The sequence below is a fragment of the Trachypithecus francoisi genome, unplaced genomic scaffold, assembly GCF_009764315.1.
Source record: "Trachypithecus francoisi isolate TF-2019V2 unplaced genomic scaffold, Tfra_2.0 Lachesis_group3, whole genome shotgun sequence".
In the NCBI taxonomy this organism is placed as follows: domain Eukaryota; kingdom Metazoa; phylum Chordata; class Mammalia; order Primates; family Cercopithecidae; genus Trachypithecus; species Trachypithecus francoisi.
In genome coordinates this window covers 119,632,141-119,703,924 of record NW_022681468.1, presented here as the reverse complement: position 1 = coordinate 119,703,924, position 71,784 = coordinate 119,632,141, and the positions used below count along the sequence as shown (strand labels likewise).

The 71,784-nt window shown below is 46.0% G+C and overlaps 1 long non-coding RNA gene across 1 annotated transcript; it reads left to right on the top strand.

The window, feature by feature from the left end:
* The first annotated feature begins 15,678 nt into the window (after nt 1-15,678).
* On the top strand, nt 15,679-50,302 carry LOC117071604. Its single transcript, XR_004432379.1, has 4 exons — nt 15,679-15,786; nt 16,697-16,702; nt 38,485-38,605; nt 50,167-50,302. It is a non-coding gene; the product is annotated as an uncharacterized LOC117071604 (long non-coding RNA).
* Nucleotides 50,303-71,784: the final 21,482 nt, after the last annotated feature.

Sequence of the window (71,784 nt, the reverse complement as noted above, 5' to 3'; positions counted from 1 at the left end):
ATTAGGCAGCATTTGAACCTCTGTGATGTAGATGGCGTGATTAAAGGGCAGTGCATAGAGATAGGAAGAAGGCCTACGCAAGACCTCGGCACTGGCATAAGAGGGGCTAGGAGGGCAGGGTATGACGGAGGCTGAGAGGAGCACTGGGAAGAAGGAGCAAGTAACATGCTTGAGTGCTGCGCAGACTGAGTCAGACAGGACTTGGTCTGGCCACTGGTAGGAAGGCGGTTGGCGCCCTTGGCCCAAGTTCAATGGCAGAATGGCAGAGGAGGGTGTCGGCTGCGAAACTGATGCAGGAGAGGCAGGCTGCCTCATCCACTCCCGACGGCATGGCTCTGAGCTCGGGTGCTGAGTGTTCAGTGCTAGTGATAACACATGTGTAGTAAACATTTCTAGAATGACCCACTTTAGGGTTGAAGAGACTTTTTGTTTTGAAGATAAGTGGGACTGAGTATCTCACCTCTCCCACCTCCCAGCCCCTAAAGTGAGTCAGAATCAGAAAGGTAATGGATAGGCAGTTTCCAGTTCTCATCCAGATCTGGAAATTCTGATCTAACCCAGGACAAATGTTGAGGTCTGTTTGGAAAGGCATGAGTGCTCCCTGGGGGCAAGAGAGCTCCTTTTCTCTGGGGGCTTTCCAGTAGCCCCAGCCTCACCGGTCACCCTCAGGTGGTGAGCTGGGCATTTAGGGAAGCTGTGCCTTTTGCCGTTAAGCTGCTGGTTTTGCAAAATTGGGAGGCTGGAGATCTTTTCTCAAGTTAGCAGCCATCGCAGGGAAGGAGGACCAGAGTAGGAGTGCTGGGCTAGGATCCTAGTCCAAGCTCTGCCATTATCGTGTGTGAAACAATCATCTCTCTGGGCTGCAGTTTTTCCATCTGTAAAACAAGAATTCCAACACTACATTCACAGAAGTATCTGAAGGATAAGCTGAGATAATAGATGCAGAGGTGATGTGAAAAGTAGGAAGTGCTTTACATGTGCCAGTTTTCTTCATTCATTCATTCTCATTCATGCATGTACTAATTTAGCAAAAAATGATGAAGCATCCATTAGATACTATAATTGCAAAATGCTAAGTGTTCAGCGCAGAGCAAGTGGACAGACTTTGTAAAAAAGTCTGCTTTTGACTATTTTACTCCTGCCCCCACTGTCTGCAGAAGATAGAGAAGGGTAGAGCTGATGGGTCAATGGGCATCTGCGCCCTAGGCTGGGGGTCGTCACTAGCCCTGACTTTGCACTGCAACCAGTAGACTCTGTGTGTGGGATTCTGTGATGAGAGGAATTTCCTACTCTTTTTGTTGTGGTAGGGAAGAGTTTACAGTGAGTAGGGTCAAGGGTTGTTTTTTGCTTTGTAGTGTTGATTTCAGAGGCTGCCTCATCTATTGTCTGGCAGCAACAGCACAGTGGCCATTGACATGGGCAAAGGTCACTGTCCTGAGATGTGCGTGCAACAGAATCATAGGGCAGCTTTAGCAGACCATCATCAGAGACACCTCAGGAGATGCAGCTACCTTCTGAGTATAAAAGATTTGGATTCAACTCTGGTGGGTGAACTTGGACAAGGTGCTTAACCTTACCGAGACTCAACTTCCCCATCTGCAATAGGGGACTCTTAATACCTACCCTTTGTGCTTGGTGAAGACAAAGTGAGAGTCATGAGAGAATGTCCTCCTCCCCTTCTTCCACTGATGTCAATTCATGATCACTGACCTCATCGGGCAGTTATCTGACTCAGGTGTATCAGATCTAGCAGGTACAGTGACCTCTGTGCCACTCATACGTCCCTCAGTTATTAGGTACCAGGCTTCTGGTGATGTGAAGAGTGTCTGTTGTAGCCACTGTTTCTGAATTGTTAATAAAATAAGACAGCTCTGGTCTGGAGGAGAGTTGGGGAGAAGCCCAGGAGTCAGATTAAAGCCCATGTCCAGGCGGGCATCCCTGACTGCTCTTCTTCTCTCCCTAAAGGTTCTGAGGATTCAGCCTGTTGCAACTTCCTCATTAACCCTTTCACCCATCATGGTGCTTGTGGTAGGGATCTGCCTCTGAGCCTGGCTGGGGAATGGAAAGCAGCCCCTCAGCATGCCACCACCCGCCTCACTGTTCCCAAAAACAAGCACTCTGGCCGTTTGCATAATGGGGGCTTTATCACTAATCAGAGAAGGTGAACACACCAGGCAGCAAAACAGTAAGCACAGAGAAAGGCAAAGTCTCCAGCAATCTGCAAATCCCTGATGCCGCAGGCCCTCACACATGGAGGCCCTACTGGACTTCTTCTTTCTGTGCCAGGCTGGGTGAAGAGAGCAGGAGCTAGCAGCTTTCATCTGCTCTATCATCACACTTGCAGTTTCAGGGGACTTCCAGACCAATCAACTACTCACTCCATCCCCTTTGCCCACCCCAACGCTAACCCCTCTATCCCAGCATTGTCTGGATCTATACTTTGTCTTTGCCTGTCTCTGGACTGTGGGCTCCTTGAAGGGAAGAAGAAAGGTGTTTTCTTCCTTCCTGGGTCCTCAGAGCTATCACGTGTTTCCAAGAAGGGGACGGGGAAGTTTGGCCTCAGGTGTGAGGAGTAGTTGCCTGGGTCATTGGCTCATAGTGTGGGTGTTTCTGGGGTCTATGCGGTTACTCAGATGGTGCTCACCTTGCTGGGCTCTGTCCCACTCTCTCCTTCTTCTAAAGCACGCTTCTGGGGTGTGAGAGGTACACTCAGAGGGATAGCCATCGGAGTGCATTCCTAGCTTATCCTTCCTTCCATTGAACTGCCTGCTGAGTGGTTTGCCCCAGTAAGAGTTTGCCAATTTCTTGTCTTAACTGTATTCTATTATACCTCATAAAGGTTGTAGCCCAAACGACTCTGAGTTTCAGGATCACAAAGCATCAGTATAGGAGGAAGCCTTGGAGAGTGTGTGGTCTGTCTGAAAAATAAAAAAAAATAAAAATAAACAAGTGGATATAAAATGGAATAGTGCCTCCTCAAACCTGAGTGGCTTTTCAATGATCCCACCAGCCTTCTGGGCCACAGCCAATATGGAGGGCTAAGATGGACATGGTTCTAGTGCAAGTCCCTGTTCAGGTGCATGCCGTCTGTCAGCAGGTATCCACAGAGGTTCAGATTTGGGCAGCCTGGCAGAAGATTTTGGGGTGCAGGCAATGGTTGGATTTTTCAGCTTAAACTTTGAGGTTTAACTACCCATAAATGACTTCAAGGTCTATTGCATGCCACCATTTGTAAACTGACTGAAATGGAATGTGAATTGTTGGTGTTTGAGGCTTATAAAAGGAAACGAGGATTTGGCCTGGGAAGGGTCTTGTCCATTGACCAGTATCTCATCCCAATTTGCCCTCAAATGTTCAAACTCATGAAATGATAACCAAGAAAGCCAACTGCTGGGGTTGTGGTAGCAGTGTGGAGGAGGAGGCCATGAAGAATAAGAAAGTGATGATTTTAAGCCAGAAAATAGAAACTTGAGGTAACTTAAAATTTTCTTTTTCTTTTCTTCTTTTTTTGAGATGGAGTCTCACTCTGTCATCCACTCTGGAGTGTAGTGGGGCAGTCTCAGCTCACTGCAGCCTCCATCTCCCAGGTTCAAGCAATTTCTTCTGTCTCAGCTGCCTGAGTAGCTGAGATTACAGATGCACAACACAACCCTGACTAATTTTTGTATTTTTAGTAGAGATGGGGTTTCACCACATTGGCCAGGCTGGTCTTGAACTCCTGAACTCAGGTGATCCACCTGCCTTGGCCTCCCAAGGTGCTGGGATTACAGATGTGAGCCACTCTGCCTGGCCATAATTTTCAGGTATATATATATATCTGAAATAAAAAATATATATATTTTACCATATGAGATAAATTATGTGTTATACTATGTCTTAGTCCATTTTCTGCTGCTATGACAGAATACCACAGACTGGGTAATTTATAAAGAAAATAAATTTATTCATTACAGTTCAGGAGACTGGGAAGGCCAAGGTTGAGGGGTTGGCATCTTGCGAGGGCCTTCTTGCTGTGTCATTTCATGGCAGAAGGCAGAAGGGCACAAAAACCCAGGGGAGCAAAAGAGAGCTTAACTCACTTTTATAACAACCCACTCTTGCAACAATGAACCCTTTCTCATGATAATAACATAAATCCACTGATGAGGATGAAGTCCCCCTGAATTAATCACCTCTTAATTATCCCACCTTTTAATACTGTCATGATGGCATTCAAATTTCAATGAGAGTTCTGGAGGGACTTTCAAACCACACCATGCTGGTTTTAGTAAATTTAGAGATTCACAAAATCTTTGGGATATATTCTTTGGAAACGTTATAGAAAACCTAAGGCAATAGCAAAAATCTAGAAACAACTGAAATATTCCTCAGTAAAAGTAGTTATACAATAGGATCAATACATAATGTTTATATTAATAACAATTAAGCATGATATTACTGATATGTACTAAATATGTTATGGTACTTTCATATTATAGAATGTATTACAATTGTTAAAAAAATTTAAGTGATGATTTAATAAATGAAAAAAGCAAGGTGCAGAGAAGAATGTGTTAGTGTGAATCCAAATCCATTAATGTATTTCTTTTAAAATCTTATGCGCATTTATCTCAGGAGAGGCTCCATTTTTTTATTCTGGAAAGATACATAGGAACCTATTGATGAGGGCTACCTGCAGAATCTGCACATCAACTCTCTGAGCCTCCGTTTCTTCACTTGTACAGTGGCTTTATAATCTCATATTCAGGATGTTTGTGAAACTCCAAAGAGACACCTCCTGGGCATAGCCCTTTGCCAAACATACAGCCTAATAGAAATAGCAGCTATTGGTGTGTGCTTGAGGCAACGTGATGGGGGGAAGTTCCATGACCTCTGCAGTCAGGCAGATTATGGCCTGCTACCCTTTACTTGTATGGATCAGAGGGGAGCTGTCTCTTGTTTCTGAGCTTCACTTTTTTGCACAAATTCTTAAATGTAAAGATCCTAACATAGCCCCTGGAATAGAGCATGTGTTAGCTCTGCTTCTGCACAGCTGTGGAAGTCACACTCTGTAGGACTTCCTGACAACTGCCTGTGGGCAAAGGGTGCTTCCTATGAACCCTCCTGGGGCTCCACTGAGCCTGGAGGCCCCTCTCCTGATTGGCGACGGACAGAGACCTGCTCTGGGAAGTGTTCCCACCCACCAGGCTCCTCACACTTCACTGGCTAGTGGATAGCCTTCCGGGAGCAGGCCTAAACACCCAAAATCAATTTGCTAAAAGCCAATTTGCCAAACAATCAATTCACTGAATGACTAATTTGCCATAGGACTAAGGATTTGTTTTCTAAATTTCAGTTTCCCTGTGGCTTTGCATAGAAGTTCTGGTTACAGAATTTTTGCATGAGTCTCAAAGTTCAGATGCTGAGCCCAACTCCAGCACTCAATATTTTATATAGAAAGGATAGGCTTGCTCCATCTCTCAGCCTCTGCCCCTGAATCTGCCTCTTCTCTGCTTTTTAAGTAAGTCTTTCTTTCAGATGCAGTTTCTATCTTGTCATTTTTTTTTTTTTTTTTGCAAACCTGGCTCTCTGTTTTCTTATGAACAGACATCAGCAATGATAGATTTTTGATGGAGTAGAGGCTCAGACCTTAGCCCTAAGGGGGTTCAAGACCATGCACTGGGATAATTAGTGGAATGAAAGAAAGGGATATTTCTTGCAAACCTGAGTTTGTGATCTAGGACTTATATCCACTTATTATTATTATTTATCTTTTTAATTTAAGTTGTAATAGACATTGAAATAGCATTTCTAGGTGAAAAGATCTATTTATTTATTTATTAGATTTTAGACTCTGAAGCTTTGTTTAGAAGCATCTTATAGCCAGCACATAGGTGGATAAAATGTGTAGTCACTCCAAACCAGCAGTTAAGATCTTGAGTTTTTTTAAACCTTGATTTCCCTACATTTCTTATTTATTTCTATCTCTATGTCTATCTACCTAACCTTATGCCTGTACCTACTTATGAACAGGCAATTCAGAAAAGCAGACTGATCCCAAATGTTTTCATATGCTTTGGAATATGTGGTACTTTTTAAATTTCTAGATTTTCTCTCTTAGTAGACTCAACGTCTTCATCTGCCAAGTGGGGCTAAAGACATCTACCCAATGAGTGTTCTGTGAGTATGAAAAGAGACAGTGGGTGGAAAACGCTGTCATTATTCATGGAGTTGAGCAGATGCAGAATGTTAATCTGGCTTGACTTCCAGAGAGGAAGAGCAAATCTCTATGTGTGCTGCCCCTTAGAAGAGAGATGGTCTAGGCCAGAAAGATAAATCGCCATAGCCAGGTTGAAAAGCAGAGAGCTCCTTCTTTGCTGAAACACTTCCTGGATTCCCCACCTGCCCAGATCAGGTTCTTTGCTGGCCTGGAAGTCCCTGCTACTGCTCCAGCCTCATCACAGCCTCCTCTTACCCGTGTGACTCTTGAGTTCCAACTGCACTGACTATCTCCAGATATCTGGAATGTTCCATGCTTCTTCCTGCCTCAGGGTCTTTGTGCAGGCTGTTTCCAGTTTCCCATTTCCCTACTAAAGACCATCTTTAGGTTTGAGCTAAAATATCACTTCTTCTCTGAACTTTTGGTGACTGTACCACAGCTATGCTCCCACTGACAAGTGTTCGGCCTTAGCACCCTGCATTTACTTATTCTTCCCAGCATCAATTCTAACAGCAGTTAATTAATTCATTGGGTAATTATTTGGTTAATGTCTGCCCTTTTTACTGGTCTATAAACACTTTGAAGTCAGAAGCTGTGTCTGCTTGTTCATGGCTGAATCTCAGCCTTTAGCACCGTGCCTGGCATGTAGTAGCACTTGGTAAACATTTTTTAAAATGAATGAACGATCAAAGCTGGTTCAGGGTCTCTTTGGAGGCAGGAGAGCATGGGACGACGAATGTCTGCCGGAGGGCCCTCTTGTTTCTTATTTTGGCACTCCCTAGTTCGGCTTCTTTTGATGTTTCCCTCGTTAGTCTGTCCCCTAGCCAAGTCTTTGCTTCCGCTCTGGGGGCTACAGTCAATCAGTCAGTTGGCAAACATTGTATGATGTGGAACAGCAGACAGCCTGGGTGACACAGAATGTAAGGTCTGTAGGCCCTCGGAGGAGGAAAATAGCTCGGGGGCTGGGATGACTGGGGGACTGCAGGGAGTGGCGGAACTGCAATTCAAGCAGATAAAGGTTGGGGGAGGCCTGACCAGCTCAGGAGGTAACCCTGTGAGGACCTCAGCCAGTCCCATCTTCCATCAGGGCAATGGCTGGCCTGGGCATTGGCAGCCTGCGTGTGCAATGCAAGAAGAAGGCCTGGAGGTAACATGGCCCTCCAGGGAGAAGCGTCGCTCAAACCTGGGCAAGCCCCTGCCAGTACCTGCAGACAGAGCAGGTGTCAGCTCCCAGGTTGCCCCAGGGACTGGCTCGTGTTCTACCTGCTTGCCCAGGCAGAAGGGTGAGGGCAGACTGAGCTGGACTGCATGGGTCTCCAGCTCATTGGCATGGCTGGGAACTGAGAAGCTCCAATTCTCTGACTTTTCCCAGGAACCCCACCTCTTCAACCCTTTTCTGGCCTTCAGTTTCTTCAGAGGTCAGTGCACTTGTTCTGCCCCCACCTCACTGGAGTCAGTGGATATGCCTTTTTGGTCCTTTTCTACCAGTCCTTTGACCTTACACTTATACAAAAGAAATGAATATTGCATATAATTTCTTGTGCTCCACTTCCCCCTTATTAGAAACATTTTATGGGACCACAGAATGTGGGAGCTATGGGGAAGCTAGTTCAACTTGACTTTTGCAAGAGGAGGAGGCTCCGACCCCAGGAAGTAACCCGAAACTCCTCGACCCACTTCATCAGTGCATGCCTTCAGTCTAGAATGTTGGACGCTTGCTGATGCCCAGAGGTGAAGCCAGCTGGACTTCCGGGTCAGGTGCGGACTTAGAGAATTTTTCTGTATTGATTGTAATATGCACCAATCAGCACTCTGTAGCTAGGATTGTAAAACGCACCAATCAGGGCTCTGTGGCTAGAGGTTTGTAAAATGGACCAATCAGCACTGTGTAAAATGGACCAATCAGCACTCTGTAAAATGGACCAATCACACCCTGTAACATAGACCAATCAGTGCTCTGTAAAATGAACCAATCAGCAGGACGTGGGTGGGGACAAATAAGGGAATAAAAGCTGGCCTTCCCAGCCAGCAGGGGCAACCAGGTGGGGTCTCCTTCTATGGTATGGAAGCTGTGTTTTTTGGCTCTTCACAATAAATCTTGGTGCTGCTCACTCTTTGGGTCCGTGCCACCTTTAAGTGCTGTAACACACTCACTGGGAAGGTCCCCGGCTTCATTCTTGAAGTCAGCGAGGCCAAGAACCCACTGGAAGGAACCAACTCTGGACGCAATGCCTTAAGCCATCATTAGGTGCCATACTGAGTGGAGTCACTGGACAAACAGCTAAAACTGGTCCCCATGGGGATGGGAAGAAGGATAGAACCCAGAGGTGGAAAAGCACTGGCGCAAGCATCAGGAGAGTACGGTACTCCTTCTCTGTCACACCCTGGCTTGGTGCCTTTGTGAGTGGCCCATTCCTCGGGGATCTCTTTTCTCATCTGCTGCATGGGATAATAATCTTGTCCCTGGACTGCTACTTTACCAGGAAAGTTGTGAAGGGGTTAATGATAAGATAGAGTTTGGAATGTGTTATGGATTGAATGTTTATGTCCCATCAAACTTCATATGTTGAAGCCCTAACCCCCAGTGTGACTGTAGTTGGAGACGGGGCCTTTAAGGGAATAATTAACATTAAATAAAGCCATAAGAGTCGGGCCCTGAGCTGATGGAACTGGTGCCTTTGTAAGTAGCAATCTCTTCCTCTCTCCGTGTGTGCTCCTGGCAAGGAGAGGCCGTGTGAGAACACAGTGAGGAGGCAGCCGTATACAGGCCAGGAAAAGGCACTTCCCCAGAAACGGAATCCACTGGAACCTTGATTTTGGACTTCCAGCTTTCAGAATTGGGAAACAATAAATTTCTGTTGTTTAAGCTGCCCAGTATTCTGCAGTATTTTGTTATGGCAGCCCCAGCAGACTAAAACAGAATGCCTAATTTCTGAAATCACCCCATAATTCTAGGGGTGTCTGTCCTGGAGCCTGGACTGGGAATCCTGGGCCTGAAAGCCTGAGAGACAGCAATGTGGGAGAGGCCACTCTCTAGGCAATGGGGAGAGAAGGAAACCTTTTGGAAACATCAGCTTCTCTTGGGATGCTCCGCTCTGGGTTGCCTGTCCCTAGCCTCCATGAGCCAGGCTGACTGTGGACCCATCTCTCAGAGTAGCAAGGATCCTAAGCCCTGAATACTCAGCGTCATCACTAGATTCCTGTTTAAAAAGTCTATTGAGCAAAATTATATGGAGTTGTGCTTTCTTAAGAAAAATCCAACATTTCTTCTAATGTTTGGTGAGGGAGCTGCTGAATGTGTCCTAGCACCTTGTGAACCCTGTGTCCTTGCCCCTCCATGTTCTGGAAGTCTTGGCTTTGCAAAGCCAATCAGGAGTCTTTGATAGCCAATCACTGGTAGCTCAGATTCACATGAAAGAACCTGGTTTTGCCCAATGCTACACCTCCAGCCTCTCCTCCACAATCCTCCGGAATGTAGAGCTCCAGCTCTGCCAAGACTCTCCCACACCAGAGCAGACACCATACTCTAACCCGGCTCTATCAACCCTCCCTCCCCTTCCCCTTGGTTCCCTCTTCCCTAGAGCACAGGAACGCAGTGCCAAGGCTGGAATTGTGGCACATCTTTTTCTCTCCTATTCCACAGTCTACCTTCCCTTCCTTCTCTCTTTCCAGCCCCCATGTGAGAGCTAGTGAGCCAATGCATGGAAAAGCAATGCGGGTGGAGAAGTGAGAGAAGCTGGTAGGTCTGGGATAGTCAGGGAGGCCTTCGTGGAGGAGGAGACCCCAGGCTAGGCTTTAAAGGATGGATAGGTTTGGAAGCACAGAGAGGGAAGGACAAACTATAGAACTCAGAGTTTAAGGATGGGTGTGGGGACCCTGGCTTAAGACTGTGGCATAGGGTGGAGGTCAGGGGTGTGCATGTGGAGCTGGGAGGGGACTGGCTAAGAGAAGTTTGGAAAGCCAAAGCCCAGACATTTTCTTTGACACAGAACCCAGTGGTCCCTGGCTGCAACCGCTGTAGCTAAATAAAGCAGTCACTGATTTTGAAACCACAGTGGGCTTGTTGCACTGTGATGGCAACTAATTATGGATTGTAATTTGTCTAAACACGGAGGTGTTTTGACCTGAATAGTAATAATGTGACAGGCTTCCTTTGGTGTCTTCCCGCAGCTGGTCCACTACCCAGGGGCACGTCTACATGCCCGCCCTGCTCTGGATGCCTGGTGAGGACAAGGGGAAGCAGGGGCGATGTCCACCCTGGCACAGGAAATGATCTTCTCTGGATCTTCAAGAGGCGGACCCTGGTGGTGGTCAGAGCCATGGAGGGACTTGGGGTCCAATCCTTGTCTGTAAACTTGGGCCCGACGACTGGGTTGTCGTGGAGATGAAACAATCATTAGCACTGTCATTAGCACAGCAAAGGTGACTTCATTTTACAGTGAGGAAACTGAGCCCCAAGGGGACGCTTGGCTGAAGTTCCGCAGTCACAGGCTTTGGGGCTTTCTGAGGACTCCCCTCAGCGTCCTCTCATCCATGCAGCTTCCAACAGTATGAGTTTCCTCTCTCCATCTTGTCTGTATGCCCTGAGAGAATGGGGCTGTGGCATAAAGTGCTGTGCCCTCTCCCTGCCCCAGCATAGCCTAGCAGAGGTCCTGATAAATATTTCACAGTCACTCAGAATCATCATGTGGACAAGTCACTTTATCTCCCTAAGCCTCAGCCTCCTCATTTGTGAAATGGAAATAACGACTGCCTACCTGATGGAGCAGTTGTGAAAATGAACCTGCAGAACGTGCTTGGTGAGTGGTGCTTCTCCCCATTCCCTCACCACCATCCCAGCCCCACAGCGCGGCTTCATCAAGAATCACGTCCAAGGAGAGGCCTTCGGGGATGTGTGCAACCATTTCCTCTGTGCCTGCAGGGAGAATACTGGCCCGGCAGTGGAACATCCCAGATGGATACAAGGCCATGTCTGACCCTGGTGTCCAGATATGAACTCTGAACTCTCCTTGGGGACTTAGTTTCTGTGCCTGATCCAGTTCTCTCCTTACAGCTTCCAAACAGTATGAATTTCCTCTCTCCATCTTGTCTGTACGCCCTAAGAGAATGCGGCTGGGGCATAAAGTGCCGTGCCCTCTACCTGCCCCAGCATAGCCTAGCAGAGTTCCTAATAAATATTTCACAGGATCTGAGTGCAGAGTTCTCACTTTACAGCTGGAGAGGATCTGAAAGGAACGTGATGTTTCTGCACAGCCCGGACTTATAGCCAGGTCTCCTGACCCACTCCACAGCTCTCTCTGCTGCCCTGTTGAGCTCATATCAGAGTTGTCCTCTGCCTAGAATTCTTCCCAACCCCTCTGCTTGTCTCAATCTCATGTAGCCTTCAGGCCTCAGCTGAACTCTTACAGCCTTGACTTCCAACCTTGACTTGGTTCAATCAATCCCCCTATGCTTTGTTCTTACATCCTCTGGGGCAGAGATTTCTGGTTCCTTCCTGACGTCCATGATTACCTTCTTCTTCTGTAACGACTCCTGATTTAACGAGGAAGAAACATGTACAGTTAAAAGACCACATTTCGCAGCCTTCCGGGCAGCTAGAAAGTTGCCGAGTAAGCCTTCCAGGAAATTGAGAAGGAGTCAACTCATTTTTTCTCTTTGCATTTTGTTCTTTGGACCTTTCTTTCATTTTACCCAGAACACAAATGTGATGACTGGAGCCACAGCACCTATTTTGGGCTTGTGTGCTAAAGATATGAGAACAGAAAGATAGGAAAACCCTGAGGACTTTGTGGGAGCCATCGTTCCCGCCCTGGGCTGCCCATTTCTAGACTTGTTTTATGGAAGAGATAAAGCCTTCATTTGTTTTCGTCACTATAATTGGATTTCTGTTACTGGCAACCAAACCCAATCCCAATTGATAGGGGACTCCTTGTAGTTCATGATAATTATGGTCAGAATCATTTAATGCCTCCCTTACTAAACTGTGTGCTCTGTGAGAGCAGGGATCCCATCTGCCTTGTTTACTTCTGTATCCCCAGCAACCAAAACAGCGTCTGCCGCTCTTAGTGCCAGTAAATGCTTAGCAAATCTTTTTGAGTGATTACATCCTAGTGAATATTTGGTGGTCTAGCAGAGGTCCTAAGGGGTCATTTGAGGAAAGAGTGGCTCTGATAGTGGCCTTTGTACTCATTGTGACAGGCTGCCCCAGCTGCTAGCAACTACCTTTCCTTTCTTGGTAAATTGACTCCTCAGTCTTCATTTAAAAATCAAATTTTTGATGGAGTATAGTGGCTCATGCCTGTAAAACCAACACTTTGGGAAGCCAAGGTGAGAGGATCACTTGAAGCCAGGAGTTTGAGACCAACCTGGGCAACATAGTGAGACCTTGTCTCTTATTTAAAAAAAAATGGCTGGGCATGGTGACATGTACCTATAGTCCTAGCTACTTGGGAGGCTGAGTTGGGAAGATTGCTTGAACCCAGGAGTTGGAAGCTATCATGAGCTGTGATTGTGCTACTGCCCTCCAATCTGGGCAACAGAGAGAGAGACCCTGTCACACACACACACACACACACACAAAATAAATAAAATTTAAAAAACAGAAGGTTAATTTTTTCCAATATGAAAGTCTCTTTGAGGATATTCTTTTATAACCTCATTACCTATGATAGCTGCTTAAAAATACACAAGGAACAAGCAGAACACACAGGAAAACCAACTTTTTTCTGTTCACTCTCAGTTCTATGCAGTTGCTTTTTTCACATAGGCTTACGAAAAAATTTGCATCAACCCCCACTCTAATATCATACTAGAATTTTCCCACTTATTAAAAAGTTGGACTGAGTTATAATTTTTAGTGGAGAGACTGCAACCTGTTTTCCATTGAGGAGAATTACTTGGTCTGTTCCCTCTTCATTTTGTACTTTTTGTTTGAACGATGCTGTGATGAACCTCTCTTTGTGCCCAAAGCTTTTTCTGTGCTTAGGATTATTTCCTTAGATAGATTCTCAAAGTGGAATTATTTGATCAAGGGAGGTACACATGCTCCCATGTCATTTTGCAAAACGAGTCAATGCACGATTAGGGGAATCTTAAGGGAGAGACTCACTCATTTTTCTTTTCTTTGGGCTCAGTTTCCCTAGCTGTAAAACTGAGCAGTTCAAAACAGAGAGAGCTCTAGGTTCCCTTACAGGTTCGAAGCTCTGCGGATGGTTCAGGAATGAAGCTTCTGATGTCTTTCAGGGCATAAAGTCATAAGGCGACCTGGGTGTGTCAGCCATTGCCTCTGGTTCACCCTCTGAAGAGCTGACCTTCACCATGGGGAAGTGGGTCATTGGAGCCTTCAAGCTGTCTTCCTATGTCTTCCTCACAATAATACTCCTTCCCCAGCTGCCAGCAAGCTTATGCTCTAGTGCAACCCTAACCCTTCTGGAGAGGGCAGAGAGCTTCATATCCTAGAGTCTGAGGGATGTGAAGGTGGGGATTCACCTTTGACAGCAGTAGCAAGAAGAGGGCAATGCTTAACCCAAAGGGACACCTTGAAACTAGAACATCAGACCCCACTGCAGGCCACTGAGGGACCTCAGCCTGCAAGGCACGTAAACTACTCATGTGCACAGCTGGAGATGCCTCTGTGACGAGGCTCCTCAGCCTTCTCAGTAAGATCATATTACTGCATTTATTTTCATCTCAGTGACCTGCCAGACTGTGAGCTCCTTGAGGACAGTGATTCCTCTGATATGTCTGCATCTGAGACACAGCAGGTGCTCTCTAACTATTTTAAGTGAGCAAGAGAAGGGAGATGCCCCGATGTGATGGGAAGAATTCATGGCAAGATGGGGAGGAGAGCCAGAGCTCAGACAGGAAAGAGTGGGAGGGAACAGCTGACGGCGGGAAAAGTCCTGGGATGCTCCTTTCTCTGATTCAAGACAACATAAACCGAACCAACTCCCAGTCCCCGCAGCCTGGCCCTTCTTGTGTGTGCAGATTGTAGGCCCTGAGATGGATGTTTAGGGAATGAGTCCTCAAAGCATATACATTGGCAAGTGTGGCAGAGCGCTGTGGGTGAAGGAGAAGCAGGTGCAGAAAGAGGAGGCCAGGGACCTTATGGCTCCTTTGTCCATCCACAAAGCATTAGTTTATTTATTCACTCATTTTTTCATCCAATATTTTTTAGCATCTGCTCTGTGTTGTGTTCCGTGTTAGGTGCTGGGTGTTCAAGGAGGCAAATGAGAACTGTGGCCCCTGCAAAGGTCAAGAGCACGCCGAGGAAACATCAGTACCTGGGGAGGCAGTGTGTGCTGCCCAGCAGAGTGTGTGATGGGTGACGGGCATGGGCGGAACACTCACACAGAAGTGGCAGGGTGCCACAGGGGTGGCCGCAGGTTTGGCCATGCATGGGGAAAAGCGACTGCCTGGTTTGTCAGTGAGCCCTGTGGACAGCAGTGAGGCACCCCCCCATGCAGTTCTGCAAATGGCACTCCAAAGGAGAGCTGGAGAATAGAGGAGGGAAAAATAGGAATTCCTTGTCATAAATTGGATAGAGCTTTGGAAGGGGTTGAAGGTCATGAGTGGGAAACATGAGCCTAGAAAATATTGCTTACACATGAAAAAATGTCAGCCAAGATCAAACAGCAAATTACAACCTGACATGCATGCTCGGGTCATGTCTGTGAAAATTTTACCTTTCGGAGGTAACGTGCAAAAAAAAAAAGACTGTTGATTGCATGATGGGAGTAAGCTTATGGGTGATTTGTTAGATGGTTTTAAATGTTTAATCTTATTATGTAGTAGCTATAATCTTATCATTACAGTAGCGATACTAAAATTGAGGAGTAGAACAATGATAGAGTTTAGGGGGATGAGAGATGTTTTCTTGAGATTGATTTCACATAGTAAAAGGAAACCCAATAAAAGTAAGATGGAATGAATCCCCTCTACGTCTTCTTCTGTGACTGGGTCAGGCAGCTGTGAGCAGCTAAGAGAAGCCCTCATCTTACAGGTGGTTCAGCTCCACTTCCACTTCTTTTTGCAATTCACGGGGGATTATTTGTTTCTCTTAATGGACAACAATTAGCTAATACCCCACCACTGCAAGCAAAGTAAAAGCTGGGCCTGTGTCAACAGTTCTCTTTTTGATGGGGTCATTGGTGTAACTGATAACTTCTAGCTGTATTAGGACTGGTAGCACATCAACATTGCTCCTCTGTTGTGAAAGGAAAATAGAAACGGCTAAGTCAACCGTATATAAAGGCTTATATTTGCTCTTCAAAAGTTTTTTTTGTTTTGTTTTGTTTTGTTTTCAACATATCTTTGCTGGGGTTGGGCCATAGCTTAATGGATATTTGTTGAATGACTAATTATTGACTCATAGGCTAACAGCCTCCTTTGAAGTAGGCTGAGCAAACAAACCATTAAGTGGAACATGGTGTCTAGGTTACACAGCTCACTCATCTGCTGATCGCTGAGGCACACTGCTGGTTATTACTACCTGAGACTCCGAAAGGAAGCACTAAAAAAATGAAGACAGAGGAATACCAGGAGAGAGAGGAGGTCCAGTTAGACCTAAAGGTGGGCAAGAAGAAGAGGTGAGATCCTCAGTATTGAACAAGTGCAGTGCAGCACATAGGTGATGTCTTAACAGGGGTCTCAGTCAATAATTGTTTGGTTGCAAGAAATAGAAGTATTATAAATTTAGCTCTCAGTAATAATGATGATTTTGTTGGAAGGCTATAAGGAATCTCACTGAATTCAAAGGCAGGGATGACAACCAGACCTGTGAGAGGCTCAAGGTGTACTGGAAAGTTATCAGAGACTCTCCTAGCTTTTGGCCTGTGTTTCTCTGTTTTTTTATTTTTTTATTTTTTTATTTTAATCATCTCAGCCTATCTCAGTAGGTTTGCTTCATTCTTTTCTCTGCAGACTGGGTTTCTCTGTTCTGCCTTTTCCCTCCCTCCCTCCCTCCCTCCTTCCTTTCTTTCTTCCTTTTCCCCTTTCCTTTCCTTTTCCTTTCCTTTCCTTTCCTTCTTTCTTGGCAGAGTTTTGCTCTTGTTGCCCAGGCTGGAGTGCAATGGCACGATCTTGGCTCAGTGAAACCTCTGCTTTGTGGGTTCAAAAGATTCTCTTGCCTCAGCCCCCCGAGGAGCTGGGATTGCAGGCATGCGCTACCATGCCAGACTGATTTTGTATTTTTAGTAGAGACGGGATTTCTCCATGTTGGTAAGGCTGGTCTTGAACTCCCAACCTCAGGTGATCCACCCGCCTGTGCCTCCCAAAGTGCTGGGATTAGAGGCGTGAGCCACCACACCCGGCTGTTCTGCCTTTTCTAGGTTTAAACTTATTCACTTAAACCTGGACATGATCTCTCAGGTTATAGGTCCAGTACCAAGAATCTTAAGTCCAGAGACCCGGGAGACAGAATCTGATTGGTCAATGGCTAGCCAATGAGGTGCCTCCCCTCAGTCAGGAGTCCATCGCTGTTCCAACAGCTGCAGCCAGGGAGAGGTACATGAATGTGGATAAACATGGCTGCGGGGACCTTTCCTGTGGGTGGTCAGGAAAGGAGGCACTGACTGAGCAGGCAACACATTGGCTAACATGTCTGCTGTGGGAAAAACTGGAATGACTTGGCTGTTGGATGAAATATTCAACCACATGTAGAAAATGCCCACCATGTATTTTAAAAAATGAATAACTTCTGAAGGTTGGAGTCCAGGTTGCCATAAGGGTCTACATAATACTTGATTTCCAAGGACTTTCCCCCTCGTTTTCCAAGTCTTTGGAGAGCACAGTTAGTAGAAAATGTTAATGGCCAATTTTAGCAAATGACCATTTTGGTACTCCCAGGCCACTAGGGCTGGCTGGAGCTAATTTTTAGAATGCCCCCTTGATGATCCTGGCAACTTGTTTAATATTGACCTGGAGACACGGCATGGGCCCAGGTCCAAATGTACGGCTAAGCGTACATTTGCTGTACTTGTGGCCAAGGAAAAGCCGCCCCAATTACTCCATGTGGATTTCTCGTCTCTGAATACTCCGTGAGTTGTCTGGTCTCACTGCAGAACTGCGGGGTGTGGTTGGGCAGGTTGTGCACAACTGTGCTCATGACTCCCCTTAGACTCACACGGGAGCCTTGATTCTACGCTGGTTGCACGGTTTCATTTCTGTGCCTCCAGGTTCTCCCCCTGGACTGTGAGCTCTGGGATGCAAGAGATGCGACTTCCTCTTCTATTGCTTGCCCAAGGGGCTTGTGCAGTTCTGGCCACTCATTTCTCTCCCCTGTTCCCTCTGTCCCTCCAAGGAGACTCTCAGAAAGACCCTGCCACCCATCCTCACACCGGATGTGAATGGAGGTCACTGCAGTCCCTCTCTAGGGCTAAATTTTAGGGCCTGTCTTTCACGGTGGCAGAGTCAATGTTGGCATCTCCCAGTGGGCAGGGAGAGTGCTTTCCTGTGGAGTGGGTTGTGCTCAGTTGTGAACTCACACTTAGCGCTGGTAAGACAAGCTCCAAGGCAGAGGCTAGTTTTCTAGGTCTTCCTCATGAACACGTGGTGGCTGCATTAGCTTATCCACAGGGCCCTCCTACTCTAAGCTTCTGGTCCCAATCAGTAAGCGACTGGCCCTTACTAGACCCCCACCTACTGGGTACTTGGCTGATGGACGGAGTCACCATCTCTTTGCTTGGGCACCTGGAGCCCCTGAGCTCCAGGCCCTGCAGGCCTTTCCCTGCAGAGCCCAACCGCAGGGTTTGGCTGATAGCCTGCAACTGCCTCACCATCATTTTTCACTGGCCCCACCCCAAAGGATAGCCTCCCCAAGTAACCTTTTTCAGTTGCTCCAACTTCTCTGGAGTATTGACTTAGCCAGAGAGCACGCTCCCTCTCTAACCTCGGTGTGTTTGCTCAGCGGAGGAGTGGGCATTAGGTCCGCTTGACTCCATGAGCACACAGGTTCCTCTGTCTTTACAGGAGCGTCCCACGGAGGGGGTGCCGCGGCGGGCAGGGGGGACTGAGAAGGGAGGCGCAGCTTCCTGTTCTGCTGCCGGTTATCACAGGCTGTTCTAATGCTGCTCAAACAATATTGAGAATAACCCTGGCTCAATAGCACCAGTGTTAGGCTGCAAAGTCAATATTGGCTGAGCAAACACAGCAAATAAGGAGTTGCTATTTGCGTAGCTATGAGTACTTGTGTGCTCCGGCTGCCTCGACAGGGCCCTTGGAAATGAACGGGAAGGAGGAGGGTGTCTGGAGGTGGAGTGGGTTCCTGAGAGGGGCTACGCCAGGATTTCTCACCTTGGCTTTGTTAACAATTGGGGCCAGATAGTTCTTTGTTGTGGGGGACTATCCTGTGCATTGTAGGATGTTTACCAGCAACCCTGGCCTCTGCCCTCTAGATGCCAGTAGCACCCCCTCCTGATTATCCAGAGAAACCAAAATGTCTCTTGACATTGCCAGATGTCCCCTGGGAAAGGACAGAGGGCAAAACCTCCCCATACTGAGACACACTAGGCTGGGTGCAGGACAAGGCTGAGGAGCAGACGGGCTAGAAAAGAGAGAAGGGCTAGGAGGGGCCTACTATGCCTCTTTGACCCTCCAGCTCTCCAGCTGGGTCTCTCCCCAGTCTCTCGTGAGTGCCAAGAAAAGCCAGCCTCTTTAAGAACTAGATGCAATGTACAAGTGCCTCTTCGATAGAAGAGCCTTTTCAGCTGCTGGCTGGATGTCTGTGGCCACCTCCTTGCCCTTGCCCTGTCTTGGAACTCACTCCTGTTCTCCATCCTGAGAAAGAGATAGGTTGTAAGATGCTCAGATAATTCATGTCTGTCTCTCTCTTGTAGAATTTCTGGCACGTTTTGCCCTGGCCGGTGACCTTCTCAGTCAGACATGCCTATTTATAACAATCTGTCCCTGGCTCTACTTCCTCCCCTTTGCCACAAGGGATTGGCTCGTGCATTCTTGAATGCTGTGAGTGGCTGAGGCTGGGCCTGTGGGAGGGCACAGGGCAGGGAGGGGAGCCAGGCATGCTGGCCAGAGGGCCTCCCTGGGGACAGCCTGCACCAGCTTGGTTCTTCCTCAAGCTCTGCGGGGTCACCTCTAGGTTCACCTTTGGTCTGCTGCTGGGAGGGCGATAGAGAAAGTATTTACAGCCTGGTGAAGGCCAGGGTGCCTCAGGGGCTTTCTGTGTCATAGCCACCAGTCCTCACTGCTGGGCGGTAGCTGGAGCAGAACGATGTTCAGAGAGGCTGTGCTGAGGGGCTCTGGCCACGTCTTCATGCCTGGAGACTTCTCCTCCAGGCCAGGCTGCCACGGCTCCCAGGTTGGGGTGAATTAGGAATGAAAAGAATGACACTGGCAATAAATGAGCATTAGGCACTGTTCCTTTTGGAATGTTGATCCTTTTGGTTGTGGTGGGAGCAGAAGGGGAGCCCATTCTTGGGCAGCTGTGATGATGTGGGGGTTGTGATTGTCATACCATTGGCTTTGGCTTCAGAAAGTGGCATCTTGGGAGGAGGGAAAACTCCTGGATCTCCAGATGTTGAGAAGGTAAGAACAGGCAGGCAGAAGAGAACCAGGCGGCCTCGGCATGGTGAAGCGGCTGCAGGAAGGTGGAAAGTTGTGATTTTTTTCCTTTTTTTCAGAGTTAGCACACACTTTATGCACCAATCTATTTGTCCTCTCCGCTGTTCCCCTTCCCTCCTTCCTTAGAGAGAGGAGGAGAAGATATTTGAAAAACCTACCGCATGCGACTCCCTCCTAAAGGTACTTGTGCAAGAATGTTTCACAGAGCAATGGAAGCCTTTCAAAACTTGTCAGACCCATTGCCTGATTTCTTTAGAGACTTGGCAGGGGGCAGGTTGGCATGATTAGACTCAAGGCCCAAAGACGGAAACATTCCTGAAGCAGCCATCCTGATTGTGGGGTCACCTGAGGAAACAGGGATCCCTCCCTCCAAAGCTGATTCTGCATTTGGAGTGTCAAGGAGGGCCTCGGCGCCTGGCCCACCCCAGCCAGAGCTCCCCTGCTGTTGCCTTATCCTGGTGCCCCACTTCCCAGCTCCCTGCAGGTGTATTTTCCTTTCTGCTTGGAAGATGGGTGACGTGGGCTGTGGTTGTGGAGAAACAAGCCTCGGTGTTAGCAGTGGGGATGGGGAGGTCCATCAGCTGGCTTCGGTCTCACCTCTCTGGCATCCTGGGATCCTGTGTCGGACTTCATTTGAAGAGAGGCTTCTGCTCTTTGAAAAAGAAAAGTTGCAGCTATAGTAGAAAACAATATGACTTTCAAGCCAGGGGTAACTGAGTTCCCACCCCTGTTCTTTCACTTGCTGGACACATTCACAGAAGGAGATGTCACCCTTCTGAGTGTCGGTTGTCCCACCTGCAACATGGGAAGAGCAACATTCAGCCTCTAGGGCTGAAGCAAGGATAAAAACAAGACTGCATGTGTGTGTGGTGACAGTGCCGTGCTCAATGCCGTAGACACTCAGGAAATGGAAGCCGTTGATGCCTTTGCCTTCCCCTCTAGATCCTGCTCAGCTTCCCAGGCCAGTCCAGGTTGAGGCCCCACCACGTGGTCCCTTGGGACCTTGCTTCTCAGGCCCCTCAGTGATCAGTTCCCTCTTTGAGAGAAGGAGAGTGACAGAAAGAACACCTGCAGTGGACTCGAAAGACCTGGCTTGAAGTGCCGACTCAGCAACTTAGTAGCTTAAGGCATCAGGCCAGGGACTTAACCTCTCTGAACTTTAGTTTCCTCATCTGGATAATGGCCTGATGATACTTTCCTCCGAGGTGCCAGTAAGTCAGGAGAAGGCAGTGCTTCAGAAATGTGGGTCTAGTTATGAAGCCCCCTTTGGGATTTGTTTAAAGTGCGGGTTGCTTATTTTCACTACTCAAAGCTTCTGATGCAGTTGGTCTGGGGTGGAGCCCAGGAATCTGCTTTTTAAATAAGCCAGCAGGTGACTGGGATGCAGGCGGCCCACCAAGAAAAAAATATAGAGTGTGTAATCCCAGTGTCCCGGGTGCTCACCAGACAGTGTCTGCAGGGGAGGCCCCCACATAGCACAAACACACCCTATCTGACTCTCCAGCAGCTCAAGCAGGACCACCAGGAAAGTCTTCTCAAATGCCTCTGAGATTCCCCCCAAATGCCGCCTCATGCAGCAGTCACCACATGGGCCTGTCCAGTTCTCTTTCTCCTGCCCTATCTCCCACCTGTCCATGTGCTGTGCACCTAAGGCTGCTTCAGGGGACCTCCCTTGGAAGCTGTCGGCCATACCCAACCTAGAGCACCCTTGTCCGTATTGAGGGCACTTCCTCTGGATGCTTCTGAAGGTTACCACGATGTGAGTATCACATGGGGATAGGTCTGATGTAGAATATGGGCTGCAGCTCTCTGCAGCTCTGTGTCACTTTTGTCACTGGACACCAAAACTGCACAAAGCATTGCAAGGTGTCTCGTGCTAAGAACTCCTCTTTGCTGGGGCTAAAACTCAGTCTGAGAGCTGGGCAGGACACACACGCCATCTCCTCCTCACAAGATACTGAGTTCTTGATGTGGCAGACATGTTCTGTCATCCTAGAGTCCCGTGGCGTCTTGCAAAGGGGTGGGCACAGAGCAGAAACCTGGTGAGTGCTTTTGGATTGGTTGGTAGCTCTGTGGGAATGGAGGTAGCTCCGGAGAATGTGCTTTGCCTCTTTTCTCAGCTTCATCCTTTCACATGGATGTAGTTGCTCTGTCATGACCTGAGATCCAGGCTGCCAGTATACCCTCTCATCATCATCCCTGCGATAGTGAATACACCCCTCCATTCATGTAGGGCTTTGGCACCACCTGAATCATGATCTTCCCCACCTTGCAAAGACCTGCCGCCATCACAGGGGACTTCAGTGTCCCTGTGAATAACCCATCCGCCATCCATGCCCCACATGCTTCCTAAACCTTTTCAGGCACATTGGCATCACCACCACTCCATGCTTTCACTCACACCCTCAGTTCTACCCTAAATGCTGGGGATTTAGCATTTCCCAAAGGATGGCCTCTCATCAGCACCATTTGGGGAGCTTTAAAATATAGATTTCCAGGTCCCAGATCTGTTCAATCAGAAACTCCAGAAATGGGTCCAGAAACTGGATCTGACCTTCTGATGATCAGCCACATCGGCGACCACTGGATTTTGTCATCCTCTGTTGTGGTTCTCTGGAATCCAACCTGACAGTAGCCCACCGCCACAATCAATTACCCCCGTGCCTTGTTTTCCCCTTGTCAAGTCATTCAGGCTTTTGACTCTCTCTCTCTCTCTCTTTTTTTCCTGTCCATCAGCTTCCTCCTCTGTTTGTGTGTGCCCCTCATGTAGCCTGGACTAGGTGAGCAACACATACCCTCTTCCCTGGTCCCTGCCTTACCTGTCTGATAAAACCAGAGGTCAGCCTTCTGCACTCCTGCCCCCAGTTTGCCTTTGATACCCCTGGGATCACTGCTGCATGCATATGCGAGGAGCCTACACTCACTCAGGTTCTTTGGGATACCTGACAATCCTCTCCTGAGTTGTCAGCTCCATCTCCCAATCCCCTCCACAACCATTCCAAGTTTCTACTGCTTTCCTCAGTCTTCCATCCCAGCACCCACCGCCTTGTGCGCCTACTGTGTGCCCAGCAAGAGATACAGAGCTGAGCAAGTTAGACATGGGCCCTGTCCCCATGAAGCTTACAGTCCAACGTGGAAGAAAAGACAAGCAATAATGATCAGTGCTCTTGATCATGCGGAAAGACAAGGGCAAGGTCACAGGGAAAGTGAAGCCTGCAGGTGGGAAATGCCTTCAGTAGCCAGCCCCTGCTCCATCTGCACATCTGGGGTCCTGCAGCCACCTGCTCTCCTTCCCTCATTCTTGCTGGAAGAGAGATTTTTCTACTTTACGTGGTCACCCCCTCCTCTGTACTTGTGATCCCCCTTTCCCCTGCCAGGAACTTCACAGATTAGACCCCTCCTCAAAGGTTCAATCTCTTCATATCTATTGTTTCATCCCTTTCAGCTCAGTCTCTCTTGCCTTATTGTTATTAGTAATAAGATTAACTGTTTGCTGAAATTAATGCAGGTAAGTCTCAGTGACAACATTATTCACAAAGAACCAGCCATCAGATGGCCGTAGAGGGAGGGATTTAAAAAGGCAGAGAAATGTGAGGCATGGCAGTGGAGGGGGGAAGGGGAATGGGCTGGGTACCTTCCACATGTTTTCTTGTTTAATCCTCACAACTTCATGGGGCTGGTGTGATCATCGTGTTTTGGCTTTGGGAGGTGCAGCCATTTAAGGCTGCAAAACTGCTGTGTCAGTCAGTCAGTTAAAAAAACAACCCATTCCCAGTGCTCCATATGCACAGGGTGTTCATTCAGGAAATTAGAGGCTGGCCCAGCCACTGGAAGGAAGGGCTGGGGGAGCAAGGGTCAGGAAGGGATCACAGAAGGTCAGCATGCAGGCTTCAAAGTGGATATCTCTCCAGGGCTGGCCTGGAAGCAGTATGGAACCTCCAGGAAGCTCGTGCTGACGATGAGCCACAGCTATGGGTGGGAAATGGCAGGCACATGCCCAGAAGAGGCTGCAAACCTCATATCTGCACCAACTGCCTTAGGAGAGGAATGGCCTCTCCTTTCTTTCACCTTCCAAATATCATGTGAGTGTCTCCCTGGCAGGATCCAGCCTGGGGTCCTGTAGAGAACGGGAATCTGGGAACTCCAGGTCCTGGAGGAGACAGTGGACGAGGGCGGTAAGGATTCAAGGTGATGACAGACAGTTCAGCACGAATGCCACTGGGCAAAGCTGGGTCAGAACCCAGATCTGCAGGCTTTAGCCCTCCACTCCCTTTCCCAAGCCACGCTGACCCCCTTTGAACTTTCTCTTAAAGAACTTTGTTTTTGCTTCACCACTCTGTAGAATTGTCTGAAATTCCTTCAACCATCAATGAATTTGGAAGACAATAGGCTGCTAACTGTGGACTAAACCTTCATGAACTTTCCTTCTTCTCAAATAATATTTCTTGCTTTAGGATCAAACACTCAAGGTATTGGTCTCCAACCTGTGATTTTGAAGCTTTATATAAAGAATTCTTTGTTCAAATGTTAAACAGAACCCCACCGTACGCAATGGGTACTGAAGGTAACTAGCCTCCATGCTGAGCGCTGCTATTCTATCTGCCCTGGGCAGGACTGGGGGACATCAGGTTCTGGAGGACATTAGACAGAGGAGGAAAAGGAGCTTCCTCTCAGCCCAGAAAACATTGGCAAGTTAGAGAATTGTGGGAGTGAAGCATCAAAGAGGAGGCCTTTCTCTATTTCCTCCCACTCTCATATGTGGCTTTTATGGTTCAATGACTGGGCTTTATCGGAAAGAAATAGGGCCTTGAGGATTAATGTCTGGGAATGGAGCTAAACAGAAATCTGTGTCCCTTTGGCTGCAGTTTTCCATGGGCATCACCATCTTTTCCCAGAGTGGCTTTAGCAGGGGATGCTGGGAGGACTCTGTTAAGAGCAGCATCCTAGGCTGAATGGGGCCTTCCTTAGGGTCCTTGGAGCTCATAGATTTGCTTTGTCTTGCTTCCCTGGTTCTGCAGCCCCCAGGCCAGTATTTGTGTGCTTGTGCTTGTGCATGTGCATGTGCGTGTGTGTGTGCATGTGTGTGTGTATAATTCATTGAAGTGAGAGAGACAATGGATTCTAAATTCTCAGTAAATTGCAAATATTGTGAGATGTGTTAGTACTCTGGGCCAAGACAAATGTAATTTTGGATTATTAAGTCTACATGACAAATGAGTGCTTATTAATTTTTATTTATCTTGAGTGAATTAATAGGGACCAGTGATGGGAAAAAAATAATTGTCATTCTACTCATTCATAGAGAATAGCTGATTTGGAGAAAACCTTAAGAAACAGTAGCATAAAATCACAGAATGTTGAAGCTGAAACCTTTATTTGCTCTAATTCAATAAATATGTATTAAGTAACTTCTTGGTTCTGGAAATTCAAAAGCATACAAGAAACTGTTCCAGTCCTCAAGGAGCTCAGAGTTTGGTAGGGGCAACAATAGAAATTTGATCAAAGAATAAAGGTGGTATGAAATTAGGGCAGGCTGTCATTAACTCCTTGTGGGGGTAAAAGAGCCAGAGAAGGCTTTCTAGAGGAGGTTATATCTGAGTTGGGTTTTGTTGTATGAGTAGGAGCTTGGCAGGAAAAAAAGTTGGAGAAAGGCATTCTTGTCAGAAAGAAGAAGAACATAGGCTTGTTAATCCATGAGAGGAGTTCAGAAATCCAGCAGTCTGAAGGTGTAAAGTGGAGGGAGATGAAGAGAGAGGGGTGGGCAGGGAGCAGGTCCTGAAATCTGAGTTGAGGATAGGTCTGGACTTTTCCTCCATGATCAGGAGCTATCAAAGATGTGAAGCAGGAGAAAGACCAATTTGGTGGACCTATGGGGGATGCACCAGAGGAGGCAAGGCTGGAATCAGGACCCCCTTATGAGGAGGTTGCAGTGGATGGGGATAGAAGCCAGGCAGAGCTAATAAGAAGGGAGAAAGTGGATGGATTATATCAGTTTCCTTTTTGCTACTGCAACCAGTTTTAAACTTAAAGCAAAACAACTTAATTTTCTTACAATTCTGGAGACCAGAAGTTCAAAATCAATCTACTGGGCTAAAGCCAAGGTGTCAGTCTGGCTGGTTCCTTTTGGAGGCTCTAGGGTAGACGCTATTCCCAGATTGCCTTTTCCAGCTTCTAGAGGCCACCTGCATGTCTTAGCTCATGGCCCCTTCTGTCATCCTCGATCCGCATTATTCCAGTCTCAGCTACCATCATCACATCACCTTCTATCTGACTCTGACCTTCCTGCATCCCTCTTATAAGGACTGTTGTGGATATTCAGAGCCCAGCTGGAAAATCTCCTCATCTCAAGGTTCTTAATCACGTTGGCAAATTTCTCTTTGCCATGTGAGTTAACATTCACAGGTCCTAGGGGTTAGGATGTGGACATATTCGGAAGGCCATTATTTAGCCTAGCACCTGGATGCAAAGGACTTTGGGAACTGTAGCCAATACAATTTGGTAACTGACTAGGGAGAATGGAGGTGATAATGGGAGAGAAAACCCTTGCGGATACTGGTTTGGGCGGCAAGTGAATGGTGGTGCCACCAACTAAGAGAAAGAAGGAGGAAGAGCAGAGTTGGAGAGCAAGTGTAGCGGGAGGTGTAGAATAACGTGCTTAGTTTTGAACACGGTGAACTTGAGATGTCCAGTAGGTCATCAGATACGTGGAATTCAGGGGAGAGGTCTGGGTGAGAAAGAAATCTGAGTCAGTCATGTGCGGTTGGTAATCGAAACTGGGGTGTGGGTAATGGTAACTCAGGGAGTGTACAGAAAAGAAGTTTTGGAACTTTATGGTACATCAGAATAGCCTTGGCATAGAGTTGGCAGGTTTAGCAAATAAAAGTACAGGAGGCCCTGTACAATTTGAATTTCAGATAAACAACAAATAATTTTTTAGTATGTCTCACATATGGCACGCACCTCACTTGCCCTGCCTCTCCTTATTTATCTGAAATTCAGATTTAACTGGGCATCCTGCGTTTTGCCTGGTGACTCTACCTTGGGAGCATGTTAAAAGCAAGGCACCTTTGTGGGCTGCGTTCCCAGAATTCTGGTTCAGTTGGTCTACGGGGAGGCTGTATTTTAACACACTCTCCAGGAGACTCTCAGGCAGTTAGACCTGTGAGACACTGAAGGAGAGTGAGGAAGAAAGAGGGCTTGGGAGCAGACCCCAAGAACCTCAGCACTGAAGGGCAAGGGAAGGAAGAAGCCAGCGCACTGGCCTGAGAAAGACCAGACAGAGCAGCAGGAGGAAAACCAGCCCTGGTGGCCTCATGCAGGTGCTTTGAGGACGAGCATCAGTGCAGCAAGAAGCTGTAAGAGGCCATGAGTTAAAATGTGGAGTCAGTGGTGACTGGCAGATTCGTGGAGACTCCACAGCATTCTTGTTCATTGGAGTTCTCCTCCAGTCTGGGCTGTACCCCGGACACGGTGATCATGCCTGTATCTCTCTGCCTGTCTGCCTCTCTGCCTGAGGGCTTTCCCAGCACAGCTTGGCTGCAGGCAGGCACGACCTGAAAATTCAGGAGTGCGAATGCCCCAGGACAACCCTCACCAGTGGGGCATGCAAGCTGGTGGACCACTGGCCCAGCCTGCCAGCTCCAAGAGCTCAGTCCGCTCAGTTTCTCAGAGGGGACTCAGAGGGATTGAGCCTCTGTTGCCCACAATGGTGTCCTTCTTCTTAATCACACTTGGTTAGCTTCTCTCCCTTCTGTCTCTCACTCTGTCCCTGTCCCTCCGATTCTCATTCTCTGGAATCACTTCCAGAGATTATACTACATGCACCCAGGACCTTGTCTCAGGGTCTGCTTCTGGGAGGACCAAAACCAGGTCCTTGGAGATGTCCGCTCCCATGGAGTCATGGGGAAGAGCTGAGGGCAGGAGGCAGAGGGGTGGGAGGGGGCGATGGTCCCCAGAAGGAGCCATGAGGCAGGGAAAGGCTGTCGTCAGTGAACCCCAGCCTGCCTGTGTGCACCTCTTCTTGGCAGCCTGCATTCCCCAGTGCTTACCTCATGACCCTGGTTCCCTGAGACATCTCTGCAGAACCTCCTTCTAGGATCTCTGGACCCTGGTGGACCATTTCACTGGGACTCTGCCCTCTTCAGCCATGCTAATGAGGGCATGTATCTATCCCCCTTCTCCTGCTTTGCAGCTGATGATGTTCTTCCATTTCAAAATAGGCCTTCAATATCTTAGAGAAGGAAGGAGATGAAGCTTTCCTGAGCACTGCTTTGTATACAGCTCTGCTATCTCATTTAATCCTCACAACACCATAGACAGTGATTTTTCCCATCTTTCCAGTGAGGACACTGGGGCTCAGGGGAGTTAAGTCACCCTTTAAAGTCACCCATGCCGTAAGTGTTGGAGCTTGGACGCTGGTCTGTGCCTTGCCCAGCTGCCTACACGCGACAGGTATCTGAGGATGACGCCCACACTCAACCAAGCCCTTTCCCTGTCCAGGCCAGTGATCACATTTTCTTTAGATGACACTTCAAGGGGCACAGCTCCTGAACTCTCACCTCTCGGGTGACATTCTTGGTCTGCCTTCACAGTGAAATATAGCACCCAAGGCTGGTAGCTTTCCAAAAGAGCCCTGTGCCAGTTCCCTCTGCTGACCTGAACATTACACCTCCATCTCTGACCCCAGGATCGCATTAGCTTTTGAAACAGCCGCAGTCCTTACATGGGCTCATATGAAGCTTTGGGGTTACCTAAAACCCTCGGGTCTTTTTCACATGGCCTGTTGCCAAGCCAGGCTGCTCCTGGGGCAGTTCATCATTTTGATCCCAAATTGATTTGTTAGGACTGTGGTTTTCATGGTTTAGGCTAACATTACAACAAAAATAAATGCAATAGGTGTTGATTTCCCTATACGGCCAATGACTGGCCATTAATGAATTCATATTTGTGTGCCTCATATTTCCAAGCAGATTTTCTGTTCCTTGAGGGCAGAGGGCATGCTTTCCCTCTTCCGCGTTGCCTACAGGGTCTGGCACAAAGGTCTGCAAACAGTATGTCTTCCGCAAGCATTCTTATTGCCTGATTGAGGAAAAACACCCTCAATCCCTCAATCCTGCCCTCCTCAGCCTCAGCTTCAGCTCTTGTCAGCACCACTCTCCGCAGCTGACTGTACTACACGGAGCACCCCCATCTGGAATGCTCCCGTAGAGTGGCTTCTTACAGTAGTGGTGGCAGGCAAGATGGCAGACTGAAGAAAAGAGTACTGGCCCTGGATCCGAGATACCTGGGTCTGAATCAGCTCTCGCATGTGACCATGTGCTGTTCCCTCATTTGTAAAATAGAGACAATGAAAACAGGTTAACGTATTGAATCCATACTGTAAAATGTGCTCCATGCTTTTTGCCCGTAATCTCAACCCGGTGAATTAGGGATAATAAATATTTCCATTTTTTAGATGAAAAAATCTGAAATTCAGAATAGTTAATTTGCTTGCTCAGGGTCACAAAAGTAAAGCGTGCAGAGCTGGCGTTTGAACCCATGCTCTCTGCTCCACCCTTAGCCATTGGGTGTAATAAATATGTCACCTCCTAGATTATTGCACAAGAGAATGGCAACTCGCTGGTAAAGTGCCCGTCACCATGCCTGGCACACAGTAAGTACTCAGTAAGTGCTACCTCTCTCCCCAGCTGCCTCTCCACCTTTAATTTTTCCCTCGCCTCAGGGCAGAGCTAGGACGGAAAGGTGGAAGTAGAGGAGATTCACTTTCAATACGGTCAAGGGAGCAACTCCTGACAGTTTTGAGTCCTCAGAGAGAGATCTCTGTTCTTGGAACAGGAGAGCAGAGCCTGGCTGGTCAGCTGTTGGTGGCGGAGCCACTGTCTCAGTCTGGAGGAAGGAGGAGTCATCATGCGGGGGAGCGGCTGGGGACCCGTGGGCCTTTGAGAAAGAATTCCTTAGTTAGCAGGGCCATCCTGACCCCTCTCACTCTTGTCTCTCACACATGGTCTATCACCACGTGGTGTTGATCCCACCCCACCTGCCCTGGCATCCTTCTACCTGCTTCTCTCCAGGCCACCAGCAACTCTCCTGTGGAACCTGGCATTGGCCATCTGAGTGTGTGACCTCTCTTGATTGTCTATCCACACAGCACTCTGTAGGTCTTCCCAAAATACAATGTGCTCATACCTCGCCCCAGCCCAGGACCCTCAGAGCCTTTCTGTCTGTAGGAAAAGGTGCTAAGAGACCTTCAGAGGTCTCTCTGCCAGTCACCCAGGCCCTCTCAGGGCCCCCAAAGCCTCTGGCAGGCCTTTTATATGTGCCTTTCCCTCAGCCCGGGACCTTCTCTGCCCTCTCTCTCTGCTAACTTTGTCTTCCCCTTCCAAGCCTGTGCATTGCCATTTCCTTGAAGCTGTCTTTGATCACCGCTTTTCCTCCATCCTCACCCCAGGTGACAGTGTGAGTCTCATTCATCAAAGCCCCCACCTCTAGGATCTAGAATTGAGCCATGCAGTATAAGCTTTTCTTGAGTCCTCCAGGTGCCAAGAAGACTTGGCCAGACCACGCGGATGCAGAGATAAATGAGCCATGTTCCTGGGCCTGGAGGAGCTCTTGAGAACAGCATGGAGTGATGTGTTGGCCAAGTTAAGCTCAGGTGCTCTGGGGAAGACTACATAAGGAACACAGATAATCCAGACTGAGGGAGTCAGGGAGGGGCTTCCTGGTGGAACAAGTGATTAAATAGAGCTTTGAGGTCTCAGTGGGGGATAGGATGTCAAGAAGGGAAAGAAGTTTGTGCTCAGCTGGAGCCCTGAGTGAGTAAGCCATGCTGGGCACTGCAGAATGCCTGAGCCGAGGCTGCACAACCCTTGCTGATGGGTGCCGCAATGGGTGAGTGGGAAGGAGTCTCCTTGGAGGCCTCCCAGGTCTCTGGAAAGGCAGCAGTGGGGGATGCACAGGAGGACTAGGTATGGAGGGACAAGAAAAGAAGGTAAAGAGGTTGATCAGGAACCTGCTTGATTTACAGTCCTTGTGGGATCCCTGAGTGGAAATTTCTTAGTGGGAAGGGCATCTGAAGTGGAGGGAATAGCATGAAAAGGCCAAGAGGCCAGACTGAAAGGGCCATAGATAGTGGGACAATGAGCACACCTGGCTGGAGTGTGGAGAAAGGGGAGGGAGGGACTGGTCAGCTGGAGGAGGTTCCCAAGGTTACTGTACCTGAAAATCAGTTATGGGCCAGACGCTGTGCTAAGTGCTTTTTTAAACATTACTTTTTATCTTCCTGACAAACCTGCAGCAGCCTTATTTTACAGATGAGAGCATTGAGGCTCAGAATGGATAAAGGACTTGCTCAAGGCCATGTAGCACTAGCAAGAGCCTTGCACAATAGGTGCTCAATATATATGTCCGAATGGGCTGACTGACTGCATGAATGAATGAATGAATCAATGAATCAATGAATGAATAATAGAATTCAAGCTCAAGCACGCCTGGCTTTCAGCTTGAGCTCTGTCCTGTCCTATACCTTGTTGCCTGAATTCTCTCCACCTCAAAAACAATAACTATAATTCTAACGGTAAGAAGGGTGAATAACATAGCTTCCCCCTGAGCCTGAAGTGGTCGTGGCTTTGAGCAAAGCCCTCACATTCCTCCAAGCCAGGAGCTCATGACCACATGCTTCCCCCCTTCCGGAATCTTCCCTAACTCCTCCTGGGGCAGCTCTATGCCAGCTGCCCTTTTGAAAGCCACTGTTTGCTTTCCCTGCCTCCAGTTTTATCATTTTCTCCAGGAAAATATTTGCCTTCCCATTATTTTAATCATGCCTCACGGGTCCAGCAGGGAGGCCTTGCAGAAGAATAAGCCCTGTTTTCTGTTTGCTGTACTGGGAAGACAAACAGGTTTGTTTGACTTACCTGCATTTTCCCAGTAGGTGGACCCCTTGGAGCAAACACAGACTAGACCTTGGGCTTCCTGCCCCTTGGACCTGGAGTTGACTTGACTGGGGAGCATTTAAAATGGAAAGTGCTTCCCTTAAGCCAAGCTGGGGTGGATTGAGCTATTCTCTTTTGTTTATCACAGAGCATGGATTTATTTTATCATGCACAGTGCCTGAACTGGAAGTGAGCTTCTCTTGAGTCCAGGAAACATTCAGTCTTCCTCAAATAGCAACCAGGCCCTGTAATACTTGAATGGATTTATCTAAGAGTGAGACTTCAAGATGAAAATATTCTAGAGATTAGGGGTGGGATTAAGTAGGAGGCTATGACCAGGGAGAAACTTGAAATTATTGGGGTAAAAATGACCCCGATTTTTGAAGCCAGACAGATCTGGTTCAAATTCAATTACAGGTGAACTACTTTTTGTGTGTGTGTTTCTAAGGATAGAGCTGTTGCTTCATTCATTCTGTGAATGTTTAGTGAGCACTTCCCAGGTGTCATCCCTATTTTAAGTGTTGTGATGCACCGGTGAACAAAACAAGTAGTAATTTCTGCCCTTTGGAGATTACAATCCAGTGGGAAAAAAACAGGCAAACATAAGACATAAGAAAAACAGGCAGCAAGTTAGAAAGGGATCAAAAAAAGTGGAAGAGGGCCAGGTGCGGTGGTTCACGCCTGTAATCCCAGCACTTTGGGAGGTAAAATCGGGTGGATCACCTGAAGTCAAGAGTTCAAGACCAGCCTGGCTAGCATGGTGAAACCCTGTCTCTATTAAAAATATAAAAGATAGCCAGGCATGGTGGCAGGTGCCTGTAATCCTAGCTACTCCGGAGGCTGAGGCACAAGAATCTCTCGAACCCAGGAGCCGGAGGTTGTAGTGAGCTGAGATCACGCCATTGCACTCCAACCTGGGTGACAGAGTGAGACCCAGTCTCAAAAAAAAAAAAAAAGGTGGAACAGGTTTAGTGTAATTGGGAAGGTGGTGTTGGTGGGTGAGGGTGCAGTATAAATGGACTGGTCTGGGTAGGCCTCTTGAAGAAGGTGATATTTGAATAACAACTTGAAGGAGGGAAAGTACTTAATTCCAGACATGTCTGATTCCAAAGCCCAAGCTCTTAAGCCTACACCACCTCTCTCCCAGTTGAATACCAACAGAAAGCTGGACACATGGTAGTACTTGGTAAGTATTAGTGCTTACCCCATCCATCTTCCTTTTAGAGTCTCTTGGGCATGCATCAACTGGGGAAACAGGCAAGAGGGTGGTGGGTGGGGATCCCAGCAGGGCACCATTGCCAGAGCAATGTGTGGGCACAAAGTAGGGATCCTGGGGAGCAGGCAGTCACCAAGATGCCCATGACTGCTCTTACGGTTGGAGTTCGTTCAGGCTGGGGAGTAGAGTTAGGGTGGAGAGGGCTAGAACAGTTAGGGAAGGTAAGGCTCATCCATTGATGCTCACTGCACACCCTAAATTTGCCCTGGAGAGAAATGCACTACACAAACATTTGTTGAGGGCCTACTAGGAACCAGGTGCTTCCCCATCCATGTCATTCTCCCAACTGTCCTCTGAAGCAGGCAATAGCATCTCCATTTCACAGTTAGAGAAACTGAGGCTCAAAGGCTGTAAAGCATATGTGTTGCTATCTGGCTTGGATATAGCTTTGGATCTGTCTGATTTTATAGACCAGGTAATTTTTACTTTATAATCATGATCAATTTCTGATCGAACAGAAAATCTATCTGAACAGCTGCCAATGTCAGTATCATCCTCAACCTCACCATCAACGTTACCAACATCACCATCACCATTAACATCACGATCACCATCATGGTCACCATCACAATCACCATTATCACCATCACTGTCACCATCACCATCATTGTCACCATCACCAACATCACCATCAGCCTCACTCTCAATGGCTGTGTGATTACAGGCAGCAGGGCATGTCAGATCATCTCTCTCAGATTCAGCTTCCTTATCTATGAAATGAGTATAAGTATATCTACCCCAGAGGTTAGGAGAGGTGCTGAAGTACGTCTCCTGTTTCCTCCACTCCACCAAAACTGCTCTTTTCAAAATCATCAATGACCTCTATAATTGTCATCATACTCGCCCTCCAAGAGCATTCAGTGCCTCTGACCACTTCCTCCTCTTGGCTTTGTGATAGTTGCTTTCTGATTTCCCTTCCAGCTCACTGATCCCCACCCTCCCTGGCTAGCTCTGTCTCATCTACTAGATCCCTAAATTTTTAAGTCTTACAGAGCTTTCTTCAAACAGGCTCTCTAACTGCTTCCTCCCTAGTCCAACCAACTATCGTGCTTCCCTTGAAATACTACAGAAACTTGACATCACTAGGGCATGGTCAAGGAAGCGGCCCTTAGAGTGGGCCATGGAGCACCCCCTGGGGAAGAAGGGTCCCTTCCTGCCTCATCTAGAACTAACAGCACTCTCTTCAAGGAGGAGATACTGGGTCAATCCCGAGCAGAATTTTTCGCGGGTAGTTTGTGAAGTCTCCGCCTCCTGAATCTGCATCCCTTTCAGCTTTCTGTTGCTTGCTGGGTCTGTACTATCTCAGGTGATCAGAGCCCTCAGAATCTTCCCACCCTAAACGTGTTCACACTGAGATGTCAGGGACAGTGGCCCACACTTAGTTTCTATTTAGCAGAGAACTAACAGTGTGCTATAGAGAGATCTCCAGTTAATGGGTGGGAACATTTGCAGAATGCTTTCCTGAAAACTGAAATAGCACCCCTTTGGGGGCTACTGTTTCTGCCTCCACATTGGGGGGTCTGTTCTGAGACAGATGGTCCCCTGTTGGGCTGTTCTCACACACACGAGCAGAGGAATTCTTTTAGGTCCTCTTGGCCTCGGGAGCATTTTGAATCAGTTGCCAGGAGAAACAGATTGCCTACCCCTTATTCTGGGGGCTGTGGGTGGATGGCTTTGAGAGGAGATCTCTTCCAAGAATGTGTTTTCCCTTACATCTTCAGGATGCCATGCACTTCCCGCTCTGCTCTTTTGAGGCTGGCATAAGCATGAGAGTTGCCTGGGGAGGAACGTCTGTACCGCCTCTGCCCCACTGCTCAGGAGCAATGGCGGGTGAGTGAGTCACTTTTGGCATCCTCCTTTGTTCCCTGTGCGTAGGGCTACCCAGTTGGTAACACTACAATCTGCTCTCCACCGCCAGCTTAACATTCCTAAAATAGCTCAGTGTGATTGGGCCATTCCGTTGCTCAAGAACTATCCAGATTCTTCCACTGCCCGTAGAATGAAGTCCCAGGCTTTCGTCTCACATTTGAGGTTGCTACCATCTGGCCTTCATTTGCTTTTCTAACCATGCCCCTCATTCCTTCTCTACCCAAGGTCTTCCCTCCAGACAGTCAGGTCTACTCTTCTTTCCCAGAATGCCTGGCCTCCTGCCTGCATCCACACTGTTCTCTTGGTTAAAATGTTATCCCCTCCTTGTTGCCTGTATAAACTTTTTCTTGTTCTTCCAAACAGGTTTGAGGCCAAGCTTGCAAAGGCCTCCTCTCCTTGGATGTCTTCCTTGATCCCTCCTTTCATTTGCCTCCTGATTCCATGTGACCACACAGAGGCCCTCTTGTGACTACTTACCTAGGTGTGGGCAGGGAGTGGAAGAACCACAAGGGACTATTACCACCCACAGGTACTCCCAGCAGCAGGAGAGCTATTACCACTTCTAGGCCTGAAGAAGCGAGGGTAGGAAACTGTTAACAAAACCTGGAAGGAGGAAGGCCTGCAGAGAAGACCACAGGGCTGTGACCTTCCACAGAGATGTAGTCAGCCTGGGGAGAGCTCTCCGGTGAGTCAGGACAATAAGCACCCCTTGGCTAAGACCAACTGGAAGCCAGAGCGCAAGCGAGCCCCTTAGAAAGTCTCTGCAGGGGCTGGGCGTGGTGGCTCATGCCTATAATCCCAGCACTTTGGGAGGCTGAGGCGGGCGGATCACAAAGTCAGGAGTTTGAGACCAGCCTGGCCAATATGGTGAAACCTTGTCTCTACTAAAGATACAAAAATTAGCCGGGCGTGGTGGCGGGTGCCTGTAGTCCCAGCTACTCAGGAGGCTGAGGCAGGAGAATTGCTTGAACCTGAGAGGCAGAGGTTGCAGTGAGCCGAGATCACACCATTGTACTCCAGCCTGGGTAACAGAGCAAGACTCTATCTCAAAAAAAAAAAAAAAAAAAAAAAAGAAAGTCTCTGCAGGTCAGCCTGCCTGTGTGGGCAGAGGAGTGAAGGAGTGTGGAAAGGAATCTGAAGGGACGTAAAGAGGAAGGGGATTCTAGCTTTTACCTTAGATGTCAGATGGGTACATTGCAAAGACTTTGAATGTGAGTCTTTGCACAAGTAGAAAGATTTCATAGGCTCAAGCTGTTCAACATCATTTCCCACATAAGAGAGTGGAAGCCCAGAGGGTGTCCATGCTGATCTGAGACCACACAATAAGGTAGTGTCAGAGATGAGACAGGAGGAAGTATGAACCCCCCAGTTCATTAGTCAATTGTTTCTTTGGAACAGAGCATCTGATAAGTTACACAATAAGAATCTGAGTTTTAGTCTTACTGGTCATGCTGGCTGTGTTTGGTAACTGGTGAGATGGCCTGATGGGAGTCTGTTTGCAAGTGGTGGCTGACAGTCCTCCATGGAAGAGGTGCATCCTGAAGGGGGAAGCCATGGACAATGATTTTACCCAGTGGTATGTGGATTGACATTATGGACATAGCACGGCAGTTGTTTGTTTGTTTTTAGACAGGGTCTCGGTCTATTTCCTAGGCTGGAATGCAGTGGTGCAATCACAGCTCACTGCAGCCTCGACATCCCAGGCTCAAGCAATCCTCCCACTTTAACCTCCCAAGCGGCTGGGACTACAGGCACGTACCACCATATCTGGCTAATATCTTAAAAATTTTTTTTTTTTGTAGACACGAGGTGTTGCTATGTTTCCAGGTCTGGTCTCAAACTCCTGACCTCAGGTGATCCACCTGCCTCAGCCTCCCAAAGTGCTGGGATTACAGGTGTGAGCCACTGCGCCCAGCTGGCAGCTGCTTTTCAAGTCTCTTGTCCACCTGGGTTCCTGGACACCATTTGAATGCTCTCCCACGGAGATCAGAGTGTGTGTGTGTGTGTGTGTGTGTGTGTGCGCCCGCCCGTGTGTCTGTGTGTGTGTTTTAAGGGGAGGAATCTACAGTAGAATCTGAAAGAGCTCTTTCACTCATCTCTGAGTCACACTGAACTCTAAGCAGCACTGCTGTGGATTCCCCATAAGGGAGCATAACAGAGCTCTCCCACACCCCACTGCATTTATTATTATCATTATTTTTTGAGATGGAGTCTCACTCTGTCGCTCGGGCTGGAGTGCAGTGGCACAATCTCGGCTCACTGCAACCTCTACCTCCCAGGTTCAAGTGGTTCTCCTGCCTCAGCCTCCTGAGCAGCTGGGACTACAGGCGCCCACAACCATGCCCGGCTAATTTTTGTATTTTAATAGAGACAGGGTTTCACCATGTTGGCCAGGCTGGTCTCCAACTCCTGACCTCCGGTGATCTGCCCACCTCAGTCTCCCAAAGTGTTGGGATTACAGGTGTGAGCCACCGTGCCCGGCACTCTGCTTTGCTTTAATTCTCTTTCACCCGATTTCCTTCTACTCTTTTTTTTTTTAATTGAAGCAGTTGTGCAATTTTTTACAATGTTCAGACACTGATACTTATGACTCCTTACATCTCAGATCAAGCCGTGGGAAGGCCCGGGCAGGGAGTATGATATCCAGTGGTCTGTGGAAGGAATGCACTCAGGAAAGTCAAATAAATGGTCTAAATTCCCACAGCTGGAAAGGGATGACCAAACAGTAGGCTTGACTCTGAAGACCATGCCATTTTGATTTTACCATATTGGGACTCTCTCCCTCTGCCAGCAGTTCCTTTTTCTGAGTCTTTTCCTATTCTTTTCTCTCTCATCTCTCAACCCTTCCCTTCTTCACCTCCATCTTCCCCCATCCTCTCTATCTCTCTCTTTCTCGTTTTCCCCTCTCCCCACTCTTCTGAAAAGCCACAACTTCTCTCTGTTCTAATATGCCTAAGACATCGTCCCAGGAACTTTTTTATGTGCTTCTTGACACCCAGAGTGACTGTACACAGGTATATTTGTAGGGAGAGCCTCTGCCTCGATGGGAAGAGAAGCTAACTGATTGACTTTCTGCTACTTGTACCAGCCAAGGGGCTATTTGCAGACAGTACATAAAAATGACAAAGCACCATAAGATATTGAGCAATCTTTCCTTGCATCAATTAGATTCTGGCATCTGCTTACTGTTTAATTATCTTTTGACTGAGGAAATGGAAAAGTTGACAAATAGTTTAACTCAACAAGATTCAGGTTCCTTGTTTTTCCCCCTCTGTGAGCATGTTTTTAGAACACCGATCTGCCAACATCTCCTAGTTTCTCTGGGGCACTGGCAAAAAATACAGACAAATATTTATGTTCCATGAATTCAAGATGGTTTTCATATTGTTTTCATGTTTAACTGATTCCAAATGAACGACAATGGCTCTTAATGTGGTTACAAGAATTTGCCATTAATTTTCACTTGAAATTGGATGCAGCCGGTATACATGCCTACACCGTATTCTAGTTCTTAACGATTTGCCTTCCAAAAATATAGGCTGCTTCCCACTGGCTGATTGGCACAGCAGCTTAGTGAGGGCATCGATCTCCTATTACATGTTAACAAAAATTAAATTGAGAATATCACCCTATTTCAGAGTGCTTTGCATGTAGCATTTGAGGCAGGCGGCTGGGACATTGAATGAAAAGTCTGGTGGAGGCAGGTTCAGCATGCCACCCTTTCCTGGTCGTGAAGATGCCAGCTCCAGCTCCAAGCAGGTGACAAGGCTGGGTGGTCAGGGGACATGGGAGTGGGGTTCGAGGTCTCAGAGCATTTTTAAAAACTTCCGTTGTCTTTCTAGCTTGGATTTTGGGAGCACCAGGGTAATGTTCTAAACTTCTTTGTGAGGTTTAAAGTCTTCCCTCCCTTGGTCTAAAATGTTGAAGTGGGTGGTGGAACAGAGAGGTGACATGAAGATGAGAGCTGGGCCAGAGGAATAGGATTCTTCATCTTTGGGGATGTCATTTAATTTTGGAAATGCTCAGTTTCTGTTTAGTCAGTGTAACCATATAATTTGTTGAACACTTTTGAAGGGGTGAATGTTAAATTGGATAACATGTTGGGAAAATGGGCTTAAACTGGAGATAAGGTCGACCTATGAATAAAGAAGAGATTAGGCCACATAGTGGGGGTCAGGGGTGGTAAGTAGGTTTCATACCCATGGTAATTACAAAAGAGTAACCAGGCTTTCTGGACTGCATTGTGGAGGGGATGGTGCAACTGCTCTTAAGCACCATGGAAGAGTTTCCTGATTGATTAGTAATGTCTGCTCTGGTCTCTGGAAAGGATGGCTGCACCCTTGCAGGTATTCATCATTCCTGGATTGAGTGTCTTCAAGAGCCTTTTCAATTCTATTTTTGTAATAAGAATAACTGAGAAGTGAATGAAGCTAACCTTCTTACTTAAATGCACTGGAGGTTGAGACCTGGAAAGCCAGACTGAGAGGCCTATGGCAGTGCCCTTCCAGCTGAATGTGTACACTTCAAAATTGTCAAAATGCAGATTCTGAATCAGAGGTCTGGGCTAAGGCCCAATAGCCTCAATTTCTGTTGAGTTCCCAGGTGATACCGATGCTGCTGGTCTGCGGGTCATACTTTGAGCAACAAAGACCTAAGGCAGCATCCTGAACCTGGGCCAATGCCCCTTCACTGCAGGCTCAAATCCTGCAGAAGAACCTGTATATATGCTACTTTCCAAAGATTTTTTTTCCACAGGTCATTTAAGTGATTCCTCCAGACAGCCTTTTAATGTTTGATAGATTATTTCCCGTCCCCATCACCCATTTTTTTTTTTTTTCCTAAATGTGCTTTTCAGGTGGAGCAGGTTTAAGTGCCTAGCCCAAGGGCTATAAATGGCAGGGTTGGGACTCACATTTAAGACTTTGCCCTTCCCCAGGTGGCCCTTTGAGCACCTAAGTGACAGGCCTAATTCTAGAGGTAATGTTGTGAGTGCCCTCAGCTCAAATGGAGCAGCTTTTGGAGCAGTGCCAAGGGATTGTACTGATGCTAAATATGCCTTCAGATCATGTCAGAAGCCTAAGCTTGCCTTGTGACCCCCCAGCACCACCATTTCAGTCAGTCATTAAGGCAGGCAGACAACATCTTACAGTCCTGGGTTCATGGGAGCCTTCTTTGTTCTTATGAGGGTTTTAGAGCCAGATAGACCTGGATCAGAATCTTTCCATGTCATTTGACCTTGAGCAAGTTACTTAATCTCCCCAAATTAAAGTCCCTTCACCTGTAAAAAGGCACATTCTTGCTGGGTGCGGTGGCTCACGCCTGTAATCCCAGCACTTTGGGAGGCTGAGGTGGGCAGATCATGAGATCAGGAGTTTTAGACCAGCCTGATCAACATGGTGAAACCCCCTCTCTACTACTAAAAATGCGACAATTAGCTGGGTGTGGTGGTGCGCACCTGTAATCCCAGCTACTCAGGAGGCGGAGGCAGGAGAATTGCTTGAACTCGGGAGGTGGAGGTTGCGGGGACCTGAGATCGCACCACTGCACTCCAGCCTTAGCGACAGAGGGAGACTCCATCTCAAAAACAAACAAACAAAAAAAGAAGCACATTCTTGCCTTTCAGAGTTGTTCGGAAGATGAAAATAAACAATGTAGTAAAATGCATGGCACAGCGCATAGCAAAGACGGAACATTTCGTTTCTCCCCTTTGCCCTTCAGAAGAACTGTAATGCCTTACTGTTGCTATTCACTGTACAAATACAGTGTAACTATCTTACATTTTTCTTGGCACAGTGGTGTACTCCACAATAATGGGTTCAACCTTTATATAGTGCCTTCCCTGTATACAATAAAATAGAAAACTGTATTTCATTACCAAATATCATTCTTTCATTATATAACACACAAATAACTATTTAAACAAACTTCAAAACTTATACTCTAAAACATATCAGCACCAAAAGCTATGCAGGCAACACAGACATATTTGAAAATTAGAAGCAAACTTAAAATGTCTCCGTTGTGATTTGGCATTAGCAAAATCACCGATCAGTTTCGCAACTTCTGCTGCCTTGTTTCTGCAGCGAGTGGTGTTAATTCTGTTAAACGTTGTTGTCACAGAGTGTTCCTTAAATAGTTTTTAATTGGTTTTAATTTGGAGAAAAAATGTTATGCTGAAGATACAGGGGCAGGAACTGTCAAAAATAAAATTAACAGATAACAGTCTATGGAAAAACTTGGAGACATGCTGTGTCATTGTATACTCTGTTAGCAAATGTATGGATGCTTTTAATTTTGTCAGTTTCACATGTTAATGATTTTCACAGAGCAGTAAGTTAATTGGTAGTGCTTCCAATGGATCCCTGGAATCTTTCGTTTTCACCTCCTGTGCGTTCTTCACAGTGGACTTTTCATCCACATGAATTAATTAGGATGGTGGAAAAAAATGCAATCAAGTCAGCAGTTGTATTTAACCCTGAAATCTTAGGCCTATTTAGGTAATCAATGTTATCAATTATTCATGAAAAAAGGTAAGCAAATATAAAATCCTTCTTTTAAAAAAATCTGCTGGAGCTCAAAGTACTGCCATCCTGATACTCAGCAAATCAACAGGTGGAGGCAGATGATGTAAATGATGCAAAAATCTTTTCATTATTATAGTATCTTGGCAAAATTTTAGTCAAAGCAGTCTCTTTTTTTTTAATGTGGAAAATATAGTCAGATTTTTTTCACCTATCTTTTAAGATATTAGCATAGTTCTATATGTATAAATGCATAATTCTATTAAAGAATTATGCATCGCTTCAGCTAAGGGAGCAACAGCCGCTCTGACAGCTCTGACTTTGCAAATGCCAGCCAAGCGCCCACATTCTCTTGGCTATAAAGGCAGCAGAGGTCAATATGCTTTCCCAAGAGTCATCAAGTATTGCCAAGGAATAGCCCCAATTTCATTGCATATCACATTTCAGGCATGCTGTACTCTGTTCAAATGGCATCTGGTGTAAAATATGTATTAGAAATCGCTTTTTCCCAAAATTGAGAAGATCTGAATTATGCAGGGGGAAAACTGACAAGTACAGCGATACTGTGATGTGTCTGCACTTATGTATATGTAGTATGTCCTTGCATTTGCTTAGCCAATAGGGTACTAAGAGGTGGGATTTGAATGTTCCTGTCTAACAGAGAGAGTATGTATTTATTAATAGTTCTCCATAGGCCATTGGCTACAGAAGAGATGTACTCGAATATTAATGATATTCTCATTTGATTGTCATGGAAGCCAGAGTGGAATTCTATTCAAGTGCAGTTTTTAGTTATACTCCAATGGTGTCATGTGATTTAAAAATTAGTTGCCTACATGATAGCCACAGCTAGTACTATAGAAGCTTTAAACTCTCAAGGGCTCCTAGTAACCGATAGCCCTGAAACAGTGCACCATCCCAGCTTGACATGGGTTCCTTCGTTTCCCACTTTCACAATTATCAACTGGGTGATCAAGGCCTCCACAGCCTGGTCCCAGCTTCAGCCCAGATCCCCACCTAACAAAGCCCCTCCCCAGCCCTGCTGTGCTGGCCCTCCTGAGCAAGGCTTCTGTCTTCTGCCACTGCTCCTGCAGCCTTTTGTTTGCTGTTCGGGTTTTCTCTGCTCCTCTGCCTGTATCAATCCTGCTCATCCTTTAAGACACAGTGTAGACCCTGTATCAGTCAGTGTCCTGGCAAGAAACAGCTGATGCATCAGAAAGGGGTTGGAAGAGAGTTAAGGAAGGATGCTTTATAAGGAAATGGCCAGGGCACAGCAAGAGCAACATGAGCTGTTGTAGCACCCTGGGACAACTACGGTGGGGAGCTGCTACTGTCCCTAGGTTGGAAAAGGTGAGACGAGGGAGCTTTTACTGAAACCACAGAAGGCCCACAGCTGTAAGTGAGGACTGCTTGGTGGGAGTCATGGCCTTCGCTGGAGGAAACCGTTCATTGCTCACCCTCAGCTAGGCAGAGTAGAAGCAAGAGGAGTGCAAACCCTACTCTTTCCTCTTGATGTGCGTCCCCTGCTGCCCATCAACTTTGGCCAAACCCAACTCGAAGAGGGAGGACAAGAAGTCCCTCTCACGGCCCTTATAGGTCAGCCTCCCAGCCAGAGCAGGGTGGAGAGGGATGGAGCCTGGATTGGGGAGAGACCCCTCTGCCTTCTCCCAGGAGCACCCTGATGAATCCAGACAATAGAGGCCTCTCTTCTCTGAAGCCCAGAGCACTTCTGGTTTGAATGCACACTCGGCCTGACTAGCTGTGATGTGTCTTCATGTTGTGCCGCAAGGTCGTTGCTCTCTTGCATTTTCAGTTTGCCTTATGCTCCCCACTGACTATGGAAGCTCCTTGAAGCAGGGGTCTTCACTTATTCTCTTTGTGTTTCCCGTATGGAAACAAGTACATACCTGGAATGTCTTGCTTGTGTCAGTTTGGAACATATTGTTCCTTTGTTGCCACTCCACCCCACCCCTAACCCAAACGCACACCTCTAGGGCATCAGGACCTGTGCCTGGTAGATTATTCTTGGTAGAAGGGTGGGTATTGAGATAAGGGTGAAGAAGCCAGGGGTCCTGGTTTGGGGAGTTTTCAGCAGATGCAATAGGAAGCCAGAGCACAGGGTCAAACAGAGGGAAGCCGAGGACCAGACCCAGGAGGAGCTGGGTGAGGTGGGCAGAGAGTGTCACCAAAGCAAAAGGGGAGGGAGACAGAGACTGACATGGGATATCAGTTGGGAGTATAGGGCCAGGGGACCCAGACAAGTAAGTTACCACTAATGAGACACTGGAACTGACAGGGAGGGGCTCAGATGCAAGGTTAAACAGGGTGCCAACGGTAGTCTAGCCCTGTATTGTCCAATATGTCAGCCATTAGTTACATGTGGCTGTTTAAATTTAAATTAACTAAAATTTCATACAATTAAAAATTCAGTTTCTCAGGCACACTAGCCACATTTCAAGTGCTCTACTGTGTTGGCCAATGTGGATGCAGGCATTTCCATCATTGCAGAATCTCCTACTGGACAGCCTGGTCCAGAGCATCCTAGAGATCTTAAGGTCCTAACAATGCTAAAAACATACCTGTTTGTTTGATTTGACCTGGTCTTATCTGTCTCGATATCAAATATACCTAGTTCCCAATCTTCACTTTACTAGTGAATAATTGTGTGATGAGTTCCCAAACCTCAGCTTTCTCTTCTAGGAAATGAGGCGAATGACAAAGAACTAACTGAATTGAGAATTTGAAGGTGTCTTGAATGGCCATAGATACAAAAGAGGAGCTCTCTAATAAATATTAGTTCCCAACCTCTTGACGACCACGATAACGATACGAACTAGCACTTACTGAGAGCTTGTTCAGCTGGCACTGAGCTGAACAGTGATAGCCTTATGCAATTCTCATAGTAATTCTGTAAGAAGATACTATCACTGTTCCCATTTTACAGATGAGGCAATGAAGCCACAATAAGATTAAAACAGTTGCTCAATGTCACATAGTGGTGGAGCCAAGTTTCTTTGTATTTGATTAAAAACTGTCAAACATTGTTCTCTGCTGTTTCCTATAATATCTTATCTTCCCACTTAGGCCATTAAAAACATCTCAGGCTTCATTTGAATCTTGCAGTGTGCCTGACGCGGGCCTGGACTGATGCTCAGTTGCTAATTGGCATATCAGTTTTGATAAATTTTAATAAAATATTTAAACTTTCTTCAGCGCTGAGTATTGACTTTAATATTTAAGTGCATACTCACCAATGAGGGTCTTGACAACCAATCCAAGAGTGTTCAGTTTCCATCTTTAATCTGGTGCATTGCTTGCAGAAGGCTTTAGATCCTGGAGATTTTAGAACCACCATGCTCTTGGGTGTAGAAGGAAAAGGCTGGTTCCTGTTTGGGGGACTCTAGAAACAGAAAGAAAGTAATGGAACACTGCCTTGGTTTGACTGTAAGCAGCCTTAAGTTGGAATCTAGTGTGCCTTTGGTTATTTATACTCTTGGAATTTCAGTTTCTTTACCTGAAAGAGACAATGTCCTACTTCTCCTGGGGGTAGTCTTAAAGACTGAATGGCTCTATAAAACTTCACCCAGTGCCTGGAGCACAGATGCTCTCAGCAGATATACTCTTGTCCCCACCCCAGAAAGCTTCCAGGTCATTCTGATCTCTCTGGCGAAAGGGAAGGATCTCTTATTGTCCGAACCACACGTATTTAAAGAAACTAAAACTGTGTGTCCAGGAGATTATGCTGATTATATGAATTTCTACCTTGATTGTTACATAGTGCATAGATTAACTAGAACTGCAGAGGGATGGGGAGATGCTAAAGTCACCTCCTAGCCTCCCCCAGCACTGGACTCTGGGCTCCCTACCTCCCTGCCTGACATGGGTGGCCCTAGTGCCCATCAGGTCTTCTTACCAGGTCCTGGCTGAAGATATGAGGGAAGCCTAAGGGATTCCTGGGCTGGAACTGAGATGGTTTAAAGGAAAAACATATGAGAACCTGTGTAACATTGGGATGTGGGAGAGGTGATGGGGCTGAGAGGCACCGAAGGCAGTGACTCATGGTAGTTCTGCAGCCTGAGGTTGTTAGGTGGCATCAACCTGGAAAGAAACCTGGGGCTCACCACCCTTTCCCAGCCGCCCCCTACGTCAATTTCTCAGCAGGTTGCTGTCTATTTCCATGGGGAGACATTTCTGTTATTTCCTCTGGTGAATTCCAGCATGAACTAGTCTCTCCCTGGGTTGTTATTTGGGGCGTGGGGGGTGGGGATTCTGAGCACCCCTGGGTGAGAGTCACCATGTTGTCTGAAGATACCATGTGACTAGGTGTTAGACTCAGCGAACTCGTGTCCAAGAAGGTTGGGGTGTGGCACTTTGGTATGGAAATTACTAATTTTAGAGTCAGAGACCCCTGGATTCCAGCCTTAGCTCAGTCATTTGGAAGCTGTGCCTCACTGAGCAGTTACTTCACCTCTGTGACATTTTTGGAACACCAGCTTTGTGCTGGGGTTTTCACAGGGGTTATGTCTTCTAATTCTCACAACCAGCCTGATGTAAGGGATGTTATTCCCATCTCACAAATGATGAAAAACTGAGCCTTCAAGAAGTGAAGTAACTTCCTTCCTTCCTTCCTTCCTTCCTTCCTTCCTTCCTTCCTCCTTCCTTCCTTCCTTCTTTCCTTCCTTTCCTCCTTCCCTCCCTCCCTCCTGACTTCCTGCCTTCCTGCCTTTCTTCCTCCCTCCCTCTCTCTCTCCCTTCCTGCTTGCCTGCCTTCCCACCTTTCTGCCATCTTCCCTCCCTCTTCTCCCATTCTTGATCATTCCCACTCTTTCTTTCAAACATGTTTTCAGTGCCTGCTAGTTTCACCTACATGATCATCTTTAAATATATTTTTGAGTTCAAAGACACCTACTTGAACTGCTTTCCAGCCTCCAACTGGGACATGCTTCTTTGGGTCCAGACCAGCTCTGTTCTCCCAAGGGAAGAGGAACGGCTCTCACAGAGGAGCTCCCTTCTTCTGCAGAATCAGACGCTGCCCTCGTGGCCAGTTGGGTTCCCACCCACCTGATTCTGGAGCCCTGGACCAGAGCTCTACGTTCACCATGGGAAGAGACCTTGTGATAAACCACTTCTGAAGGCATGGCTTAACTCAGGACGCAGGTGGACAGTGGGTCACTGCCAGGCTTGGCCGCCACACAGATCCCCTTGGACCAGGAGATCAAGGTTTTGGGCTCCGTCAAGGACATGAAACAAAGCAATGGAGAGGAACAAAACAGGAGACTTAAAAAGCAAGTATTCTTGTCGCTTGTCCAGACTTTGGAAACATTTTGTCTTGAGAAAAATCTGACTCACAGAGTGGACTTGGGGAGGGGGCTGCAAAGGCAGGTTGAGGAGCTTGGTAAATACCAGAGAGTGAGCCTGGTGGGAGACTCTGTTCTTCTAGCTCTGAAATGACTGTGGGAACACGAAAATGAGATTGTTTTTAATCATCTACCAGCACATGGGAGGAGAGAAAGTTCTGGGGTTTCCCTCTCTCTCCTTTCTTCCTGAATTGAAGAAAAGCTGGGCCATTTGTCCTGCTCTGGTTTCCAATACTGTCTCCTGGGTCCTTAGGAGGTGCTAAGCTGAGTGGTCAGCACACACAGAGGGTGTTATTCCAGCCTCAGGTCACACTAATGGGAACTAGAAACCAAGTCTTACCCAAAGCAGAATGAAATGCACACTTCACATCATCATTGTATGGTTTGTTTTCAAAGAAAAACCTTTATGCCTCTTTCCTTCCTTCCTTTCTTCCTTCCTTCTTTCCTTCCTTCCTTCCTTCCTTCCTTCCTTCCTTCCTTCCTCCTTCCTTCCTTTTTTCTTTCTCTTTCTTTTCTTTCCTTCCTTCCTCTCTCTCTCTCCCTCTATCTCTCCCTTCTTTCTTTCTTTCTTCTTTCTTTTTTTGATAGAGACTGGCTCTCAATGTGTTGCCCAGGCTGGTTTCAAACTCCTGACTTCAACCAATCCTCCTGCCTCAACCTCCTACAGTGCCGAGATTACAAGAGTGAGTCACCATTCCTGGCCTAGAATTTTCTTTTGTCAGCACCCCATTTTCCAACAACCTCCAGTTATGTTGGCCAAAGGCCAGAATCTGCTTCTGAAAGCTCCTGCTTCATCTAAAGCCTCGGCTCTTGCCCCTCTCCCTTGACCTCTATGTTGTTAAAGTAATAATTGCTTATTCTTAGAGTTATGGGCTCTGGCCTAGTGTGGAGGGGCCAGAGGCTGACTGAAAAGCAGGCCCAGAGAGAGGAAGAAATTCGTTTACCCAAGATCACAGAGCTTTCAGTAGAGCTAGGACAGACATCCTCGACTCCCAGGCCGGGGCACTTTCCTCCAGGGCTCCTCACTCAACCACGAGTTGTTCTTCAGTGACCTCAGGCACCTTCACAGCTCCAAACATCACCACCAAGAGCTGCCTTGACTTTTCAGACCTCATCAAGAACAATAACAACAAAAAAGCATGAAAAAAAAAGCAACAAAAACAAAAAGTAATAAAACCCTCCACCATTCCCCTGTCCTGACCCAGGACGCCTTCATTGCACAAATCAGTGGTGAGGTTTCCCCACAGCCTGGTCTGACCAGGGTCATTTTGCAAGGGAAAGTGGCATGTTTTGGGATTGCACCCCACCCTGTGTGTTTGTAGGTGCTGTCGGTCTGCACATTTACACTAGATGTCTTCAAGAGCACCAACCGCGCTGTTTGTTTTTCTCAGGCTGTTTTCATTAAGGCTGTGGCCTCCCAGGCAGAGCCCAGGGACTTAATTACGGCACCCAAAGGTTATCTCCCCAAACTAAATTTCATCTCATGTCAGGCAGCTGGAGCCAACCCCGCCAGCTGTCTTACTAATAGCTCAGACCTTGCCTCCTGTCCCTCTGCTTGGAAATGAGGCTGGCTGGGTCACCTCTGTACCCACACTTACTGCCTGCAATGCTTTGTGAGGGGAGTTGCCTGCTCGTGGCTCTTGCACACGTCTTCCTGGAATGACAATAAAGACTTCAGTGATTGAGGGCAGATATTTCCGTATTCACCTTCATATCCCCAGCACCTGGCCCAGGTCCAGCGCAGAGCACAGGAAAGATCTGTCAAATGACCATGTATTTCCATATATTTCTGTTTTACTCGGGTTGGTCAACTCCTCGGCTCTTGAGCCTGCCTTTGGCCTCTGCACTTTAGCTCAGGTTGTTCCCTCTACCTAAAATGCCTTTCCACCTCCTTTCTACTGCTCAGAATCTTGTCACCTTTCAAAGGCCAATTCTACTCCCTCCTAGGGGTGCACTTCTTAAGAAAAAGGGTTGGGCTCATTTATGCACGTATCCCTATGTAGAAGTGTTCAGCACATGTCTGTAGCATGAATGAATAAATGAATGAATGAAACTCTGATTTCTACCCCCACCCCCTCCAGGTTTCTGAGCCCTTCTCAGAAATCCCCCAGCCCATGGCACTCTCTTCTACTCATTGGGCTGAACTCCCAGTGCTGCCTCTTGACTCTTTGTCGTCATCCGGCTCAGTATCCCCGGCTGTGGTTGGCTATCTTGGGGAAATCTTTCTCTCTGTCTTCTAACACTATTTGCCTTATTTTCTCCCATCTAAACTAAGTCCAAGGGAAGTCCTACATGAGAGGATACACGGCACGCTGGCCCAGGTCATGTACAGGGGGCCACCTGGGGTGGAGACAGACGGGTAAAATCATGGGTCCAGGGAGGAAAGAAGTCAGGTCCTGGAGATGTGCTGGGTTGCGGGGCAGGGAACGCGCTCTGAGGCACATACCACAGGCTTTAGAGCTCAAGTCAGAGATATTTTCCACCCAGAAGGTGCAGTGTTCCCTAAGGGCTAGCACTAGCAGAAAAGGACTGCTGAGCCAATGACCATGGTTGTCAGAAACTCAGATCCTAAGGCAAAGATGGCGGCTCACAGCAAGAATTGGTTGCTCCGTGCTGGGACTGTGTGCTCTTGACCAACAGGAATGGGCAGTGGCCAGAGGCCTGCAGGTGAATCCTGTTACTAAAGCAGCCAGTGGCATTTCAGGCTCTTCAAAGGCTGGGTGCATGTCACCACCTCATCCCAGTGTTTGTCCAAGTCCCATTGCATCAGAATCTATGGCATGGGACCTACGAACTCTGACCTTTAACAAGCTTCCAAAGTCCTGCTTAGATGCACTAAAATTTCACGACCGCTGCCTCCTGTTTCTCTGAGTTTTCTCATACCACAGTTCATAGTTGGACAACATAAATATTTCATCTTATAAGTCACAGGGGGTCTTCCCTGTCCCTTGAGATCCAGGTAAGATTGGCTCAGATCCCCAAATTCTTCCTCCATGGAGATCCAAGGACCCCAAGACTTCTGAGCCTCTCCAGAAGCTACACATTCAATTGGTTCTGGCTGCCTCAGACTCTTGCTTTCACACTTACTATCTTCATCCCACACCTCACGGACCCAGATGGGAAGCTCAGCCGCTTCTCATTTTCCATATAACAATCTGCTGGCGCAAAGCATTCGTGGGTGAGGCAGATTTATTTGAAGATACGGGGTGGGGCGGGGGTGGGGATGAAGGAAGGATTTACATCACTGCAATGCAAACAACTTCAAGTTGAACATGAGGTGTTCCCATTCTTAAAATGCCCTTCTGGCCACTCCACTGCTGGGTTCTTCTCTATGGCCTTTTGCTCCAGGCAGCTATAGCTTTGCACCATCTTGCTACTCCCCAGTCCCTGCCTTCTCTGATTCTCTCTCCCGTTTCCCCGTTTCTTTCCTTGTTTCCTACAGAGGAGGTTGGCCTTTGCCCCACGGCCTTGGCTGCAGCACGCATCACATACCTCCACACCTCCCCATCTCCTCTTGAAGATCTCTCTCCAGATAGAGGCCATTTCCTCCCTAGAGGAATCCTTGTACTATCCATAGGTGAGAACGCTTCACCTCATTACCTGGATGTTGAGTGTTGAAGTTGGAAGGGATCCCGGAGATCATGAGTCAAACTCCAGTGAAACAGTCACTGGCCCAGTCTCCGGCAGGTGGGAGGCAGAGTGAAAGCTAGAACATGGGCCTCTGGCTCTCATGCTAGGGCTCCTCTTGATTAATTGATTCCAGGAGGAACTCAGGCTACCAAGACCTTCTTACAAATGTAGCAAGGCTTTGGGGCAAGACCATATTGTCCACTTAGGCTATCCAATAACATCTGTTGGCATTTCTTCATCACCTCACCCTGACTCAGAAGTTAATTCTCATAAGCACAGTCCTACCTCTGCACAGATCTTGGGGCAACAGCCAGCCGGGATTCCAGCTCTACTTTTACCATCAACATGCAGCTTGATCTTGGCCATGAACTGTCTTCTCTTTGGGGCTCAGTTTACCCACTGTTAAAAAGAGGCCTGTTTTTGACACTGTCCTGGCAATTTGTAGAACTGTTTCAGAAGCCTTCAAGGCGTGATGCACATGATCCAAGCATATGTGTGGGACTGGTGGAGTAGGGATTCAGCCCCTACTATAATCAGAGGCAGCTCTCCTTACATCTGTTCTAATGACTGGGGTTCATAAGGGCTTCTAATCAAACTAAGATTTCTATCGCTTACAAAGTACTTCAAAACCTCTGGTCTAGCTGACATTTGGGGTCCACAGCTCTACTGACCTAGGAGCCTCATGGCTGAGGCAAAGCGGGCTGTCCCTGCAGGGTTCCACACGGCTGCACCTTCCACGTGGCGACACTTATGAGCAAGTGGGAACATCCATCACGAGGCACTGGGGACAGCTGGGCAGGCGGGCGGGTCCCCATTGTGGAGGCTGTTTTGGGGACTTTCTGAGTATTGGTAAGTGTGAATCAGGCCCCAGATTTTCCATTTCCTCTGCCCATTGCTCTTTCAGAAGAGTGTGTAAGTGTATGCTTCAGCAAAATTCAGGTGCTGAAAGTTCCACGCGTCCAAAGAGGGTGTGGGAGAGAGCAGAGGGCTGGGCCCAGGTGGGCACTGGGCATTTCCACTGTGGGTGGTACCCTGAGGGTAAACAGCCTGTCCCGCCTGCATCCCGTCTGAGGGTCCGCTCCCTCATCAGCTTATGCACTCTGGGGCTCTTACGTGTCTCTTTGTCCTGAGCGTCCGAGATTCGAAGCAGCCAAGTCTTGCGTGGTGGCCCCAGTGTTAAGAGAGGGCTGCTGTGCCAGCCAAGACGGCCCTGGTCCCTACATATGCGCAGATGCAAGCCTGGCCCGCTATTGACTTCCTTTGACCTCATTCAAAGATTAAATACAGCAATGTGTACGTGCAGCACTTCAGAGTATGCCCAATGCTCTCTTAACCACGATCTCATTTGGCCTCACACAAATCCTGAGAGGGAGGCACAGCAGGGGACATTGTGATGCCATGTGAGATGCACATGTGGGATGGAACCAGGTCTTTGGGCTCTAAGGCCACCGCTCTTTGCTCTCCACTGTGGCACCTCCCAACTCATTCTGTGTCCTTGGCTTCATTTTTTATTTCTCCGTCATTAAGAAGGGAAGCATTACTAAAAAGGTTTCCTTGGCATTTCTTACCCAGTCTCAATTATTAAAATGACAGCTTAAGGATTTGTTCCTGCGGTCATTCATGTATTCACTCACTCTCTGAATTACTTGTTTATACACTCTCATTTATTCATTCATTCAAGCCCTTGTGGAATGCTTACTATGTGCTCAGCTGATGGTGGGCATCAAGGAACACAAGGAATGCTGAGTCAAGATTCCTGACTTTGAGAAGCTTGTCACACTCTCGTTGAGGAACAATGGAAAGTGGTGTCCTACATGGTTTCTCAGTCACAGAGGATCCAGTTTTATTTGTTCTTACCATTGAATGTTAATAGATACTGCTTATTATATGGCTTTCCAAAGTCCCAGATATGTTCTGGTTGGGAAAATGCTGGGCTAGGTGAGTTTTAGGTGCCCCGCAGTGCTGGAATCCTATTGCTCTTTAGGAGCTTAGAGAAAGGAGGGTACTGATAGTGGAGGTGGCCAGGGAAGGGTTCCTGGAAGAGGTGCAAGTTGAACTCAGCTTGGGAGGTTGTGGGGGATTTGTGAACATAAAGAGGAGAGGAGCAGAGGCCTAGTATGGCAGGAGGGGCAGGAGTGAAGGCCCGTGCATGTTCAGCAGCTCTGGATAGGCAGCCAGGCCAGGTCTGTGTGTGCATGCATGCACGTGTGTGTGCATGTGTGTGCGTGCATGTGTGTGCATATATGCATGTGCATGTGTGTGCATGTATGTGTGTGTGCATGCCTGTGTGTGCATGCCTGTGTGTGTGTGCATGCATGTATGTGTACGTGTGTGTGTGTGTTAGGGGGAGGTAAGCATGGGAGCAAGGCAAAGAGGAGGGTTGTGGGCTCGGGAGGGAAAGGTTTATGTGCAGGAGGCTGTGGAAGCACCTGCCTCTGGTCCTTTTGCCTATGACTATCTGGCTTTGTGTCAGTTGCATCTGATGTGTGAGGGGGCAGCCACTCTCAGCAAATTTCCCGCTAACTTTAACAAGAAACACAGGCTTTGCTCGTTGTGTGGGTGATAAGACGGCGTTTGCCTCTTTCAGCTTTTGGCCATATAAGCACAAGCAAATAATTTTTTTCTTTCCCTCCTTTTTAATTGATTTTTCTTATAGGGAACTGAGAGGGTGCAAACAATGAACTGTGAGTGGAAAAAGAGAAGGAAGGAAAAGGTAGAAGAGAAGGAGAGAGGGGAGAGAAAGGAGGACAAAGGTGGTAGAGAATGGTAAGGAATGGTTAAGAAAGATAAAAGTTAAAACAGAAGAAAGAAAAGCAAATGGTTAGAGAAGAGATGGAGTTAAAGGGAGGCTGGAGGGGAGAGAAAAGGGGAAGAAAAAGAAAGAGGAAAGAGGAAAAGGAAGAGAGGGAAGAGAAAACAGGGGACTAGAAGAAGAGAAAACAGAGGAATATAAAGAATAAGAAAGGCCAATGGCAGTGTCTCAATTCTCTCTAGAGCCTTGGCTAATTTTTTTTGCCAAAAATACTTGGGATAAATACCTGGATTCCTCAGAACCCGAATGCCCTGGAGGACCAACTTTACAGGGTTAATTACACAATAAACTGCCTTTCCAGATGGCTGTTTCCGCATCTGCAGAGAGGAAAGGGAGCGGCTGCCTGGGGTCTCCTCTCTCCTCGGCTTCCGGTGGCTGTGCATTGCCATGTGCACCATCTCCACATGGATCAGAACCTCTCACAGGCTCTCTCCCTAACAAGCAGTGTCATAGGTGGTGATGGCAGCAGTTGTCATAGAAGTGCCTCTCTCTGTCTTCCCACTGACATGACCATTCTTAAGAAAACAACGTCACACACACACACACACACACACCTCTCTCAAAAAACTTGAGATAGAAGGTATTTGTCTAACCTGATAAAGAAAACCTATTTTAAAATAGGAATGACAAAGATATCTTCTACCAACAATCTCTTTTTAAACATTTTCCTGAAAATTCTAGTCAATGCAAAATTTCATCAAGTCAGGGGAAAAAAGGACCTTAACTACTGAAAATAAGAGAGAACTATTATTGGTTTTAGGTTATATAATCACATATGCAGAAAACAAGATGAATCACTAGAAAAACCCTTAGCTTGGTATCGTGACCAAATAAATGGTAACCCTAAAAATCTCAGGGTCCCATATGGTTTAGTCTCAGCACAGAGTTGTACTAAAAAGAAACCTAAGTTGGACTCCAGAAGCCTTTGGAGTCCCTGTTGACTTTGGAGTCACCAACAGGTGAAGGTTCACGTGAACTTTTAGGGCAGGCTTTCTTAAAAAGGCTTGTCATGTCCGGAGGTTTTACGTATCCCACGACATAGAAAGATTTCCAGAAATTCTCTCTAGATGTTCTTTTCTCTCTCCAAAACTACACACTCAGGGCAGAGGCTAATATGCGGTCACTTCTTTGTTCAGGTGGTTCTTCCATTGCCGCCATCTCCCCTCCCACCTATATTTTCTCCTTCACTGGTGGACCCCACTGCCCTGAATCCCATCAGACATCCTTGTGACCTTTTGGTTGTCTCCCCACCCACACTGAGGAAAGGACTGAACCCTTGGGGACTATAGCTTTTCGTTCTCTTTCTGTCTCTCTTTGACCAATTTTTTGTTTTTTGTTTTGGAGACAGATTTTCACTCTTGTCACCCAGGCTGGAGTGCAGTGAAACGATTTTGGCTCACTGCAACCTTCACCTCCCGGGTTCAAGCGATTCTGCTGCCTCAGCCTCCCAAGTAGCTGGGATTACAGGTGCCCTCCACCACACCTGGTTAATTTTTGTTTTTTTGTAGATATGGGATTTCAGCATGTTGGCCAGGCTGGTCTCAAACTCCTGACCTCAGGTGATCCGCCAGCCTCAGCTTCCCAAAGTGCTGGAATTACATGTGTGAGACATTGCACCCAGCCTCTCTTTGACCAATTTTTTTGTGAATTATCACTTGGAACATTGCTAGTGAATATATTCTCCTCTCTGATACACAAGATAAATACACAAAAATCAATCACTTTCTTATGGACCCACAATAACTAGTGTGAAGAGAAAAGCAAACAAAAACATAATCTACCCCTGAATGATTCTCAGTGAGAAATGTGTAAAGCTTTCATAAAGAAAGTGACAAAACTTTATGAGTTTTGTGTAAGAGAAGACCTGTATAAGTGGAGAAATATGACAGGTTCTTGGTCGGGGAAAAGGAACAACAAAAGATGGTAGTTTTTCCTGAATTAATACGTAAGTCTAGCAAAACCTCAATGGAAACTTTTCATAATTCATCAGAACAACTTTACAATTAATCTGGAAGAATGACAAGTTAAAAATAGCTCAGACATTTTTGAAAGAACACAAAAGACAGGATTTCCTTTAACATAGATTAGAATATATTTTAAAGGTACAGCAACCATCCAGCAAGGTACCAGCTCAAGAACAAGTCAGCATCAGTGGCACATAACTGACCTCTTACTATGGATATGAAAGCAAAATGAAATAAAAAGAAGCATTGCAAATCCATGGGAAAGTGTTGGATTAACAGATGCTGTTGAGAAAATTGACTCTTGGAAGCCAATCTTTTTAGATCTTAACCTTTTTCTCAAGCAAATTCCAAGCAAATTATAGCATTAAGTATTAAAAAACCACATAGCAAAATATGAAAATTTAAGTGAATATTTAAATGATCTTAAAGAGGGTAATACCTATCTAACTTAAGAGCAGTTGGAGAAATCACAAAGGAAATTGTTAGTAGAATTACCTTCACAAAGCTCTAAATGTATATTTTTAAAAAAGAAACTACAAAAATAAAAAGGTAAATGACAAATTGGGAAAAATGTTTGCAACAGGTATGGTGAAAGGCTAATAGCCTTAAGATACAAAAAGTTCTAACAAAGTCTAAAGAAAAAAAAGACTAACATCCCAGCAAAAAAAAACTGGCAGAGAACATTCACAAAATAAGACATACAGATGGCTAACATATGAGAAAATGTTTAATTTTACCATTAGCCAAAGAAATGCAAAATAGAACAATAATAAAATCCCATTTTCACTTGTCCAATTGTTAAGATTGGTGATAAAGATGATGATGATATGTGTTAGCAACTGGGTGATGATATTGAAACATAAATTGGCACAACCTGTCTGGAAGAATTTAAACAGTTTTCATATTTTTGGACTCCATGGTCCTACTTCTAGGAACCCATACTAAGAAAACAGAGGCAATGAGATCAGGATGTTCATGACAGCATTATTTATCAGACCTAAATATCGGAAATAATCGTTACATATATAACAAATGAGGATTGATAAAATAGAGTGTATTTATGTTGTAGAAAACATTTTTAAAGCATATATTCAAATAATATTTAATACCATGGGAATGTGCTTGCAATGGATTGTTAAACTTTAAAAAAACATAATCAAATCTCTCTCTCTCTCTCTCTCTGTATGCATATGTATGTGTGCTGAATCTCAATTTTCTACTCTTCTGTAGGTAGTGAGGAGAGCCAGAGTTAATATGATCTGTTATTTACCTTCATACCCTCAGTCCCCTCTCCTGTGAAATGGGATCATAATGATTGACTCTCAAGGCTGTGTGAGAATGAAATGAGACCACTTATATGAACAGGATGTAGGTCTAATCTTTCATGCATCTGTGTCTTCCCTATTCAAGGAAGTTGGATTTTCCTAAGGGCAGGAACTGTGTGACTCCTTGACCTGTAAAAGAAAGTGTTGTACTGGGTGTTCATTAGGATCTAAAGTTAAGCTTTAAAGTTCTGGGACCATGTTGAGTTCCAGCCTTGACTCTACCTCATGCTTCTTGCTTGACTTTAGGCAACTCACCATCTGCCCATGGGCTCCAGCTCCTTGGGATCAGATGAGAAAATGGCTATGCTCCCTTCAAGAGCTAACAGGATGTGATTCTCTTTTAACCTCACAGTTAAAAGTCACAGCCATCTCATAGTTTGTCTGGGTCAGGGATGGGATCGCAGGGTTCTCAGGTTGGGCTACTGCCCATGGACAGATAGATTGACCAGTGGAAGGATGGAGTAATTATGCTTACACGTGACAGCAGGGGTCTTCATCTGTTTTGTCCACTTCTGTGTCGCCAGTGCCTAGAGCTGGGTCTGGATTCTGGTGAATGCTCAGCACTCATTGACTGAATGAAGAATGAATGGAAAGATGGACTGATGGACAGGCTGCCTGCAAGACAGGCTGTGTGACTGACTTGAGATAGTGTTGTCAGGACCTCCTCCACTGGCCTTGGAGCCATTAAGGAGGGAAGGAGAGAGGTGAAGGTAAAGGTGATGTAGGAGGAGAGAGACCTCCTGCATCATCTTTGTCTTCCTTGGACAGCCTGGTGGAGGCTGGGGTTTGCATCTCTCGCTGTGTGCATGCTGAACAAATCAAGAGTCATGGTCCCGGGAGCCTGTGCTACATGTTTTACATGCATTATATTATTTGGAGCTCACTTTAATCCTAGGAGGGTAGTATTATCCTCATTTACATATAAAACAATGGCCTCAGGAGGGGAGGAAAATTTGCCCCAAGGTCACACAGCTTTTTAGTAGAGGAGTTGGGATTTGATCCTAGGTCTTTCTGATTTCCAAGCCTTTGACCTTGAAGTTATACTCTACAAGTGTTTCTCTCCTTAAATTTCTGCCATTCGTAGAAAGGAAGGAGTCCACTTTTGCTGTGTTTGCATCTTGGGAGGAGTACGGGCTCTGCCCCTAAATCATAGCCTCAATATGAGTACTGTGCTGGGAATGGGCCATCAGCATGGTGACGGATCCCCACCCTCCATCACGCCCCCGCAGCACTGTGACATGCAGCGCTGGAATGTAATCAGAGTGATGGTGTCCTGATCTATGGCGATGTTCATCATCTCAGGGCTGGTACCTTGACATATTACGGTAGCTTGCTGTCAGTGGGACAGCCCCTTAATGTATTTCCGTAATACATCACCCACTGATGGTGACCAAGGAGGCCTGCTGATGCTAGTCGGCTGGAGCACTTTCTGTGAGTCTCCCTGAGTTCTTGGCCTCTTAAAAATTCATGTGAGTTTGTGTGTGCCTCGGGAGAGAGCATAAGAGAAGGAGGCAGGAACAGAGACAGAAAGATGAAGAGAAGATGAGAATAGAGAGACAGAAAGACAAGAAGGAAAAGAGAACAGGGAGAGATGGGGAAAGAAAGAGAAGAGAGAAAGAAAGATTGGCGAGAAAACGAATGGGAAGAGAAAAGAGGTGTGGGGGTAAGACAAAGATGGCAGAGAAGAAAGAGTAAAAAACAGGAGGAAGAAAAGGTTCAAGGGAGAAGGAGGAAAGGAACCAGAAGATTCAAGGCTAAGGTGCTATGTAAACAGAGAGCAGCAGGAGAGAGTAGGGAAGCACCAGCTCCGGAGTGAAGCACAAGTGTTGTTGGAGATTTAGATCCTTTTATTCAGCCTTGGTGGAGGCCTGGCTCTCCTGGGAGCTAGAAGGGCTGTGACAGGAGGTGGGGTTGCCCGAAAGGAATGGGGCCAGGATATGAAAATTCTTTCTCCCTCCACAGAGAGCAAAGAGGTTTTTGTGGTCAGCCACGACCTTTCTCATTCCGCCTCCATTGTTGCAGAGGTCACCTGAGTGGGAAGAGTCTCAAAACTGCCTCTTCACCCCCTCACCCGTCATGTTCACCTGAGCTCTGAACATCTTTGCTCAGATCGCCCAACAGCACCACAAGCTCAGAGACCCCTAACTGTGGTTATTCATTCTACCCCTGGTCTCCCTTCTGGCTTCCCCATTGCAATGAAAGGTGCTGCCAGTCTCTAGGGCCCTGGTTCGCAGGGGTATCTTGTCTCATTATTGTCTCCACATTTAGATCTATCACATTTGTAGAGCAACTTAGCCTCTTTGGGCTTCTTACCAACTTCTCTTTGCCGTACCCATTATCTAGACCCTTTAAAAGCAGAGTCTGAAAGCTGACTCAGCAAACAAGAACCATTTCCTCTTAGAAGCCAAGGATGGATTATACACTAGTGATTTTATTTCCCATTACATGTGAATCACTTTCGCCCCTGGCCCATGAGTACTACAACTGGGAATCAAGGTGAAGATCTGACAAGAAAATAGGTAGCAAACCGAGTAGTCAAGAAGATTCAAAAGAGACAGTTTCAGAAGAAAAGTGGGGACTGGGCAATTGGCTCAAGAATGAGACCGTGAATGGAGGTGTGAACCGGGGCACCGCTTCTATGTGGAGCCTGGCACATGCTCTGGGGTGGCGGCTGCTGCTGCTGGTGGTGCTAAAAGGGCTCTCAGGCCTTTGCAAGGTAAGGCTGAACTCCTTGCCTTGGCATTCAGGGCCCCTGACAACCTGGCCTGTAAATTCCATTCCCGTCCTATCTCTCATTGCTCCCCCTACACTGACATTCCGTTTACTGCAGCCAGCTTCCCCTGCTGCCTCTCACTAGTGCTTAGGCTTTACTAGGGTGCTCTGTCTCCCCATTGCTTCCTGTCTACATTCTACCCCATTTCAAGGCTTCACTTAAGTTTCTCCTCTGCGGAGCCCTCTCTCCTCTTGTCATGCTGATTATGTCTCTCACTGACTTGGCCACAGCGTGTTGCATCTCCCCAGTGAGACTCTAAGCTCTCTGAGGGCAGGGATCGTGTATTCTATTTCTCTGTAACCCTCACAGTAGGGCTAGAATAAAGCCCTTCTGAATAAACAAATGTAAACTAGCAGTAGTGTGAGTCCTGAAAGGAAAGAGGGACCAAGATGAGGCCTTATGGTGAGGCACAGTGGCCCTGGCCAGGCTCCTGAGCAAACTCCTCTTTATTGCTCCAGGCCTGAGTTTCCTCATACGTGAATTGAAAGAATTGATGAGATCTATGACCTGGACTTAAAAAGAAAAAAAACCAAAAAACAAAAAAATACCCTTAAGCCTCTTAGTTCCAGATAATTGTAGATTCACATGCAATTGTAGGAAATAATACAGAAAGATCCCATGTACCCTTCACCTATTTTTTCTCCAATGGTATCATCTTGCAGAACTACAGTATAACAACTATGATATTGCTATCAATACAGTCAAGATACAGGCCAGGAGTGGTGGTAGGTCATGCCTGTAATCCCAGCACTTTGGGAGGCCAAGATGGGCAGATCAATTGGGTCAGGAGTTTGAGACCAGCCTGGCCAACATGGTGAAACTCCCATCTCCACTAAAAAATACAAAACTTAGCTAAGCATGGTGGTACACACCTGTGGTCCCAGCTACTAGGGAGGCTGAGGCAGGAGAATTGCTTGAACCAGGAGGTAGAGGTTGCAGTGAACGGAGATCACTCCACCACACTCCAGCCTGGGTGACACAGTGAGACTCCGTGTCAAAAAAAAAATACAGTCAAGATACAAAATGTGTCCATCACCATGAAGATCACTTATCTCGCCCTATTGTAAACACCTCTATGTTTCCCTCACCCTCCACCCCATCCCTGACCCCTAGAAACCATGAATCTGTTCTCCACTTGAAGTATTTTGCTATTTCAAGAATGCTATATAAATGGAATCACACAGTGTAGAACCTCTGTGATTGTCTTCTTTCACGCAGCATAATTCTCTCATAATTCATTCAAGTTGTTGCGTGTATCAATACTTCATTCCTTTTTATTGCTACATAGTATTTCATGGTGTGCATGTACAATTGTTTGTTTAACCTTTCACCACTGATGGACCTCTGGGCTGTTTCTAGTTTTGGTGAATACAAATAGAGCTGCTGTAAACATTTGTGCACAGACTTTTGCGTGAGCATGTCTTCATTTCTTTGGGATAAATGCCCAGGAGTGCAATTGCTGGAGCATGTGATAGATGTATATTTCGTTTTTAAAGAAACTGCCAAATTGTTTTCCATAGTGGCTCTACCATTTTACACTCCCACCAGCAATGTATGAATTATTCAGCTCCTCTGCAGCCTCACCAGCATTTGTTATCACTACTCTTTATTTTAGCCATTCTGATAGGTGTGTAGTGATATTTCATTATGATTTTAATTTTCATTACCCTGATGGCTAATGGTGTTGAACATCTTTTCATGTGCTTACTTGTGATCTATATATGCTCCTTGGCGAAATGCTTCTTCATTCATTTTGTTCATTTTTAAATTGCATTATTTGTCTTTTATTGCTGACTTGTGAGAGTTCTTTACATGTTTTAGATACTAATCCTTTGTTGAATATGTGGTTAGCAAATATTTTCTCCCATTTGGTAACTTATCTTTTCATTCTTCTAACAGGGAAGATTTTTTTTTTTCCTTGGAAAAGAAAACAAATTTAATTTTGATGAAGTTCAATTTATCATTTTCTTTTTATGGATTACGCTTTGGGTGTTGAGTCTAACTGTTTGCCTAGTCTTAGATCCCAAACATTTCATTTTATTTTTTTCTAAAAGCTTTAGAGTTTTGCATTTTCCATTTTGAATTCATTTTTACATAATTATCAAGCATGAGACTTAAGTCAAGGTTTTTTTTTGTTTGTTTTGTTTGTTTGTTTTTTTTTTGGCTCTGAATGCTGTACAACTGCTCCGGCACCATTTGTTGAAAAAACTGTCCATACTCCATTGAATTGTTCTGGTACAAAAATTGATCGGGCATATTCGTGTGGATCTATTCCTGGTTTCTCTCTTCTGTTCTATTGATGTATGTGTCGATTACCCTGCGATTACTACACAGTCCTTATTAGAGTGGCTATATGAATCTTGAAATCTGGTAGACTGATTTCTCGCACTTTATACTTCCTTTTTGAAATTGTTTTTAGCTATTTTAGTTCTTTGCCTTTCCATATACATTTTAGAATACTCTTGTTCATTTATACAAAAAATCTTGCTGGGATTTTGATAACAATTGTGCTAAACCTGTGTATCATTTTGGAAAAAACGACAATTTTACTATGTTGAGTTTTCCTATCCAAAAACCCAGTATGTCTCTCCATTTATTTAGATCTTTGATTTCTTTCATTAGGTCTTGTATAGTCTTCAGCATACAACTCCTATATGTATATGTTATTGGATTTATGTCCAAGGTATTTCTTTTTTTAGACAATTATAAATGATATTGTATTTTTTTATGTTGGCTTCCATGTGTTCATTGCTAGTATATAGAAATACAACTGACTTTTATGTATTTGTCTTTTACCTTGTGATAGAACATCACTGGTTAGTTCTAGGAGGTTGTTTGCTTGTAGTTTGTATTTTTGTAGCATCCTTGAAATTTTCTTTGTAGACAGTCATGCTATATCTGCAATAGAGACAGTTTTTCTTTTCTGATTTGTATGCCTTTTAGTTCTCTTTCTTGTCTTATTACATTGGCTAACACTTCTAGCACTGTGTTGAATAAGAGTGGTGAGAATGGACATCTTTGCCTGTTTTTAGTCTTAGAAGGAAAGCTTTCAGTTGTTCACTGTTAAGTATAATGTTACCTGAAGGTATTTGGTAGATGCTTTTTATCAAGTTGAGAAAGTTAGTCCTCTATTCCTATTCTCTTTCTGAGAATATTTATTGTGAATTGTTGCTGAATGTGAACAAATGCTTTTTTTTGCATCAATTGATATGATCATGTGATTTTTCTTATTTCCCCTGTTAATATGGTTGATTACATTAAGTTTCAAATATTGAACCAGTGGACATCTCTGGAATAAATCCCATTTGGTCATGGTATATTATTTGTTTTATATATTGCTGAATTCTGTTTGCTAATATTTTGTTAAGGATTTTTGCATCTATATTCAAAATATTGAACCAGTGGACATCTCTGGAATAAATCCCATTTGGTCATGGTATATTATTTGTTTTATATATTGCTGAATTCTGTTTGCTAATATTTTGTTAAGGATTTTTGCATCTATATTCAAAATATTGAACCAGTGGACATCTCTGAATAAATCCCATTTGGTCATGGTATATTATTTGTTTTATATATTGCTGAATTCTGTTTGCTAATATTTTGTTAAGGATTTTTGCATCTATATTCATGAGAGATAATGAACTGCATCTTTGTCTGGTTTTGGTATGAGGGTAATACTAGCTTCATAAAAGAATTGGGAGTGTTCTTTTCTCTTCTATTTTTTGGAATAGATTATGTAGAATTGGTGTCAATTCTTCTTTAAATATCTGGTAGAATTCACCTGTGAAACCATTTGGGCCTGGAGAGTTGCTTTTGTGAATTAAAGAAAAGTCATTCACTTTCCTTGAATAATTACAGGTTGTAGTTATAGTTGTAGGACTATTTTAATAATCTATTTTGCATTAGGTGAATTGTGGCAGTTTGTGTTTTTTAAGGATTTGGTTCATTTCATCTAAGTTGTCAAATTTATGTGTGTAGATTTGTTGTAGTATTCTCTTATTAGGTTTCTGGCTGTCTGCAGGGTCTGTAATTATATCACCTGCTTTATTTCTGATATTGATAATTTGTGTCTTCTCTCTTTTTTTTATTTGTGAATTTTTTTTCTAGAAATTAGCCGATTGTGTTGATTTTTTAAAGAACCAAATGTTTATTTTGTGGATTTCACGATTGTTTTCTTGTTTTCAATGTCATCAGTTTTGCTCTTATTTTTATTATTATCTTTCTTCTACTTGCTTTGATTTTATGTTACTCATCCTTTTTGAGACTCTTAGGTGGGAGCTTAGATTATTGACTTCAGACTTTTCCTTTTTTTCTAATGTATGTACTCAGTGTTATAAATTTTCTCCCCATCATTTTAGCTGTGTCCCACAGATTTTTATATGTTCTATTTTCATTTTAATTCAGCTCTATGTATTTTTTTTTTTTGAGACGGAGTCTCGCTCTTTCTCCCAGGCTGGAGTGCAGTGGCCGGATCTTAGCTCACTGCAAGCCCCGCCTCCCAGGTTTATGCCCTTCTCCTGCCTCAGCCTCCCGTGTAGGTGGGACTACAGGCGCCCGCCACCTCGCCCAACGAGTTTTTTGTATTTTTTAGTAGAGACGGGGTTTCACCGTGTTAGCTAGGATAGTCTCAATCTCCTGACCTCGTGATCTGCCCATCTCGGCCTCCCAAAGTGCTGGGATTACAGACTTGAGCCACCGCGCCCGGCCCAGTCCTATATATTTTTAAAGCTTCTCTTTGATCTGTGGATTATTTGAAAACATGTTTTTTAGTTTCCAAGTGTTTGGAAATTTTTCTGTTATCTTTCTGTCAGTGATTTATAGTTTGATTCCATTTTGGTTGGTGAAAATACTTGGTGTGAATTCTATTGTGATACATTTGAGAGTTGTTTTATGGCCTAGGATACAGTCTATCTTGATTTATATTCTGTGGGCACTTGAAAACAATGTGTATTCTGCTATTATTGGGTGAGGTGTTCTATAAATGTTGATGAGAATCCATTGCTAATGGTGATGACTTCTTCTATATCCTTGCTGGTTTTCTGTCTGGCCATTCTATAAATTGTTGACAGAGGGATAGTTAAGTCTCAGATTTTATTGATAATTTCTGTTTCACATATTTTATATATTTTTATTTGGTGAATTCACATTTAGTATTGTTAGGTCTTGGTAGATTGACTCTTTTTTTTGAGAAGAAATTTCACTCTGCCACTCAGGCTGGAGTGCAATGGCATAATCTCGGCTCACTGCAACCTCTGCCTCCCAGTTCAAGCGATTCTCCTGCCTCAGCCTCCTGAGTAGCTGGGATTACAGGCACCCACCACCATGCTCGGCTAATTTTTGTATTTTTAGTAGAGATGGGGTTTTACCATGTTGGGCAGGCTGGTTTTGAACTCCTGACCTCGTGATCCACCCACCTTGGCCTCCCAAAGTGCTGGGATTACAGGCCTGAGCCACCATGCCCGGCTGCAATTAATGCTTTGACACAACAGTTCTATGTGCAAACCTAATTTTTTAGATGTTTTGAATGCTAGCCATGTCCACTATTCTTTTTATTTTTTGAGGTGGAGTCTTGCTCTGTAGCCCAGGCTGGAGTACAGTGGTGCAATCTCGGCTCACTGCAACCTCTGCCTCTTGGGTTCAAGCAATTCTCCTGCCTCAGCCTCCCAAGTATCTAGGATTACAGGTACGTGCCACCCACGCCTGGCTAAGTTTTGTATTTTTAGTAGAGACAGAGTTTTGTCATGTTGGCCAGTCTGGTCTCGAACTCCTGACCTCAGGTGATCCGCTTTCCAAAGTATTGGGATTACGTGAGCCATTGTGCCCAGCCAACAGAGACAGATAATGTCTGTCTCTGTCTCTGGTGGGTTTTATTTACTCCAAAGTCTACTTTATCTGATTATTGATATAGCCACTCTTGCTTGCTTTTGAATATATATATGTATATATATATATTTCATTTGTTAAAAAACTGTCAGCTTGCTTTTGTCATTGTATTAGCTTGTTCTCCTACCGCTATAAAGAAATACCTGAGACTGGGTAATTTATAAAGAAAAGAAGTTTAATTGGCTCACGGTTCCACAGGCTCTACAGGAAGCATGGCATCATCTGCTTCTGGGGAGGCCTCAGGGAGCTTTTACTCATGGTGGAAGGCAAAGTGGGAGCAGGCGTCTTACATGGCAAGAGCAAGACCAAGCTGGGGCAAGGGAGGTGCTGCACACTTTTAAACAACCAGATCTTGTGAGAGCTCTGTCATAAGAACAGCACCAAAGGGATGGTGCTAAACCATTCATGAAGAATCCACCCCCATGATCCAATCACTTCCCACCAGGCCCCACCTCCAACAATGGGGATTACAATTGAACATGAAATTTGGGTGGGGACACATATCTGAACTATATCAGTCATTATATTTGAAGTGAGTGTGTTGTAGCAGTATTTAGTTGGGTCATACTTTGTAATCTATTCTGCCAGTCTCTGTCTTCTAATTGGTATATTTAAACTGTTTACATTTAATTTGACTACTGATATGTCAGAGTTTAAGTTGATATTTTATTTTTTGTTTCTTGTTTGTTTTCTGCTTCTGTTTGTTGTTTTGCCTTCCTATGAGTTACTTGAACATTTTTGAGGATTTTATTTTGATTTTTCTACAGTGTTCTTAAGCATATCTATTTGTATAGGATATTAGTGGTTATTCTAGGTATTATATTATATATTCATAACTTTTTACAGTCTACTGGTATGATCAGCTTACCATCCAGATGAGGTGTGGAAAACTTCATATCCCTTTATATCTCTTATCCATTCAAAACCACATTGGACAGTGTTATACCTGTTGCTTCAACCATCAAACATAAATTATAAAACTAAATAACAAAAGGAAAGTCTACTGTTTTCACTCATATTTGTGCTTACTGTGTTCTTTATTTCATCCTGATATTCCAAGCTTTCTTCTTCAGTAGTTTCCTTTCTGTTCAGAGAAATTTCTTTAGTTATTCTTTTAGGGTAGGTATGTTGTAAACAAATTTTCTCAGTTTTCTTTATCTGTGAACATCTTGATTTCTGTGAATATCCTTCATTTTCGAAGGACAGTTTTGCTGAGTGTAGGATTCTGGATTGACACTTCTTTTCCCCGAGCACTTGAAAAATATTGTGCTGTTTCTTCTGGCTTTTATGGTTTCTGATGAGAAATTCACTGTCATTTAGTTTTTCTTCTATAAGTAAGGTGTAATTTTTCTCTGACTACTTTCAAGATTTTTTCCTTGTCTTTAGTTTCCAGAAGTCTTGTCATAGATTTCATTGGCTTTATCCTGTTTGAGGTTCTCTAAAATTTAGGACATTTTCAGCCATTATTTCTTCTAATTCTTTGTCAGTCCTGCTCTCACTTCTCCTTCTGGGACTCTGATGACAGGAATTCAAGTATATTTTGCTATAGTCTCACAGGTCTCTGAAAATGTGTGTGTGTGTATTTTCTCTTCGATTTTCTGATTGGGTGATTTCTATCATTCTATCTTCCAGTTCACAGATTCCTTCCTTTCTTCCCTCCATTCTGCTGTTGAGCCCAATCACTGAGTTTTTAATTTTGGTTATTGTACTTTTTAATTCTAACATTTCTATTTGTTTCATGTTTATGTCTTTTATTTCTTGACTAAGGCTTTCTGTTTTGTCATTTGTTTCAAGCATGTTCATAATTGTTATTGAAGCATTTTTTACGATGACTGCTTTAAATTCTTTGTGAGATAACTTTCAATCTCTGTTATTTCAGTGTTGAAATCTATTGTGTTTTTTCATTCAGTTTGAGATCTTCCTTCTTGATATGATGAGTGATTTTTAAATTTACATCTGGATATTTTTCATTACATCATGAGACTCTGAGTCTTATCTTAAACCATCTGGTTTAGCTGGTTTTTTTTTTTTTTTTTTTTTACATTGCTTTAGCTGGGTGGGGATTGAACAGCGGAGAGACTACTGCTTTGTCTCTGCAAGGTGGAGGTAGGAGTCCAGGTTCTCCACACAGTCCTCATTGACATGTAAAAAGGGATTCGTCATTATGCTGGCTAGGGATGGGAGCTCCAGCAGTCTCCACTGATAATGAGGTATGGGTGACCTTGTTACTGGTACTGAGCCATGATAAAAATCTTGACTCTCCACTAGGCCTCCCCTAACACCACCTCAGTGGGATGGAATGCCTCCTTACTGCCAAGTGGGATAGAAGTTAGGCTCCCCACTTGACCTTTGCTGGCATGGGAGACGTTGGGGCCATGATGTTTTTCTAGAGTGAAGCAGTTATCACATGAATGTTTTCTGTCTCACTAGGCTGCCCCTTTACTTGTCCTTTGGCTAGAGAGAGTAGGCTTTATTTGGAACTTTTCTTATCTGCACCAGTTGGAGTTTCTAGGGTGTTGGCTTCTTTAGCTCTAAGTCTAGGATGTGTCATGCACAAAGAAAATCCAAGGAACTCATCATTATGCAGTTCTTTGAGAATTAAGGTCCCTAGCCTACCTGCTTTCTATCCACCTTGCAAGAATCTTCTTATATTTATTTTGTATATAATATCGAGGGCTTCTAGTTTTACACAGCAGGAGGAATAGAGAAAAGAACATCTACTCCATCTTGCTGGAAGCAGAAGTAGATCTGGCCTTTACTTTTAATTTGCCGAGCAGTTCAACAAATCTTGTAAGTGGAAGCCCAAAATTTTAGGCAGAAAAATGTTGTTCCAGTTGAAGTGGTAGTGTGGACTGAAGCCCTGACCACTAGTCTTCTACCCCCAGTAGCCCTCTGAAGTACTTCTCAGAGGTCCTGGGGTTCCACAGAGAATGCAGGTTGAAAACCAGAGCATTAATTGACCTTTTCCTTTCCTACAATGTGGGACACAGCCATGAAGAGAGACTGGATGAGGACCTGGGCATGGGGATGAATTTGGACCCGCAGGAAATGTCTGGCTCCTTCCCAAGTGGACCCCTTTTGCCCACAGGAGTCATTTGCTCTTTTATTTATTTATTTAGAGACAGAGGCTAATTTTTGTATTTTTGGTAGAGATGGGGTTTTGCCATGTTGGCCAGACTGGTCTTGAACTCCTGACTTCAAGTGATCCACCCGCCTCGGCCTCCCAAAGTGCTGGGATTACAGGCGTGCGCCACCGAGCCCGGCCTCATCTGCTCTTTAGCATGCACTGAATTGCCTTCCTTCTCTTCCGTTTCTCACGTCCACACTCCCCGACTGGCGCGTCCTGCAGTTACCTCTCAAACGAACTACTTTCCCTCAAATCCTTGTCTCAGGGTCTACTTCTGGGGGGAGCCAAACTTAGAAGCATACAGATTTAATCAATGTAATCAGTGCTGTGTGTGAGAATGATGGTGGTGAGCTGACTTGGAAATGACAAATAAGACCAATCTGTCTCCATGGCACCATCCTCTGAGTGTATTTCTTGTCATCATTTCAGACCCAACTGTGTTGCTACCGGCGCCGGCAGTGCCCTGGGACCCACGCCTGCTGTGCAGAGCAGTGTCCTCCCACCACTACGGCCTGCCTCTGAGATCACGCTGGTTAGAACAGACAGTGGAACCCCGGCTTGGGGATATTTGGCAAGGAGGCTTTCATGTGTTCGTTGTTTTGGTTTACTCTGAAAGTACCTGTTCTCAAAGCTGTGATTGAAGAGAAGTTTTCCAGTGCTGTGGGCTGCTTTCCTGTCTTGGATCTTGACCCCTGGCTCCCTGCTGGGGTTTATCTTTGCTGTTGGAGGGCTCACAGGGACACCCTGCAACCAAGAATCCCCACTGCCCTGCTCTGAGGCTGAAGCAGGAAAATGAGGGACCCCAGGCTTGCCTGGTCCTGGAGATTGTCCGACCGCACTCGGCAGAGCTCCTCCCCAGTTCAGCTTGTTCATTCAGCCTTTGCTCTTTTGTACTGTAGGTGAGGAGCAGGCAGATTCCTGAGTCTGCTGAGATTTCCTCTCTGCTCTTAATCCCAAAGAGTGGCTCTTGTGGTGGAATCTCAGGCTCTGGGAGCAAGCTGTCCTACAAGAGGTGACTTCAGAGAATCTTCATGTCTAACCAATAAATAAACAGACTTTGTTAGGGAGAGATTTAGGAAGGAACTGTTGCAATAGAAAAAGTGTTCTGACTGTAAGATCTGCAGGCATCACAGAGGTAAGATAGAAAGAAGCTTTTCTTGTGTAAAAAGGGAGTAAACCAGGCTAGAAAGAACAGGCATGGGGAAGGGAGGTGAAAGGGGGTGACCCTGGGACAGTAGATGGGACAATGTTTTACCCTGAGGCTAGCCTGTCTCTGGAAGGGCATTAGGATGGGTGGCCTGCTGGCTCATGCTGAGGGTAGGTAAAAATTCAGGGGCCTAGGTGAAGGAGAGAAACTTAACCCAGGTTTTGTTAACGTGCCTTTTGTTCCAGTTAATCAGTGGGAGCAAAATAGTTAACGATTTATGAGGCAAAGGAGGGGAATTTAACGGGTCTGAGTCTGGTCTTGTCACCGGTAAGCAAGGGGTCACCTGAGAGTCCTATTCAAGTCATAAAGAAAGGATGCTTCATTGCAGTAAGCCTTTCCCTGGAACACAAAGGTGTGGAAGGATTTCTTTAACCATCATTATTTTCCAGAATCACAGAGCTCAGATAAAATTCAACATTGTCAGTCCCATCTTGGGAGTTGAGTTGCAGCCTGCAGGCAATAGACTAGACCCAGCATTTCTCCATGAGGACGAGATCCCCGTGGGAGCTGCTCTCCCTGGGTGTGGGCCAGGGCTCCAGGGGCTTTTCAGGCCATGGCAGTGTTGTTGGGCGCTGCTCATAGCTCAGAGTTGAGCTTCCCTCCTCCCACCCTCCTACCCTCCCAGCTCCCGGCCGCCCCCTTCTCCGCCTGCCACACAGCTGTTTTGCCAACATCATTGCCTGATTATCTTTCAAGTGGCTTCTCAGAGCAGATGTTCTCGGCTCCTTCCTGCCTCGAAAACAAACAGGCGCTGTCTCTCCTGGGGAAAATCCCTCTGCTGCCACAGACTCTTCTTGAGAGGTTCGGGGATGTCTGTGAAATCTCTCTGGGCTGCTCTTTGCCAGGAATTTGGCTCTGGATGGATGGCAGGGACTCCTCAGGCCTTTCAAGGTGTGTGTGGCCCCTCGAGGGGCATTGGGAGTGGGGAAGCACACTTTTAACAGAATCAAATTCCAGTCTGAGTGAAGCAAGGGTGGTATTTCCTTCAGTCACTGTCTCCATCTTATTTAACCTTTTGAAAAACACCATCTTTGATTCTGAAAGACCCTCTGGGGGGGTTGTCCTTAGTTGGGAATCCCTGTTTGTTTCTGATAGCCCTACCGACAAGATGTTGTCAGGCTTGCTTTTTGACGTTTGTATTGTGAAAGCAATAGGTTTTTAGTTTCCATTTTATGAACATGAAAGTCCAGTATAAAGTTGAATGTGTCTTTTAAAATATGCTCATTTCATCTCCTTACCCACAGTGAGAATCAGGGCTCTTCATGGCCCCCAGGCAGCTGCTTACAGGGTGGGCAGGATAATCTGGGTCACACCTGAAAGGCCCTCTTGCCTCTCCAACCTGCTGTGTGCAAAAAATTGCGCCCTTAGCAATTCACTTTTTGGAGGGAAGGCTTGAATGCACAGGTAATACACATTGGCCACAGCCTGCAAACTACTCTGGCAGAGGAGGAGAGAGACACAGGCTGGGGCATGCCTGGGGAGGGAGATGGGGCATTGGGAAGACTGCAGCAGTGAGATCTCTGTGGAGGAGAGGGTCACCTGAGGATGCTGAGCTGGGAGGTAGGAAGGCAGGAAAAGGAAGCCCTCCTGGTGTGTGCAGAGGAATGCTGATTGCCAGCATTCCTTCTCGCTTTGGCCCGCCGGAGAACTCAGGGAGCTGGTAGCAGACAGAATAAAATCACATGTGAAATACGTTTGAGGGTCTGTTCCCAAGTTTTCCACTGATTTGGGATGACGTCCTTGCTTCTGTCCATTCTGGAATCCCCAACCCCTCCCCGACTTTGTTGCCAGAGTGTCCTCCTCTGTCGCACTCAGTCCTGTCTTACTCCTCTCTGACTCATCCCAGCATTCCCCTGGAAGCGTGCACGTGGCTGCATCTCTTGGTTCCTGTGCTCATTGTGCTTAGCATACAGACTCTGTCGATCACCTGGTCCTGATTTGCCCCTACTCTGTTGGCCTCTGAGGTACCACCCTCTCCTGATTTCCGTCTTACTTCTCTGCCTATTTCCTCTCTTTCTCCTTTGCTGGTTTTTCCTCACTGATCTGCAAATATACAGAATTCTCAGTGATAGGGCCCCTGCCCTCCTCTAATCTTTTCTTAGACCAGTGTTCTACACATGTCAGATAGCATCCAGACACTCTGGGGTGATTGCCAAACATATAGACTCCTTAGCCCCATCTCTAGACATCTCTTTTGGGGAGCCTGGGGGCCCAGAAATTTGCATGTTCAACAAGCACCCCAAAGATTCCAAGAAAGTTCTGCACTCTGCACTGCACTGTCGCATGATGAAGACCATCCAGTCTCAAGGCACTGCCGAGTATTTACCTGCTGACAA